Below are 72,089 nucleotides of genomic sequence, written 5' to 3' on the forward strand. Positions count from 1 at the left end.
CTCTTGAAGCCAGCATCCTTTGCCAAACAAAAAACAATCAGATACAGCAGCTACTGTGTGCAACCATAAGAAAGCATTTGCCGCAAATGAGATCCAAGGCAATAATCTGGCCTCCTGATAACAGAAGATAGATACTTGTTAATAAACACATTTTAGGCTGCGAACTAGCAGAAAAACTCATAGAAGACATGCCTGGAACCATAAGCATATTTTGGTGAATCCCAAAACGCACCGTTTCCAAGTTCGTTAGAACTAATTGCGTACATCCGGCGCTGGCGCCACTTAAAAAAGTTACCGTTAGAACGCGCTCTCTCTCTCTCTCTCTCTCTCTCTCTCTCTCTCTGTATTCGTTTTCCTATCGTGGAAGGTGAGATCGGATTGATTGGTTTGCAAGAAACAGGTCATCTACGAGTTGGAAAAGGAAATATTCAGTATAAATCACATTATAACTCACTTCACTTCAGTTCATTATTGAAGGATGCTCTTCTCCTTGCTGATCATAAGGAGACTCTCCCTGTTGTTGCTCATCATCCAAAAACAAAAAAACTCAATTCACGTCCTTGTTCAACGAGAAACAACGATGACCAATCGACTTACTCCCAAAGATCTGGACAGATTGGATAATGGTTCGTTCCAGAGAAAGAAAGCAGAAATTGAGGGTTTCGTGGGAAAGGAATGAAAAGAGTTAGTGATCGACTTGCTCACTAAACGAGTTGTCCATGAATTCATCATGATAGGAAACAAGAAACCCGTTGCAGTGACAGTAGAAGACCCATCTCCAGCTGTAAAGACGGAATTTTCTTTCTTTGAAAATATACCAAGGAAAAAGCGAAGCAGCAGAGTACGCAAATCGGTTGCCGTTGCCGTTTCGTTCCCAGTCCTCGATACAGAGTCTGAAAAAAACATTAAGATGATCGAAGAATCGGGTCGACAACTAGAGAAGGAAAAAAATGAGGATGAGCTGAAAGTTTCCTCTCGGAAAAGGCGTTTTGAGTCAGATGAAGGAGGTGGAAAAAGGGCTAAGATCCGCAAGAACCCTAAACCAGACTCATCGGAGATACCAACGGAATTGCCTGAACCATTTAAGAGTCGTGTACTGGAGATGGGCGGTAGAGATATCAAATTTGTTATGCGGAAGACTATCTTCAAATCGGATTTGCTAAGGTCGCAGAATCGGATTTTGATACCAGCGGGTGAAGTGAAGAGCCCGTTCCTTTTTCCAGAGGAGGAGATGAAGTTGGCTTCCAAAGAAAGCATAGAAGTTACTTTAATAGAGCCTTGTGTTGACGCCAGTTTTACATTGCCTTTGAAGAGGTGGCATATGGGTAACATGCCCTATGCACTGATAGGCAACTGGTTTAGCGTTGCCCAGAGGAACGGTGAATCACCGGGAGTTGGTAGTGACGTACAACTCTGGGCACTCAGACACCAGCATTCAAGTCTTGGTATGGTTTTGGTCCCTGTCCCACAACAAGGACAAGTTACAAATCAATCTTCCGATGGGGCCTCATCTTCTCGTGCTCATTCTACTGCCAACCAATCACAAGAGCATTAGGATTCTTTTTCTTCTTTCTTTTTGAGTCACTACCATTTAGGCTTATTACCCACCAATCATTGACCATTTATGTAACATATCTTTTGGTCAATAAGTATCTTGATTTAGACTTCCACTTACATGGATGATTAGCAATTTCCCTTTTTGTAAAACGATCTCAAATAATGGGAAAATTCAGTTAGTATATTTTCAATGCTATATTCTAGCAACTTTGCATAAATCAAATAACTCAAATTTTGGCATTTGGATAATTATTCTAGATATAGTTAAATTGTTCATGCTCTCATATGTTTGCATTTAAGGGCACAACGTCAAGGATTCTTGAAAACTGTTTATCAAAATTTTTAATGCGGTTGGCTCTTGGCCGAGAATCAATAATGTTTTGAACTTGTTAATAAACAAGATGTGTGGTAGACCAACTAGATAATGCACAATGAAATGCAGTATTCATTCATTCTCTTTATTACAAAACTTATCAAACTACACAAAAAAAAAAAAATCAAATAATCAACTAGTGAAATTTTTAACTCCCATGTTCATTTTAAAAATTTTCATTAATTAAAATTCATGGCTTGAACCAGTATTTACAAAGCAAAGTCCAGACCCTATAGATTAAAATGAAAGATGCAGAAATAGCAGCAAAAGTAGATTGAGAAAACTGCTCACCTTTTATTATGAAATCGACCACCATAAAAAGATTTTCTAGTGAAACCTCAAATCCAACGCCAAGAACTATTTCGAAAAGCACAGAATACATCAATACTCAACTATTTGGTAGGAAGTTTAATATTCTTACTTTGTGTTTGTAACCTCACCAAATTTACCTTTAGTCCTCAATTTCTCACATCATCATCTCTAGATCCTGCACTAAATTTACATTTTTTTTTCTTGCGTCACATAGATTGCAAATACCTTTTATTGAGGTTATTTTATTTAAATGGTCATTTTTTGTTTTCTGTTTCCTATGTGGCTATATTTCTATTTTTTAACAGATCTTTTATATACTTTATTTCATGTCAATTCCATGGTCAATATGGAATAACGAAAATTTAAATTCTGATTGAATTTGTATGAGTTTCTATTTTAATTTTGAATATTATCTGTTTACTCTACCTTTTATATATCCTGACACTTTGGGATTGACCAGTGTTTAAAGGTGTAACATGGGGGCTAATTTGTCAAGATAGTCTTTTGATCATGCATATTCTTTCCACCTCTTATTTTCCTTTAAATTCTGATTTTGATAGAGTGCACATTTTCTTATCTATAAATGTTTGTTAGTTAGTTATTTTTTAAAATTAAGTTCAAAGCTAGTTTTAGTCTTAGATTTATCACTACTACGATTGCAACTTTATGTAAGCTTCTCCTATATCACAGGTTGTAACTGTAGGGTGTCAAATATGGTTATATAAATACTATTTCGTGGAAGCATTGTAATTTTCTTTGTCATTTCAAATCCTTCATGTTTGAAGATTTAACAGTCTGTCATTATAGATTAAATGGTGTTGACCTCTCTAACTACATTGTTTCCTTGATTGTTCATTTTATATGAGGTGTTAGTATTTGCAACTAAATACAAATATTAGTCTTGATTACTTTGTATTATGTTGTTTGATGAATCAATTTTAGAGTTAAATGTAACACCCAATAAAATTTTTTAATTTTATTTTTGTTTTTTTAATATATTTATTTAATTAATTTTAATTTAATGAAAAAAGGGATAAAATTTGTTAAGAATTAATTTGAAAATAATTTTGGAGAAAAGGGGTAAAAATTTGGGTTCTGAGGGTATTTTTGAAAGAAAAATAAAAAAACAGGGGTCAAAACGTAATTTATAAAAGTTACGCCACGTCAGATGCCCGGTCAGCAGCCCCGACCAAACTAGGATGCACCAGGTGGCAGAGGTGCTGACGCGGGAGGCCACGTGGGGGGAGCCACGTGGGCGATCCGCGTGTGCGCGATCAAACGACTGAGATCCATTCCCGCGCGCACGGATGACCCAAATTGCATCGTGCACGGATGACCCAGATTGAATCGCGATGAACAACTTAGATTCACTCCCTATTTAATCGCGATCGGACAGTCCAGATCAAAAGCAATGGACAGCTCAGATTAAAAGCGGATAGGTGTAAATAACCTCATATGCACCCAAATCCTAACCCTAGCCGCCAGAGCCCCTCGTCGGAGAAGACAGCCCAGCCGTTGGAGAGCCGACCGCCGCCATCCGCCGCCGCCGAAGCTTGGCAGCGCCGCCGCAGGGTGTTTCAAAAACGCCTCCGATGAGGCCATTGCCGATTCTCGTTTGATGTGATTTTTCCACCGTTGTGATCACCGTTTTCTTCTCTATAGGTTGAGCGGAACAAAACACCTAACCGCAACGTGAGCCGGAGGAGCCGCCGCACCTGAGAGCCCCACCGCTGGTGAGTTTCTGTTTTCTACATTTTTTCAGCCCATCGAGGGCGCTAAGTGTGTTTTATCGTAGGAACCGATGCAAATTTGGCTGAATTTAGTCGAAATCGGGGGAAAACAGCCAACCCGAGGCGGATCACCGCCGGCACTGTCGCCGAAGCACGGTGGCCAGATTTCCAAAATTGGCCTAGTACGCCCTGGGTCTGATTTTTGAGTTATTTAGAACATTTGTAAGTACTGTGAGCGCGTTTCAGTTCCTGAAGAAAAATTCAAGGAAGCAGGGACCGCCCGTAGGTGCAGTAAACTATTTAACTTTTTAGCGTCAAATCAAGTAAGGATTTCTCATCCTATTTCCTATAATGGAATTGAAGTTTGAATAAATGATAATATCTATATTTTGTACAAATTAAATAGATGTGCATAATTAATTACGGATTGCTAATGGAGTCCGAATCAGATATTGTTCTTTGTTGATTTCTGTTGATTGATCTTGCAGTCTAAAAGCATAATGATTTCTAGTTTATCTATTTTATGGTTTAAATGCATGTATTATTGTCTTACTTGACCATTATTTGATTTCGGGATGTAAGATATGATTGCATTGCCGAATACATATTTATTTGTTTATGTGATAATATTTGATTTAGTAACGGAGACTAAAGAAAAACAAGAAAGGAGTGTGATCTAATAAATAGATAAGACGACAGCCTCACTAGATATCCTAGGAGATGGTAGACAAACTGGGCTCATAGGAAACCCTACTGTGAACGTTGTTCCATACTGGACGGGGTATGGAGACTTGGTCATTTGGCGCTCATACCGGACGGGGTATGAGGACAGCCCACTTCACCTTAATACCGGACGAAGTATTGAGGTTATAATGTCTTGACGCTCATACCGGCCGGGGTATAGGGACAACTATATAATTAAAACTGTTAAAGGAAATGGTTCACGTGTAGTAGGGACACCCATATGGATCTCCATGAATACTAATAGGCTGGTGAAACGAGTAACGGTTACGAGTTCGTCTATTGTTAATGGATATAGATTTATAATATATACCGTGATGGTTGATTATGCATGAAATTATAATCTATATGATGTTATTATCTTTATAGGTTGTTTTCATGAATTTCCCAATGGTAAGAAAAAGGATAAATAGTATATTTTAGATAAATGTATTGGTTTAAATCTACTGCTCCATTGGTTGTTTTGATTTTCTACCAACTTTTACTTCTATGACAGTGATATAGTGTGATGTCTTTACTAGGCTAGTGTAGCTCATTCATTATTTAACTATTTCAGATAAAGAGGACATGATTACCGAGCCCGATCCGCAAGAAAACTGCGAATAGATGCTAAATACCTTATATTTTCCTTATTTTTCTAATTTTTCATTTTTTTTTCCAGATAATTCATTCCGTGATGTTTGTTTAGTGCTTTTAAGTTATTGTGTAAGGGATGTAAATTTTAACTTTTTATTTCGCTTCCACACTTAAATTAGGCTTGATTACTTTGTATTATGTTGTTTGATGAATCAATGTCAGAGTTAAATGTATGGATTCAGGAATGCGACATGTGTTAGAGATAAAAATGTTATGTTTATAATCTAATTATTCGTGTAATATATAAAATATATTATTATTTGATATTTATTTTAATATATGATAATAATATTTTTATTATCATATTTATTATTTTATTGTTTAATATATGTGATAAAGTATTCGATTAAATTTATAGATTTTGTAACACCCAACATTTCATTATTTTTATTTTTATTAATTATTATTATTTTTTTATATAAATATAATTATTGTTTATATGATTTTAATTTAATTTATTTAATTTTAATTTGATTTAATGAAAATAATAATAATAATAATAATAATAATAAAAAGGGTAAAAATTTGGTTAGGGATTTAATCGAAAATAATTTTGGAAAAAATAGGTGAAAACTTGGGTTCTGAGATATTTTTGAAAGAAAAATCGAAAACAGGGGGTTAAAACTCAATTTAGAAAAGTTACGCCACGTCAGCTGTCCGGTCAGCAGTCTCGACTAATTAGAACGCACTAGGTGGCAGAGGCGCTGACACAGGAGGCTACGCGGGGGGAGCTGGATGGGCGATCTGTGTGCGCGCGATCGAACGGCTGAGATCCGTTCCCGTGCGCACGGACGGCCCAGATTGCATCGCGCACGGACGGTCCTGATTGAATCGCGCACAGAAGGTCCTGATTGAATCGCGATGAACGGCCCATATCAAAAGCGGATAGGTATAAATAACCCCATCCGCACCCAAACCCTAACCCTAGCCGCTAGAGCCCATCGCCGAAGAAGACAACCCAGTTGTTGGGGAGCCGACCGCCGCCACCCGCCGCCATATCGGAGCAATTTTCGACCGCCAAACGAGGTAAATTTTTTTTCTCTTGTACAAAATTCAATTTTAAACCTACCCATGGCAAAATCATAGTAAAAGAACTGGCCGAAAAATGCCGCGGGGTATTTCAAAAAACACCTCCGATGAGGTCCCTCTCGATTCCCGTTTGATGTGATTTTTTCACCGTTGCGACCACCGTTTCATTCTCTACAAGTTGACCAAAGCAAAACACCCAGCCACAACATGAGCCGGAGGAGTCGCCGCACCGGAGAGCCCCACCGCCGGTGAGTTTCGTTTTTCTACATTTTTTGGCCCACTGAGGGCCCTAAGTGTATTTTCTCATAGGAACTGATTCAAGTTTTCCTGAATTCGGCTGAAAAAGGCTGAAAGTAGCCAACCTAAGGCGGCTCACCGCCGCGGGCGGCGGCGCCGTCGCTGGAGCATAGTGAAGCCGCCGTGCCAGAATTCTGAAATTAGCTGATTAGGTCCTAGGTCTGATTTTTGGATTATTTGGGAGACTTGTAGGTACCATAAGCGCGTTTCAGTTCCCGAAGGAAAATTCAGGGAACCTAGGGACCCGTATGCGCAGTAACCATTTAGCTTTCAGCGTCGAATCAAATAAGGAACCCTCACCTTATTTTATATCATGGAATTGAAGTTTAAATAAATGATAATACTGTATTTTGTACAAATTAAATAGAGATGCTAATTAATTACGATTGCTAATGGAGCCCGAACCAGACATTATTCTCTATCCATTCCTGTTTGATTTATTTTACAGTTTAGATGCATCATGATATCTAGTTTATTTATTCTATAGTTTTAAATGCAAGTATCACTGCTTACTTCACTACTGTTTGATTTTAGGAATCTAAGAAATGATTGCATTGTTGGATGTACGTTACTTGTTTATGTATTTATGTTTGATTTGGTGACGAAGACTAATGACAAATAGAAATGGGATGTGATCTGATAAATGGATAAGATGACAGCCTCACTAGATATCCTGAGAGATGGTGGACGGACCAAGTTCATAGAGAACCCTATCGTGAACGTTGTCTCATACCGGACGAGGTATGGAGACTTGGTCATTTGGTGCTCATACCGGATGGGGTATAGGACGACCCTGGAATTAAGATTGTTAATGGAAAGGGTTCACGTGTAGCGGGGACACCCCTATGGATCCCCTGAATACTAGTAGGCAAGTGAAATGAGAAACGGTGATAATTAGTTATTGTTAATGAATATGAATTTATGATATATTTTATGTTACTGATTATGCATGAAGTTATGATTTGTATGATGTTATTGTCTTTTTAGATTGTTTTCGCAGGTTCTCTAAGGATAAGAAAAAGGGAAAATGGTTTTAATTTTAATGAATGTATTGGTTTAAAATTTGTGCTCCATTGGTTGTTTTCGGTTTTCTACCAACCTTTACTTCTGTGACGGTGATATATTGTGATGTCCTTACTGGGATAGTGTAGCTCATCCCTTATTTAACTATTTCAGATCAGGAGGACCCGGTTCCCGAGCCCGATCCGCAAGAAGGCTACGAGTAGATGTTAGATATTGTATAGTTTCCTTTATTTTTTCTATTTTTCGTATTTCTTTCGGAGAATTTATTCCGTGATGTTTGTTAATACTTTTGAGTTATCGTGTAAGAGATGTTAACCTTAACCTTTATTTCGCTTCCGCATTCATATTATTATATGCATTTCTTTTTAAATTTTCGGGGTCGTTACAGTTGGTATCAGAGCCGTGTTCCTCGGACCCGTCCTTTACACAATAAAACTTAGAGAAACACCAAACAGTGAATTATCACTCAACCATTTCTTGTGAAATGCATGTACAGAGAGATAAGAAGAGGAAGGCCGCCACTAAACCGAGCAGCCTGGGAGGGTTCGCTCAGAGAAGACGTGGACAAGATATTTGAGATGTTAGAAAGACTCATTGTGGTCCAGCAGGACCGAGAGGAGAGGAGGGAGCTACATGACCCTCCCCCGCTGCCACAGGTTGAGCCACCATTGCAGCGAGAGGATCCTGAGCCACCCTAGTACGACCCTGCTCCTCCACAGTACCACCCGGTACCACCGCCACACTATAATCTGGTGCCCCCGCCGTATCAACAAGTACCACCACAGGGCCCCCCAGTTTACCATCATCCTGGCTTAGTCCCTTTTCCACAGGACCCAGTTCCTCCAACGATTGACTGGAGTTACATAGAGAGGTACAAGAGACTAAATCCATCCACTTTTGCAGGAGGATCCTCTTTTGAAGATGCTGAGTACTGGTTGACAGAGACAGAGAAGGCCTTCAAGACCTTAAGGGTGACTTTTGAGCAGAAGGTCACCCTTGCTACCTACATGCTAGTGGGAAAAGTAGACCGCTGGTGGGAACTCAAGCAGACCACCTTGCCCGTTCCAGTTACTTGGGAATAGTTCCTAGCAGCCTTTGATGCAGAGTACCTCTCAGAGCATCTTCGACATCTGATGGAGATGGAGTTCGTCCACTTGATTCAGGGGAATATGACTGTGTCATAATATGCTCGTAAGTTCCTGGAGTTGGGCCGATATTCCCCTAAGACGCTGTTGGATGAGAGCAGAAAGGCTAGAAGATTTCAATGGGGCCTCCGCCCAGAGATCAGGCAACATTTGTTCGTGTTGGAGCTCAAGACCTAGTCGGCCGTTCTGGCCAAGGCACAGCTGGTGGAGAGGAGCTTCCACACCCTCCCTTAGGAAGCAGGGAACCTCAGACCCTCAGCTCCACCCTACAAACAAGCACCTACTGTGTCTGTCCAAAAGAACAAGAGACCCAGGTCAGTGATCCAGGCTCCTCCTCAGGCTCCAATGGTAGGACGTGGTACGATGTGTCATCATTGCGGTAAGGATCACAGGGACGGACCCTGCTACCGCCTCAACAACACCTATCGCATATGTGGTAGTGCCCAATATTATGCGAGAGAGTGCCCAAGGAACTAGAATCAGGGCAGACTCTTATTCAAGGCAGAGCTTACAACCTCACCCAGCAGGATGTCGAAGCCTACCCGGACGTGGTACAGGGTATGTACACTATCTGTAACCATCTTGTTTATGTTTTGATTGACACTGGTGCATCACATTCATTTGTTTTACCTATTTTTGCATCAAAATTTAATGTATTACCTGATAAACTTGATTCAATTTTATTTGTGTCTACTGTTAAGAGTGTAACACTATTAGGAGAAGTTCTCTACAGGGCTTGTGCCGTAGAGATAGCAAATAGAAAACTGAGTGTAGACCTAATAAAATTAGACACGGGGGATTTTGATGTAATTTTAGGGATAAATTGGCTAGCGGCGTATCACGCCACCGTAGATTGTTTTAGCAAGAAGGTTGTATTTAATCATTCTAATGAGGAGCCATTAATAAATTAATAAAATCATTTAGTACTTATTCCTTGATGGCAAGTTTTTTTATTCGTCGAGTACCTTAACCTTAATGTTTTCTCTAACTACGCAAACCCAAGAAAGAGAATTGTATTCAAGAGATTTCGGTAATCCAAGACTATACAGATGTGTTTTCGGATAAACTAATGGGGCTACCAGTGGACAGGGAAGTCGAGTTCACCGTAGATCTACAACTAGGCACCCAGCCTATTTCGGTTGCTCCTTACCGCATGAGCCGCGTTGAGATAGAGGAGCTGAGGAAACAAATCATTGAATTGCAAGACACTGGTTTTATCAGACATAGTGTGTCCCCTTGGGGTGCCGGAGTCACTTTTGCCAGAAAGGGAGATGGAACGTTGAGACTATGTATTGATTACAAAGGGTTGAACATGGTCACAATCAAGAACAAGTATCCCCTTCCCAGGATTGATGACCTATTTGATCAGTTGCAGGGTGCGCAGGTCTTCTCCAAAATAGACATGCGATCAGGTTACCATCAGGTGAAAATAAGAACAGAAGATTTTTCGAACCAGGTACGGACACTATGAGTTCCTCTTCATGCCATTTGGGCTAACCAACGCCCCTACCATCTTCATGGATCTGATGAACAGGGTCTTCAGACAATTCTTAGATCAATTTGTTATCGTGTTCATCATGACATCCTGGTCTATTTAAAAAGCAGAGAGGAACATGCTCACCATCTAGCTCAGGTTTTGTAAGTTCTTAGAAGAAAGAAGCTGTATGTGAAGTTGAGTAAGTGTGGATTTTGGCTTGAGTATACCACCTGCCTAGGACACATCATATCAAAGGATGGAGTATTAGTGAATCCTGAAAAGGTTGAAGCGGTGTTCAGCTGAGAAAAATTGACAACAGTTGAAGAAATCCGTAGCTTTCTAGGAATGACAGGCTATTACCGCAGGTTCGTTGAAGGATTTTTTAGTCTAGCTGCTCCCATAACCCGACTCACAAAGAAGAATGCCAAATTTGAGTGGAATGAGAACTGTGGAAGAAGTTTTTCAGAGCTAAAAAAGCGGCTGACTACTGCATGTGTGCTGGCCTTACCGAGTGGATCGGAGGGATATTAAGTTTACAGTGATGCCTCTTATCTAGGCATGAGTTGTGTTGTAATGCAGCATGGGAAAGTCATAGCCTTTGGGTCCAGACAATTAAAGAGTCATGAGAAAAATTATCCCACCCATGACTTAGAGCTTGCCGCAATCATACACACCTTGAAGACTTGGAGCTATTATTTATATGGAGAGACCTTTCATATCTATACCGATTACAAGATTTTGAAACACATATTCACTTAAAAGGATTTCAATATGCGTTAGAGAAGGTGGATAGAGCTTCTTAAGGACTATGATTGTGACATATTGTACTATCCAGATAAGGGCAACGTGGTAGCCGATGCACTCAGCAGAAAAAATGCAGGTATCTTAGCCCATTTGAGGGTTTCAAAATGCTGGCAAATTAGGGCCACACAACAAGTTCGACTTCAAGACTTGAGTAGAGTCGCAGGTTTGGGTCATCTGACCGTCCAACCTGAGTTAATCCAGAGAATAAGGAAAACTCAATCAGTTGATTCCGCCCTAGTAGCCCTCAAGAACGATACAGAACAGGGAGTTAGCTCAGAATTCTGAGTCTCTGCCGATAGGTTACTCCGATTTCAGGACAGGGTGTGTGTTCCAGGTGATAATGAGTTAAAGATAAATATCATGATAGAAGCCCATAGCTCAAAGTTTCCATGCATCCCGGAAGCACTAAATGTACCAAAGCATGCGACTCCGGTTTTGGTAGAATGGGATGAAAGGAGACATAGCTGACTTTGTGTTTAAATGCTTGGTATGTCAGCAGGTCAATACAGAGCATTAGCGCTCAGGCGGGCTACTTCAACCATTACCGATCCCAGAGTGAAAGTGGGAATATATCACAATGGACTTCATGACAGGGTTACCTAAGGCACGCTCAGGACATGATGCCATCTGGGTAATTGTTGACCGGCTTACCAAGTCTTCCCGCTTATTGGCCATCAGAATGACCAATCCCTTGAACAAGTTGACAAGAATGTATATCTAAGAAATAGTCAGATTGCATGGAGTACCAGTGACAGTGGTGCCCGACAGGGACCCCAGGTTCACTTCTCGTTTTTGGAGTAGCTTTCAGCAAGCCATGGGAACGAAGTTGTCCCTCAGTATTGCCTTCCACCCTCAGACTGATGGACAGTTAGAAAGGACAATCCGTACACTTGAAGATATGCTCCGAGCTTGTGTTCTTGACTCCGGGGGCCATTGGGACGACCATCTACCCCTGATAGAGTTTGCCTACAACAACAGCTACCAAACGAGTATTGGCATGGCTCCGTATGAGGCATTATATGGGCGCCCATGCAGATCGCCGATTTGTTGGGAAGAAGTGGACGATAGAAAATTGTTCGGCCCAGAGCTGGTAAAAGAGACTACATCTAAAATAGTTAAGATCAAGAAAAATATTTAGACGGCTTAGAGTAGGCAGAAGAGTTATGCGGACACCCAGAGGAGAGATTTAGCATTTGAGGAAGGCGACCGGGCATTACTTAAGGTTACTCATTTTAAGGGAATCAGTAGCTTCGGCAAGAGGGGAAAACTGAACTCCCAATTTATTGGACCATTTGAAGTCTTAGACAGGATTGACACTGACGCCTACAGACTAGTACTGCCTCCAGAACTTTCTAAGGTCCACAATGTGTTTCATGTGTCTTAGCCCACGAATCTCTTCCACTCCAGAAGGATTTATCCTATGAGGAAGTACCGGTCGGCATTGCGGATCGAAAGAGCAGATTACTCCACAACCGGGAGGTATCATTTATGAAGGTCATATAGCAGAACCACACACCAAGGGAGGCCACATGGTATCTAGAATAAAAATTTAGAGTCCAGTACCCCCAGCTGTTCGATTGAGAGTAAGAGGCAAATTTAAGGGACTAAATTTCTTTTATGGGGGGAAGAGTTGTAACACTCAACATTTCATTATTTTTACTTTTATTAATTATTATTATTTTTTTATATAAACATAATTATTGTTTATATGATTTTAATTTAATTTATTAAATTTTAATTTGATTTAATGAAAATAATAATAATAATAATATTAAAAAGGGTAAAAATTGGGTTATGGATTTAATTAAAAATAATTTTGGGAATAAATGGTGAAAATTTGGGTTCTGGAGTATTTTTCAAAGAAAAATCGAAAACTAGAAGTCAAAACGCAATTTAAAAAAGTTACGCCACGTCAGCTGCCCGGTCAGCAGCCCTGACTAACTAGGACGCGCCAGGCGGCAGAGGTGCTGACGCGGCAGGCCATGCGGGGGGAGCCACGTGGGCCATCTGCATGCGCGCGATCGAACGGCTGTGATCCGTTCATGTGCGCATGGACGGCCTAGATTGCAGCGCGCATGGACGGCCAAGATTGCATCGTACACGTACGGCCCAGATTGAATCGCGATGAACGATCCAGATTCATTTTCTATTTAATCGCGATGAACGGTCTAGCTTCACTCATTATTTAATCGCGATGAACGGCCTAGATTCACTCCCTATTTAATCACGATCGGACGGTCCAGATTAAAAGCGATGGATGGTCTAGATCAAAAGTGGATGAGTATAAATAACCCCATCCGTACCCAAGCCCAAACCCTAGCCGTTAGAGCCCCTCGCCGAAGAAGACAGCCCAGCCATCAAGGAGCTGATTGCTGCCACCTGCCGCCGTACCGGAGCAATTTTCGATCACCAAACGAGGTAAAAAATTTCTCTCTTGCATGTAATTCAATTTTAAACCCACTCATCTCCAAATCTGAGTGAAAGAATAGGCTGATTGGTCGGAAAACGCCGCCGAAGCTCGACGGTGCCGCCGCGAGGTGTTTTAAAAAACGCCTCCGATGAGGCCCTTCCCGATTCCCGTTCGACGTGATTTTTCCACCGTTGTGACTACTGTTTCCTTCTCTACAAGTTGACCAAAGCAAAATACCCAACCGCAATGTGAGCCGGAGGAGCCACCATATTGGAGTGCCCCACCGCCGGTGAGTTTTGATTTTCTGTATTTTTTGGCCCACCGAGGGCCCTAAGTGTGTCTTCTCGCAGGAACCAGTGTAAGTTCGCCTGAATTCGGCCAAAAATGATCGAAAACAGCCAACCCGAGGCGACTCACTGCTGCGGGCGGCAGCATCGTCGCCTTAGCACGGTGGAGCTGCCGTGCCAGAATTCTAAAATTGGCTGAGTAGGTCCTCGGTCTGATTTTTGGGTTATTTGGGACACTTGTAGGTATCGTAAACGTGTTTATGTTCTCGAAAGAAAATTCATTAAACCCAAGGACCGCCCGTAGGCGCAGTAACCATCTAGTTTTCGGCATCGAATCAAGTAAGGATCCCTTACTCTATTTCCTATAATGGAATTGGAGTTTTAATAAATGATAAAACTGTATTTTATACAAATTAAATAGATATGCGAATTAATTACGATTACTAATGGAGCTCGAACCGGACATTATTCTCTGTCAATTTCTGTTTGATTTATTTTACAGTTTAGATGCATCATGGTACTTGATTTATCTATTCTATGGTTTTAAACGTATGTATCACTCTTTACTTCACTACTGTTTGATTTTGAAAATTTAAGATATGATTGTATTATTGAATGCAAGTTACTTGTTTATGTATTTATGTTTGATTTGGTGACGGAGACTAAGGACAAATAGGAATGGGATGTGATCTGATAAATGGATAAGATGACAACCTCACTCGATATCTTGGGAGATGGTGGATGGACCGGGTTCATAAGGAACCCTATCGTGAACGTTGTCTCATACCGGACGGGGTATGGAAACTTGGTCATTTGTCACTCATACCGAACGAGGTATGGGACGACCCTGGAATTAAGATTGTTAATGGAAAGGCTTCACGTGTAGCAGAGACACCTCTATGGATCCCCATGGATACTAGTAGACTAGTGAAATGAGAAACGGTGATAATTAGTTATTATTAATGAATATGAATTTATGATATATTCTATGTTACTGATTGTGCATGAATTTATGATGTGTATGATGTTATTGTCTTTATAGGTTATTTTCGCAGGTTCTCCAAGGGTAAGAAAAAAGGAAAATAGTTTTAATTTTAATGAATGTATTGGTTTAAAATTTGTGCTCCATTGGTTATTTTCGGTTTTCTACCAACCTTTACTTCTGTCGGCGATATATTGTGATATTCTTACTGGGTTAATGTAGCTCACCCCTTATTTAACCATTTCAGATCAGGAGAACCCGGTTCTCGAGCCCGATCCGTAAGAAGGCTACGAGTAGATGTTAGATACTTTATAGTTTCATTTATTTTTTCTATTTTTTATATTTCTTTCGGAGAATTTGTTCCATAATTTTTGTTAATACTTTTGAGTTATCGTGTAAGGGATGTTAACCTTAACGTTTATTTCGCTTCCGCACTCAAATTATTATATACATTTCTTTTTAAATTTTCGAGGTCGTTACAGATTTTACATCAAGATCTAAATTTTGATAACGAGAGTAAAATCTTTTATGATTTAGTTTAAAATATGAGAGGTACTCCACATGAAAGGCTGCTAAGAACTGCTTCCAAGTGACTAGTGTAGGCAGGGTGGTCTACTTGAGCTCCCACCAATGATTTGCTTCCCCCACCAGCATGTAGGATGCAAGAGTAACCCTCTGGTCAGGAACCACTCCTAAGGTCTTAAAAGCCTTCTCTGTCTTCGCCAACCAGTACTAGGCATCTTCGAAAGAGGACTCCCCTGCAAAAGTGGAAGGGTTTAGTCTCCTGTACCTCTCTACGTATCCCGTGTCTATTAGGGAAGGAGCTGGGTCCCGTGGAAGAGGGACTGGGCCGAGCTGAGGATAGACTGGGGGGCTCTGTGGTGGAACCTGCTGATATAGTGGGGGCACCAGATTATACTGTGGCGGTGCTGGGTAATACTGTGGCTGAGGCACCGGATTATACTGCGGTGGTGGTGTCGGGTGGTACTGTGGAGGAGCAGACTCTTGTCGGGGTAGCTCAGGATCCGCTCGCTGCTACGGTGGCTCAAACTGTGGTAGCGGGGGAGGGTTGGGTAATTCCTTTCTCTCCTCTCGACCTTGCTGAGCAGCAATGATCCTTTCGAGCATCTCAAATATTCTGTCAACATCTTCCCGAAGCGAATCATCCCAGGCTGCTCGGTTTAGTGGGGGTCTCCCTCTCCTCATCTCTCTGCACCTTCATTTCACAAGGAAGGGTTGAATAATAATTCTCAGATTGGTATTCTTCTAAGTATTATTGTGTAAGGGACGGGTTCGAGGAATGCGGCTCTAATACCAATTGTAACGGCCCCAGAATTTTAAAGAAAAATATATATAAGAAAAATTGTGAGTGCGGAAGCAGAATAAAATTTTTGATTAATATCCCTTACACAATAATCCAAACGTACTAAACGTATGAAAGAATAAACTAAATAAAGTAAATACTGGAGATGAATGTTATAAATAAAACTATGAAATCTTTAGAGTTTTACTCGCCGTCTTCCTGCAGAACGGGTTCGGGAACCAAGTCCTCCTTATCTGAAATGGTTAAGTAAGGAATGAGCTACACTAACCCAGTAAAGACATCACACTATCTCACTGTCATAGAAGTAAAGGTTGGTAGAAAACAAAAACGACCAATGGAGCATAATTTATAACAAACTTATTTATTAATAATAAAAACCTTTACTGTCCACTTACCTCAGTGAGATTCATGAAAACAACTTATGAGAAACAATAACATCATAAACATCATAAGATCATGCACACTCTGTAACATAACACATATCATGCTTTTGTATTTCAATCATCAGGCAACAAATTTCCTCTTTTATTAGCGTACTAGTATCCATGGGGATCCATAGGGAGTCTCCGCTACAGGTGAACCATTCATATTAATAACTTAATTCTAGGGCCGTCCCCATACCCCGTCCGGTATGGGCGCCAAAACACATAAAGTCTCCGTACCCCGTCCGATATAAGAGACCACGTTCCCAGTAGGGTTCTCTATAGACCCGGTCCGTCCACCATCTCCCAGAATATCTAGTTAAGCTATTGATATTATCCATTTATCAATTCATATACCTTTTTCTATTTTTTTTCTTAATCTCAATTATCCAATCAAACATAAACACGTAAACCAGTAATGGACACCAAACAAGGCAACACAACATCGGGTTCATAATAATTCAAAGCATAATAAATGAAACCGTGATTCATGTATACGAAATCATAGAATAAACACATCAGGCACCATACTGCATTTAAAACTGTAAAATAAATCAAACAACACCTGACTGAAAAATACATCAGATTCGGGCTCCATTAGCAACCTTAATTAATTATACATATCTATTAATTCATAACATACCATTTTATCATTTATTAAGCTTTAATGCCGCAATAGCAAATAGGTGAGGAATCTTTACTCGTTTCAGAATCTGAAATCGGGTTCTCACTGTGCTTACGGGCAATCCCTAGATTCCCTGAATTTTTTTTTGGAAACTGAAACACACTTCCGGTACCTGTACATGTCCCCAAAAAATCCCAAATCATACCCAGGCCCCTTTCGGCCAATTTAGGAATTCCTGCGACAGTGCCGCCGCCCATGGCGACGATCTGCCTTGGGTTGGCCTTTTCCGGCCGTTTTTGGCCGAATTTGGCCAAACTTGCATTGGTTCCTGTGATAAAATACCCCTAGGGCCCTCGGTGGGCCAAAAAATTTCAGAAAATCGAGACTTACTGGCAGCGAAGCTCTCGGGTATGGCAGTTCCTCCGACACGAGTTGCAATTTGGTATTTTGCTCCGGTCAACCTGTAGAGAAAAGGATGGTGGTCACAGTGGTATAAAAATTACATCGAACGGGAACCGGGAAGGGCCTCATCGGAGGAAAAAACTGAGGAAACCCGCGTGGCAGGGACGCTGACGTGGGAAGCCACGCGAGAAAGGGACACGTGGGCGATCTGCGTGCGTGCGATCGGACGACCCAGATTCGTTTCCACGCGCACGGACGACCCAGATCAAAAGTGCGCATGGACGACCCAGATCTCATGCGTGTGGACGGTCCAGATTTGATCACGCACGATCGGCTTAGATTTATTTCCAATTTAATCGTGATCAGACGGTCCAGATTAAATCATGATGGACGGCTCAGATTAAAAGGGAAGGGTTATAAATAATCGCATCCACACCCAACCCCAAACCCTAGCCGCCAGAACCCTCATCGGAGAAGACGACCCAGCCACCGGAGGAACTAGCCGCCGCCACCCGCCGCTGCACCAGAGGATTTTTTGGCCGCCAAACGAGGTAAAATTTCTCTTTTTTGCTCGTTTTTCGATGCTGAACCACAGGCCGATTGGTCGAAAAATACCGCCGAAGTCCAGCAGCGCCGCTGCAGATTTCCTCAATTTTGGCCTCTGATGAGGCCCTTTTCGGTTCCCATTCGATGTAATTTTTATACCACTGTGACCACCGTCCTTTTCTCTACAGGTTGACCGGAGCAAAACACCAAATTGTAACTTGTGCTGGAGGAACCGCCGTACCTGAGAGTTTCGCCGCTGGTAAGTCTCGATTTTCTTGAATTTTTTGGCTAACCAAGGGCCCTAGAGGTATTTTATCACAGGAACCAATGCAAGTTTGGCCGAATTCGGCCAAAGACAACCGAAAACGGCCAACCCGAGGCAGATCGCCGCCGTGGGCGGCGATGCCGTCGCCAGAGCACGGCGGAGCTGCCGTGCCGGAATTCTGAAATTGGCTAAAAGGGCCCCGTGTCTGATTTGGAGTTTTTTGAGGACATGTGCAGGTACCAGAAGTGTGTTTCAATTTCTGAAAAAAAAAATTCAAGAAATCTAGGGACTACCCGTAAGCGCAATAAAAATCCGATTTCAGACTCCAAAACAAGTAAGGATATTTCACCCTATTTTCTATCACGGCATTAAAGCTTAATAAATGATTAAACAGTATTTTAAGAATTTATAGATATGTATAATTAATTAAGATTGTTAAAGTGGCCCGAACCTAATGTATTTGTCGGTCTGTTTCTGTTTGATGTATTTTACAGTCTAAATGCAGTATAGTATCTGATTGTTTATTCTGTGGTTCTGTGTGCATGAATAACTGTTTAATCTATTATGGTTTGAATTATTGTGAACTCGATATTGTGTTGCCTTGTTTGGTGTGCGTTGCTGGTTTATGTATTTATGTTGATTGGGTAATTGAGACTAAGAAAAATAAGGATGGTATGTGAAATTATAAGTGGATAAGTCGACAGCCTCACTAGATATCCTGAGAGATAGTGGACGGACCAGGTCCATAGAGAACCCTACCGGAAACGTGGTCTCTCATATCGGACAGGGTATGGAGACTTTATGTGTTTTGGCGCCCATAACGGATGAGGTATGGGGACGACCCGTTTCACCCTCATACCGGACGGGGTATTGAGGTTTATGGTTTTGGCGCCCATACCGGATGGGGTATGGGGACGGTCCTGGAATTAAGTTATTAATGTGAATGGTTCACGTGTAGCGGAGACCCCATATGGATCCCCATGGATACTACTAGACTGATAAAAAAGAAAATTTGTTGCCTGATGATTGAAATACAAAAGCATAATATGTGTTATGTTACAGAGTGTGTGTGATCTTATGATATTTATGATGTAATTATTTTCATGAATCTCACTCAGTTAAGTAGACAGTAAAAGTTTTTATTATTGATAAATGAGTTTGTTATAAATTATGCTTCATTGGTCGTTTTTGTTTTCACCAACCTTTACTTCTGTGACAGTGAGATAGTGTGATGTTTTTACTGGGCTAGTGTAGCTCATTTCTTACTTAACCATTTTAGATCAGGAGGACTTGGTTCTTGAGTCCGTTCTATAGGAAGACGACGAGTAAAAGCATAAGAATTTATTAGTTTTTCCTATAGTATTCATTCATAGTATTTTCTTTAGTTAGCTTATTTTTTCATACGTTTAATTCGTTTTGATTATTGTGTAAGGGATATTAATCATAATCTATTTTATTTCGTTTATGCACTTAAAATAAATTTATACATTTTCATTTTATTTCCAGGGCCGTTACAAACAATTTTTTATGCATCCTATGATATAAAAATAAAGAACATATCTTATTAGTCTTGCATATTTGTGAATTAGACATCATCAACTAAGATACCATTGTAACATCAACATTAAGTGGCATTAGAATCGAAACTTTCATGGCTACTGTATAGGTAGCCATTTGTCTTCCCAAATATATACCTTATTCCTATTATCTATTCGCTAATGCAAATGTTCCTGCAACTATTCTCTATCAACAGGGATGTTACGCCAAGTATAGCTTGACCAGAGTCTTAGTGGAAGCATGCATAAATTCATCATCCTTGAAGCATGCATATATGTCTAGTTTATATGTTATGAAAATGCTTTTCACATTCAATTACATGTATTGCATACAAGACATTATTATAACCCTGTAAAATTACATGTAGTGCATATAAGATTATTATAGTCATGTAAATATTATTTTCAAGGTAATTAATACACTTATATGTTGCTTCTCTATGAATGTTGAAAATTCAACATTTATTATAACAATAAATATCCAACAAATTATGGAACAAGAATATGATCACAATAATTATGATAATAAGATATATCATCTGTAAATATAATTTTATGAAATTACTAGTTTTATGGTCATTTATATCACTCAAATTGAGTAAATCAGAATACATTATATTATAATAATATTATATAGGCTTATTACATAAACAAACTCAATATAATAATTTGAGAATTAAATTCTTATGTGAAATATTTATTACATTCAAATTAGAATTTATACAATAATAATTATATAAAATTATTTTTTAGACTTAGTTTTACAATATATATCTTATATAAGGTTAGTAAGATATAGAGAATTTTTTTATGTGCTCTAGTCAAATTTTTAGTTAAGTATAATTTAAATTTTTAAAATTTATATGATTGATGATTAAAATCACAAGATATATAATTAATATTTTATAATTGTATTTTTAGATTGTCATAAAAATTCGTGATCATCTTATGATAAAAAAAAAGTTCCTCAATGACATTTATTTTAAAGATGTACCTTATATGATTTTACAGTTATGTTTAATTTAAACTCATTCTCGAAAATAATAAATTGAGTGAGCGTATTTAGAAATTAAACTAATGTATATATACTCAAGATTAACTTAAATGTTTCTTGGAGTTATAACACATTGCTAGATGTCAAAATAAAATTAGATCATGCTCTTAATAACAAATTTTAAAGTATGTAAGAACAAACTAACTCTTAAATTTTTTTGTATATAAAATTAGATTTTAAATAAATTTCAAATAGAACATAAATAATATATTCTAAATTTATTAAAAATTTGAAAGAGATATTCTAAATGTAAAATTACTTACAATATTTTAAAATGAAAAGAGTTTTACAAAGTTCAAATTTTCTTTTAAAATGATTTTTATTGAAATTTAATAAAATTAAGTAAGCCATTCAAACCATTATAAGATTTATATATACAAAGTGAGTAGTTATTAAATTGATTGATGAAATCTAATGATAAGTTATATGACTTTTTTTTTTTAAGAAAAAAAATTTATCAAAAACTTAAATATTTAAAAAATTTATATTACAGACAAGAAAACTGTTAAATATTATATTCTTATAATAAATAAAACCAAATTATTTAAGTAGTTAATCAAACTAAATTTTAATTAAATTCAAGTTTTGCACAAAATTAAATTAATAATACGATTTACTATAATTTTTTTTAAAAAATTTCTCACAGTTTATGATGATTAATTGATTCATAAAAATACTTTTTATTCAAGTATCTAGTTAGATTTAGTTTTAATTAAATTTAAGTGTTTCACTAAAATTAAATTAATAATATGATTTACCATAGATTTTTTAAAATTTCTCACAATTTATGATAATTAATTCATTCATAAACATACAATTTGTTACTAAATTGAATTAATCTTAAAATTTGTACGTTGATTTGTAAAATTTTAATAACAATTATACAATCTAATCACAATGGTAATTATATAAATTATTAGCTAATTAGGCATGAAGTGATGTCGGAAGCCCGGACCAAAAATATTGAAGTGAGGCAAGTTGGTGAAAAATCAAAAAAGACCAAGCTGTCATTGCGGCTCCAAATCCAGCACGTGTGACTTACTTGCCGCGTCACGTGACGGTGAAAAGTCAATCGCGACACGTGGTAGATAACTTTCTTCTTTCCACGTTATCTTCTTCAACACTCGCTCCTTTGAAACGGCCACGTGTCCTCAAACTCGAGGGACGTGCAAATACCAGCGAGTATATTTAAATTATCTACTCTAGAGAGTACCCTTAACAATTCAATATTGCAATTATTGCATTTCTGTAATATGTTCTAGATGAATGTAATTAAATCTTGAGGATCTATGCGGGAGAGACGTAGACTTATTTCAGCCGCTAGATCTAATCAGATGGTGGATGTATGAATCCGTTAGATGTCATCACGTACACAAAATGAACGGTTCAGATTGGTTTAATAGCGGCGGGCAACGAGGGCATTGGGTCTATAAGTACGGACGCAAAACGATATACCCCAGCGACCTGAAGCTTTAATACCGCTCCCTTTTTTTCTTTCTTTCTCTTCTCTTTTTCTTGTTTCAAGATTTGCGAGGAAGGATTTCTTTCTCCCGCTTACCGTCTTCTTCGAATGAACGGTACCCTTTGCGAGATCTAGGTTTTGTATTGGATTCTCGTGAAGCAGATTCTAGGGTTTTATAAACAACCAATTTTCTGTTTGCGCCCGTCTCGTTGCAATTCCTAAGGGTCGACTCGATCTAGGGCTTTCTTTTAATGGGGTTTATGCTCGAAGGATCTAGGATTCGTCTTTTCTGCTCGCGTAAGTATTAATTCTTTTTGGTTCAATTATTTCATCGATTTTTTTCAAAAGGATTATTTTGGGTATTCTTTGTGCTTCGAGAATGAAGAAGTTGAGTGAATTGAGCGTTTGAGCGGCATTATAAGGAAATCTAGTTTGGAACTTTCGGTGTCGTATTTCTTGGATATTGATCAGTGAAGGTTTTACTCTGGGTTTATAAATATTCGTCATTCTTCGTGGTATGAAAAGGATAAGGTACTATCATAAACAAGTATGTAAAGATTTGTATTGTGCATAATACAGAAGACTGTGAAATGTTAACATGATGACATTTTAGAACTTTTGGACTCACCATATAACTTCAAGGATGTTGCAGACACGGGAGTTGAGGATTCTAAAGTATTGTTTTTGACCTCATTTCGATTTTTTAAAAAAATTAAGTTTTGAATGGGAATAACCTTTTCCAATCACTTGTAACGTGTCTCAGAGCTAGATATTGTGACTAAAACTGGGGATCTGGTTTTTAATGAAGTTGATGAAAGAGTACAAAACTTATAGTCAAAGTTGATATGTGCAGCTCTTGGAAGTTGATCTTATGGCACCAACTGTTCCCATAGACTTCCTTGGACAGAGGGAATCAAAAACTTGTTCATTTGTACAAATGATAGGGAAATCTAGGAAGTACTCTAAAGGGCATGCTTCTGGTTTTATACCTGATTATCGGCATGCTGTGGAGACCATGGCTGAGTCGGAGGGTTTGGGAAGTTCAGGGCGAGTTGATATGGAGATGACAGCTTCAGAGGATTCCTATGCTCCAAAAAGGAAATGCATTTGTTTGAACACGGAAAGCTATGATAGTTTTGGTGTCCCAATGCAAGTCCTGTCATTGTCAAGGATGTCAAAGAGTGAGAGGAAAGATTTGGAGTCAAGGTTGAAATTGGAACTTGAACAGGTCCGGATACTTCAGAAAAGAGTTGCCTCTTTAAGTTCTAATGTGGTTGCATTTTCACCTTCTAGTGATATTTGGAGCTGCCCTGATGGGCAGAAGAGGTTGCCACTGGATAATTTCCGGAATAAATCAGGGTTTTTGAGTTCACAGGGCAAGAAACGAGCTCCAGGACGCTATGGGGCCCGCACAAAAAGGACTGCCTCTGGGCACTTTAAAGTAGCGAAGAAAGCTGTATCTGCAAGTAACTCAGAAGGCATATTTATGCAACAGTGTGAGACTTTACTTAATCGCTTGATGAATCAACCGCAAGGTTATATGTTTAACACTCCAGTTGATGTGGTCAAGTTCAACATTCCTGATTATTTTACTGTGATTAAGCATCCAATGGATTTGGGGACAGTGAAGAGCAAGATTGCTTCAGGTGAATATTCTAGTCCATTGGAATTTGCTGCAGATATACGACTTACTTTCTCTAATGCTATGACTTACAACCCCCCTGGACATCATGTCCATTCTATGGCTGAGAAACTTGGTAAATATTTTGAAACGAGATGGAAAGCCATAGAGAAGAAGCTTTCTGCTACAGAACCACCGTCAGTGCCTTCAAAAGAAAGTGCTGGGGCAGAAACTCAGACGATTTCTGGAGCATTAGCATCAAAGACTAAGAAAATGACCTCAAATGACACTAAGGTCAAGTTAGAGCAGCTTTCTAGGCAAAACATGACTTATGAGGAGAAGAGCAAATTGAGTGCAGAGTTGGAGGCTTTGCTGGGAGAACTGCCCGATAACATTCTTAACTTCCTTAAAGAGCAAAGTTCTGGTGCTATGCAGACTGGCGAGGACGAGATTGAGATTGATATCTTTGCCTTTAATCAGGAAACATTGTACAAATTACAACAGCTTTTAGATGTCTATTTGCTGGAGAGACAGAAAACCCATGCAAAACTTGAACTTTGTGAAATGGAGGTGAATCTCTTTCTCATCCTTTCTAGATATCTTGTTTATCATCTTTCTCCAGTAGATCAGCATTTTATACATATCTTCTTTCATGGCTTTCTTGTTTTAGATCGCTAATGAATCAGGATTTAGCAATTCATCAGTGCCACTAGGAAAAGGTAACTTTTACATGGCACATGTCTATCTATTTATGAATTGTTAATATTGAACTTTAAATGCCTGGAGCATTTAGTATTTTCCATGCTGATTTGGTTTTTAGGCAATGATCCAGCTGATGAAGATGTAGATATAGTAGGTCTTAATGATCCTCCTGTCTCATACTGCCCTTCGCTAGAGGTAGAGAAGGGTGCAGCTCATAGGAACAGCAAAAGGAGTAGTTCAAGTAGCTCCAGCAGTGAATCAGGCTCTTCATCTAGTGGTACGAGTTTATTTGAACATTCTATTATTTCATGGCTTCTGTTCCTCTCTCTCCCTCTCTCTCTCTCCCTCTCTTCCTCTCTCTCCCTCTCTCTCTCCCTCTCTCTCTCCCTCTCTCTCACCCTCTCTCTCACTCTATTTATCTATCTATCTATATGTCTCTTTTAGAGGTTAGAATCGTTTATATTTATGTGATGATTGGCATTATCTGTTTTAGTAGCAAATTTACAAGTTTAAAGCATACAGTAGACTTTATTACTTTTGTATTGGGAAAGTGCCCTTTATGCCCCGCGAGTAATTTTGTGTTGAGGATCATGGTCTTTGTCTAGTGGTATTTGTTTATTTGAACCTTCTATTTCTTCATATTTTAATTTTTTCTCCTTCGGAAGGAGAAATGCATATATGTATTGACAGTGCCAGTAGTTTGAAAAATCATCTTGCATCTTGCAACATCAAAGCATACATTAGAGACAGACCTTTCTGTATTTGAGAAATGTCCTCTATGCCCAATGAGTAGCTTTGAGTTTTGAAGTGCATCCTAGGGTAATGCAACATTTATTTATATTTCTTTACTTCTGAAATATAAACCTCATTTTCTGTCTTCTTTCAGAAAAAAAAAAAAACCTCATTTTCTGTCGTGGGAAATGAATTACATGAATAACTACTAAAATGATGACAAGATTTCTGAAAGGAATGAGATTCTGTTCCTCCATACTGTTTTAGATGATTGTAGTCTTTTTTTGAGCTGTTACCCCTTGGGGTGAACAGTTATTTAAAGGTTTCTACATCACCCTGTTTATCTTAAAAAAAAAAAGGTTTCTACATTATCCTGTGTTAGAAGGCCATGGTAATGGTGGCTTCTAGTGAATTCATTTCATGTCAATACTACAACATTTTTATTTCACAATAAAAAAAGTGAATTCATCTCATATTTTGAGCTTTTAAGGTTTCGAATATGGTGGGAACACCATATTTCACCCTGTAGTTTAGATAAATGTTCAAATTGCATCATGGTTTTTTTTTTGGGTGCAAATCAATTTTGTATTATGAAGAATGTTCAAATTGCACCATTGGCCGTTATTACTTGTTAACACTGTAAGTAATGGCCACGTATGGTCGCTGACATATTTAAGTCGATACCACGTGAATGCCACGCCATCAACATGTGGTGTCCACATGGACCAACTCAAAAGCACATTGTGAAAGGCTCATGCCCAACCTTTTGCTTTGACCCCAAACCCCATAGCTTTCATCGCCACAACACAGGAATTTGCTGTAAGTAATGTTCAAATTGCACCATTGGCCGTTATTACTTGTTAACACTGTAAGTAATGGCCACGTATGGTCGCTGACATATTTAAGTCGATACCACGTGAATGCCACGCCATCAACATGTGGTGTCCACATGGACCAACTCAAAAGCACATTGTGAAAGGCTCATGCCCAACCTTTTGCTTTGACCCCAAACCCCATAGCTTTCATCGCCACAACACAGGAATTTGCTTCATGCCTTACCTCTTCCATGCCCTACTTCCTTCCATTGCCACACCATAGGAATTTCCATTGCCATCCAGCACCCAGCACCCGGTTCCTTTGTGCCTTACCTTCTGCGTTGAACCCAACCCCAAAGCACCTAGCACCCATCTCCTTTGTACCCTACCTTTTGCATTGAACCCAAACTCCAGAGCACATAGCACCCATCTCCTTTGTACCCTACCTTTTGCATTGAACCCAAACTCCAGAGCACATAGCACCCATTAACGACCTAGCTTTTGACATTGCTGGAGTTTCCTTTGCTGGTTGTGGAGCTGTTCATTCCCTCTTTGATTCCCATCTGCGTCGACCTAGGTTTTGCTTTTTTGTTGCTCGAATCAGATTTCTCGAGGAAGCATGAGCCTTGCTTCATTCTGCTTCACTGGTGATTCTTTTTCTCATGGTTGCCAACTGCTCCGTCGCGGTAAATATAATCCGGGTTCCCTTTTAAATGGGATAGGAACATTGACGAAGCAAACTCCTGCAATGGCAGAAGTAGGCCGTTATGGGGTCATGGAGGAGATCGTTGCTGGGTGCCCTGGGGTCTGGGTTCAACACAGAAGTTAGGGCACGAAGACAAGCACTAGGGGAGTGCAATTATACAAATTATTTTCAAGTCCAAATATCTATAAAGTTCCCAAAATCTTTATGTGCATAAAGAGGATGGTCCTTAATAAAAAAGTTTAGGTTTTGGAAGCATAAATGTTCAAATTATCGAAAGTAAACTGGATGCCTCAAAAGCTCGTATATTTCTTTTATTCTAATTGACCTAAGAGGTAACCAAGGCGATAAGGTTCAGGTCCTTGTTGCAGTGTTTATCCCCTGCATTCCTCTCAAGGCATGAAGCTCATCCCTCACTTATTTGGCCATCAGGCAATTCATCCGAAGATTTTGATCGCAAAAGGTTATGGTTGCAAGAATCTGCTGCTTTGTTACACAAATAGTACCAATTTACCATAATTTTCCCCCTTTTGATAGGTTGTCAGTTAAATTCATTCCTCTACCTCTTTCTGTGCCAAAAAAGGTGAGCCTTTGATCTTCCAAATCTGCTACAAGGGGAATTTTTTGCTAGCTCCCTTTTAAACAAGTGTAGATAATAGGATTTTATAGAGAAAGCCCCTTTAGGGTTTAGCTTCCAGAATGAATTGTCCAGAGCCTCGTTTGGTCTTGCGCTTTTTGAAAGAACCTGAAATAAGGTTAACATAATTGTTGACTTCCCAATCACTCAGGTTGATGACAGAATCCCCTTTCCTCATCAGAATTTCCCTCAGAACCTATCATTAAATTGGACTTCCAATTTTTTTCGCATACTAGCTTGAGAATTGTTAACATTGACAAATCCTAAGTTATAATATTAGCGGGAGTGCTCTTGATAAGTGTCATTTTTCTTCCTCCACCATAGCAAATTTCTTTCCACCAACCAAATTAGACTTGAATCTATTTTCAACTGAGTCTCGTACCGAGGTGAAATTAGCCCCAAAAGGCAAACACAAGTACTTCAGAGGTGGATTTCTAATTTGACGCCTAGAACTCTTGCCAGGTTAGTCCCTCGTATCACCAACAAAACCAACATAGTCTTTGCCAACCATCTGATATTAAGTAAGGCTTGGTGATTTGGTTTACAGAATAATGTGCCAAGCAAAAGATCAGTGACGCACCTGTGCAGCATCTTTATAAAGGATCCTTGATCCCTAGGGGCCAAAAAATCTGGACAGGCCGCCATTACGACAGTTGCAAAGGAAGGAGTCAGCTGTCATAAACAAACGCCATTTTGCTCCAAATCCCCATCTATTCAACACATAGAACAGAAAATTCCAGGCCTCATGATCATAGGCCTTTTTCATGTCAAGCTTCCGTAATACTTATCCATTCTCGTTTTTTAATAAGTCCATCACTTTTGCAATTACTGTAGCATCCAAAAATTGTTTGCCTCCAATGGTAGTTGTGGCTGCTTGTTGGCCATTGATGTTGTAACTGGAAGAAATTTTTTTTCAAAAACTTTCATATGGGCTAGTAAGTAGTATTTAATGAGCTAGGACCATCTAATGCCAGCCAGTGAACATAGTGTTTTTTTGTCAAAATAGAAGCCGCAACATTTGTTGTGCCATACAACTGATGTTGTGCGATGTAAAGGCATGAGAAGATGATTTTTTTTTTTTTTTTTTTTTTTTTGCAATTTGGTATAAGAATACTAAGATGTCTAGAACATGGACTTGTGTTGGAGAGTGCCCAACACAAGTCAGGCTTGAGAGATGGGTCTTACCCATGCTGTTTGCATTGGCTCAATCAAACACTTTGGATTTGGCTGTGCATTGTAAATTCTTTATCTAGCAGAGGTGTTCCGAAGCTTGAATAATATGTAGTTTTTTTAATAGAAAAAATATAATTAGATAGACGATACGGAATGCAACAAGCATGGATCTTGAATAGTGTTGCTCAGTGAAATTATGGCTGCTTGTCTCCTTTACACCATGAATGATTTAATGCTTCACATCAGTTGGAGGATTTAAGTTGGTCATGAATGGTAAGAAGCTGAAGTATAGGACCAACTAAAGTTACTAAGTATAAGAAATTAATATTTGAAACAGTTAACAAGAATCTAGTTGTTAGAAGTTCCCAAATTAATGCTTGAATTTATATGCAGATTATGAGCAATTGATGTTGAAGAATTGGCAAATGAGTTTTTAAGGGCAAAAGTCTGCCCGAACAATAAAATGATCTTGGTACATAATGGCAATTTTGGGTGAAAAATTGCTGGGATGGTATTGTCTGGTAGGCTTTGCTGATTAAGTACGACAAGCATGGATCTTGGGTAGTGTTGCTCGGTGAAATTATAATTGCTTATCTTTTTTACATCATGAATGGTTCAACATTGACCATCAGTTGGAGGATTTAAGTTGGTCATGAATAGTAAGAATATGAGATACAAGACTGATTAAAGTGGTTAAGTACAAGAAATCAATATGCAAAATAGTTAACAAGAATCTAGTGATTAGAAGTTCCCAAATTAATACTTTCAATTTATATGCAAATTATAAGCAATTGATGTTGAAAGAATTGGCAAATGAGTTTTTAAGGGCGGAAATCTTCCTGAACAATAAGTCATCTTCCCTATGCTTTGGCAATTTTGAGTGAGAAATTGCTCTCAAGGTGTCGTCTGGTAGGTCTTTACTGATTCTAAATACTTAAGATCTTTGTCTCTCCATGGGCAAGATTGCGCAATTTCTTTTGCTGGAGAGGAGTTAATGGTTTTATTTGCTTTAAGGTTGGTCTGAAAATTCTTGTATCGTGATTACAATTAGGATAAATTGTAGTTTCAACTATTGTTCTTTGATACATCTAAATAAAACTATGGTTTTGTTTTTTTGGTGACAGTTCTCTACCCTGAGATTTCACTAGTAGGAAAAATGAGTATTTAGTTCAACGACTAACAGGAAACTCACGTGTCTTTTAACATTAATCTATGTTGAAAATAATGTTGCAATCATAAATAAGTAAATAAAATTTGACTATAATTGAATGAGTTCTAATATATCATAGAAACTATATATGTTAAAATGTAATTATTTTTTAGAATAAAGAAGAAAACAAAAATATTTTACTAATTTCTTTGCAAAATAAGGGGGAGCCCATTTATTCAGTATTGAATTATCTGCCTCAGGTTAGCTGGTTAATACTTCCCTCCTCTAAGAGCGAGTTGGTCAAGGACCTGGGATTTGTCCGGTCAATTTAATTTTCCTTCACAATTTAAGTGTGACTTAGATATTAAGTTCATGAAGCATAGGATTCGCTAATTTCTGATGGCTTCTGGTTATGTCTTTTTTCACCTTCATTTTCCTGTTGGTATGGGCTAAGTCAAGATGGTGGCAAAAAGGTTGTCAAGTAAATTGGTTTCTCTTATGTAGTCTGGAAAATATATTATCATCCTAAAAACCTTGTTTAAAGGCTGTGGATGAGAAGTTTACAAGTGGTACTTTATCTCATTGTGTATGTGCTTGTACATGCTCTTTACATAAGACTAAGACATTAAAGTCCTTATTTGTTTGCTTATCTAATTTTATAGTCATAGTAATTTTTTTTTTTTTTTATGTTACTTCCCCTTCAGGTTCAGATTCTGGAAGTTCATCTGGCGGTGAATCTGATACTGCAAAACCTCTCATTCCTGCTAGTGCTACGAAGGTATATTTCTTGTGGTGAAGCTTGATTCTATTATCCTGAGCCCTAGGTTAAGTGTAGTACTGATGATACTTGATTTATGTTGACTCATTTTTAGTTCATTCCATTATTTTTCCCCTTTCTTCTTCTATTAGGGCATGATGAGTGCTGGAACAAGTCCTGACCAAATGATTCAGAGTGCTGGAGTTCGTAAGTTTCTTAGTCTTGTGTATACATACTCTGGATATGGTTTTTAATCCAATTGGCTTCCTAAGCTTTTCATTCTCTTCAGCAGGACCTTTAAATGGGTTGAGTCAAATTGAGCTTGATTCTCAGGGTAGGCTCAATGCTGTCGAGGAAGATGGCCATCAAGAGGGTAAGCATAATCATTAAGAAGACTCTCTGCTGTTTCTTTTGGGGCATCATCTCACCCATCATGATGTAACGTTATAGGGGAGAGTGCTCCATCTGAGAGGCAAGCCTCCCCCAAAAAGCTCTATCGGGCTGCTCTATTGAGGAGCCGCTTTGCAGACACCATACTTAAAGCTCGAGAAAAGGCACTTGAGAAGGTTGGTTGAAGTGGTCTTATGTGTATGGTTTAGTTAGTTTGGTTTTTTTGTTTTACTCTAAATCATTTTTCTTTAGGTTCTCTCTCAAACACTGTAAAATTTTTGTTGAGATCAGGGTGAAAAGCGGGATCCTGAGAAACTGAGATTGGAGAGAGAGGAGCTAGAAAGGCGGCAAAAAGAAGGTTTTCCACCATTAGAGATGCAGTTTTTATATGTCCTTGGTTTGAGACGTATTATTTAAAAGCCATTTGGAGATTTGACTCAATATGTTTTCAATTGGTTGGTTATCAGAAAAGACAAGGTTGCAAGCAGAGGCCAAAGCTGCTGAAGAGGCTAGAAGAAAAGCTGAGGCTGAGGCTGCAGCTGAAGCTAAAAGGCAGAGAGAACTGGAGAGAGAAGCTGCGCGTCAGGCATTGCAAAAGGTAACTGTGGATATCAATGAATTCATATGGTGGAAAGAAGCCATAACGTTGTTGCAAATGCAGCACAAATTAATACATTTACTTTCCTGGTGTACCTACAGATGGAAAAGACTGTGGATATCAATGGAAACAGTCAGTTTATGGAAGATCTAGAAATGCTTAGGACTGCTAACGATGACCTTTTACCAAGTTTTGTGGAAGAGAGAAGCCCCGATGATTCTGAGAATGGGTTAGGTAGTTTTAAACTCCAGGGAAGTAGTAACCCTCTGGAACAGCTAGGACTATACATCAAAGCAGATGAGGAAGAGGAAGAGGAGGAAGTAGGTGAACCACCCAAGAGTCCACCAGAGCCTATGAATGATATAGAAGAAGGTGAAATTGATTGACGGCAATTCTTTTTCCCATACAGTAATGGTTGTGGCACTCGAGGACTGTGTAAATTGCGAGGAAGAAAGCATTTAGATGTGCCATGTCTTCTTGATGCGCTGTGTTTTGGTTGTGTGGGCTATTTGTGATGAACTGCAACTAGAGCTTGAGAAGAGAAAAATGAGATGGGATTTTCAGAAGCGTGATAATGCTGTTGGGATGCTGGGATCAAATGGTGCTTGGATCCTACGTAACGTGTTAAATTGAGTGTGGTGCCATTTTACATCAAGTTTCCAGCTGCAGTCTGGGAATGGAAGAGTAGTGAAAACATTCTCCTTGCTTCTGTTAACTCTGGAGGCTGTGCCATGCAAAAGAGTTTTGATGAGAGTAATTTCTTTTTCATCATTTTTTCTTCGTTTCTATTCTGGGTTGGGTGGTTGTACATGTCATCATAATTTTAGGGTCAGTCACCAAATGTAAAGTAACCAGGATTAGATTGTAATGCCATTTTGAAGCTCCATCAACCCCATCATGTTGGGTTTTCTTTACACGCTATCCATCATAAATCATATGCTTGGTTTAGTTTATCTCGTGGTGCCCTTTAACTTGCGATGCTAACGTCATGATATACTGTTAAGTGAAAACTCTCTCCAATCGCCTCAATAACTCATCTCTATCTGGCATATGACGAAAAAAGAAAAGGAAATCTTTTTTTACCTGATATTTTTATGAAGTTCGAAATCTTTTTAAACGTATAAGAAATAAGGGTAAAGTAAAAAGGTGTTATATACTCAGCTTTCAGAAATTGGTTCTATGTTTTTGAAGCATGTAAAATGGTAATTAATTTTTTTATCCTTCATAGGAGGAGATGTTTATTCTGTGTCTTCCAACCTTTACACAAAGAAAGAGCTTTGGAGTAATTCCACTACTTGGAGCTACTGTATTTGCTGTTCCTATGAGCTGCATCCTTCTCTATCTCAACATGAGGCCAGTTTAAATTTTACAGAAGGATCATTGCTTACACCATGTAAGGCCAGCTTAAATTTACAGAAGGATCATTCCTTACGCCATGTGACGATCTACATCCTTATCAACCTCATCCTGCTACCATTGCAGGAAGCGCTTCTTTACGGGTTTCCGTCCTGGTTTTTCTAGTCATTATTTCCAGCGGGTTTGTTCGTAAGTGATAGGGTTAGAGAAGGTACCTTATTTTGCGGCCCGAATAACGTACGGAATCTCACGCACTCTTAATTTGAATTTTAGTCGGAAACAAACTCCTCCCTCCCTCCGGAGATCGGAATGGATCTGTTATTTATTAACATATCCTCGCGGATTCTCATTACCTTATCGTACCATCATAATACGCGCATATTTCGATTAACAACTCAGAGATGGCGGAAGCAGCCGAAACACAGAAGAACATGGAAGCAGCCGATGAAAGCTCCAAAGAACTCAACGACTGGCTTCCGATCACTAAGTCCAGAAACGCCAAGTGGTGGTACTCTGCTTTTCACAATGTCACTGCCATGGTTGGAGCCGGCGTCTTGGGTCTTCCTTATGCCATGTCTCAACTTGGATGGTACGCACGCAATTACTAATACTCCTTCCCCTGTTTATATATATATATATATATACGTACTCTACTCTACTCTGTGTGTATATGTGTGAATATGTATTGATGGATGAGTCGATTTCAGGAGTTATGGTGTTGTTATAATGGTGCTTTCATGGGTGATAACCCTGTATACACTATGGCAAATGGTGGAGATGCACGAGATGGTTCCCGGGAAGAGACTTGACAGATACCATGAATTGGGTCAAGCAGCTTTTGGCGAAAAACTTGGACTCTGGATTGTGGTGCCTCAACAGCTCATGGTTGAAATCGGAGTCAACATTGTTTACATGGTCACCGGTGGAAAATCTCTCAAGAAATTCCACGACACAGTTTGTCCATCCTGCAAAGACATCAAAACCACATACTTCATTATGATCTTTGCTTCTGTTCACTTCGTACTCTCTCATCTTCCCAGCTTCAATTCCATCACCGGCATCTCTCTCGCCGCCGCCGTCATGTCTTTCTGTTACTCCACCATAGCTTGGACAGCTTCTGCCCACAGGGGAGTGAATCCGGATGTGAGCTATGGACCGAGAGCATCGACCACCGCCGGCAACGTGTTTAATTTCCTGAGTGCTTTGGGCGATGTGGCTTTTGCGTTTGCCGGGCACAATGTGGTGTTGGAAATCCAGGCGACAATTCCTTCGACACCCGAGAAACCATCGAAGAAACCCATGTGGAAAGGCGTGATTGTGGCGTATATTGTGGTGGCTCTGTGTTATTTCCCGGTTGCCATGGTTGGTTATGGAGTTTTTGGGAATAGTGTGGAAGACAACATTCTTATGTCGCTGGAGAAACCCGGTTGGCTCGTTGCAATTGCTAATATGTTTGTTGTGATTCACGTTATCGGGAGTTATCAGGTTTATTATTTAATTTTTAGCTGATTTAATTTGGCATATTATGTTGATACAAATAATAAGTATGTGTATATATGTGGGTTTTTAGGTGTTTGCGATTCCAGTTTTTGACATGGCGGAATCATTCATGGTGCTGAAGATGAAGTTCAAGCCATCTAAGCTGCTGCGTTTCACCATACGCACTGCTTATGTTGGTGAGCATTTTTCGTTTCTTCTATATTTTTGGTTTAATCTTTTCTGCCCTACTTTATATATATATATACATACATATATATGCAAAGGAGAATGTGGGAGCAATAAGTAACAGACGACTTCATCTAATTGTGTTTTTGGGATGTGCAGCATTGACTATGTTTATTGGAATTACATTCCCTTTCTTCGGCGGACTACTCAGTTTCTTTGGAGGATTTGCTTTTGCTCCTACCACATACTTTGTAAGTACTTGATATAAATATGTAAACACACACACACACACACGTATATATATTACGTATATAAAGTAAATGCATGAGGAGATTAGGTTCTGCTTATAATTAATATTTTTAAAAAAATTTATATACGTTTGTGGATTTTGTAGCTCCCGTGCATCATCTGGCTTGCTGTCCGCAAACCTCGAAGGTTTAGTTTATCTTGGTTTACAAACTGGGTACGTTAATACTGTTTCTTCTTTTTTTTTTTTTTTTTTCAAAATTTTCTATTAAGAATGCATTTATAATTATAACTTCAGAAAAACACAAAATAATTACTCTGGCAACTGTTCAAATACTAAGCCATAATTATAAATAATGGTTATATATATATATACATACACACACATATACATACACATACACATAAATAAGAGTTATAATTTACTGTTGTTGTTGATGTTGCAGATATGTATCGTAATTGGCGTGTTGTTAATGGTTCTGGCTCCTATTGGCGCATTGAGGAATATCATACTTCAAGCCAAAGATTACAAGTTCTACTCTTAGTTTTCTTTCTTAACTAAAATCCAGCTTCTGTATTTATTTATTTTGCCCATCAACATTAAAATTCCATTTTGTAATGTTTTTAATTACTTAAGACTTCAGACTTGACTGACTTTGTAGTTGGATGCAATGTGACGTTATTATCATCATTTATGGTTATGCAAATTTACCAATTGAAATTATTATATGATCCAAATTCTCACACTTTGCGCCAAAATCACCCACGATGAAGATAATGCAAATTAACCCTCTTTTCACCTTTCCTAAACCTCTAAACCCTCCTTGCTACAAGCTTCATCCACACTTCCTCTGAGTGCTTCAGCTCCAAGTAGTTGACAGAAGATTGAGACTTTTGTCAACAACTTTTAAGGAACGGAGCCAATTTCAACAGCAAATTTAAGTGAAAAACGACATTCCCCTCCAGTTCCCCATCACCATTGAGCCTTCAAGACGCTAAAGCACTGTTATTTAAGCATCACACTGTTGGAGAAGTCACAAGAACAACGAATTGTTTATGCATCAACTCCGCCAGTTCAGCAGTTGCGATACTTGGAATGAGTTGAGAAGGGTTGATTACTACTAATCTAATTTTGTAAAAGCCTTTATGCATTTCTTCTCATTTTTCATTTCATTTATCAAATATACAGTACAAACTACAGGCACTGCATTCGTGCATTAGTTCTCGAACATACCCTCATCTGATATTCTGGATGATTCAGTTCCATTAACAACAGGCTGATCTGAAAAATCTACCCCTAGAATGCTATAATCAAAATCGTCCTCATCCTCATCACTTGCATCTGACTCTGACTTTTCATCTTCTTTGATCATCACTGCTTTTCCCAAAGCTTCTCTTTGCATCCTTTGTTCAATTGCATCCTCATAAGACATTTCATACCAAACGTTGCCCTTGCCAACTATAGATTTGTTATGTGCATCTGTCATCCTCTCTTGCTTACTCTTTTCCGAATTCTTTGGTTCTCCCCAATAGTCATACCGATACAAGGGATTTGAAGGATCATATTGATCTTTCCCAAAGTAGTTTGCATCTTTATACCTCCCCGGCTCTTCCAAAGGCAGGCCAAGAGCTTGCCGGCTGCAAAACAACCATAGAGCTTTAGTGGGAACCAAGTGAAACCAACTCACCGGAATCAATCTTTCTTTAAATCATTGCAAGAGTATTGGTCTAATCATGAAGAACAAAAGAATTTAAATGTCTGAACCACTCAAATCACGCAAGGACAGAAAATCCAATCACATATTAGGGAAACAAAAGTTTTCAAATAACATATGGAGGACAAGAGAGGAGTTAAAATAATGAAAGATTTCCCATTAAATTGAAATGAAAGAAAAACAGAACCAATATTTGAACAAAAAAATCTGTAGCTATAGGAATACCAGCTAATATCTCTGATTAAAGCTTCTCTTTCCTCAAAGGATCGCTGCCAATGCAGGAAATCATACTCGTCCATTTCAATGTTTCGTCGAAGCTTGTTGATTTTATATTCTTCTCCTCTTTCTTTTGCTTCCTTTCTTAGCATGTTATGGTGCTGAACCAAACAAACAACAAAGTTAAGAAAAACAACTTTAATTATTTAACTAAGATTTTATGTTTCTCCCCTTCTTCTCCGGCCGGCCCCGGTTTGTTCACTAAGATCTTAAGCTTATAAACTGCAGTTTGATTAAAATCGTACTTAAACATGCATGGTTATATAAAAATATTAATAGTTATTTACAAAGGGCCTACTGGATTGTCTTGCATAAAATTATTTCAGATGACATGAAATAAATAATCATATTCAGCAAACATGTATGGGAATAGGCAGGAAAAGTTTTTTTAAAAAACAAAAGGAAAGATGAAGAATGAATAAAATCCACAATTTATTACAGTAAAGGACTTCCACGTGAATATAAACAATGGTTAACATCAATCTACTTGAACAAGAACATAACACAAAAAATGGGAAAAAAATTCCAGTTCGTCATCATAGTTTGATCACCAGACCTCTCTTGTGCCCAATTTGCATTCAGAATGACAGGGTGAGAGATGTACATTACTTGACTAATCCAAAGAATTGGTCAAACCAACAAGAATTTTAGGGAGCTCACTCAATAGAGAATTTCAAATTAGAAAAACTCACCATCTCCGAGAAAACTACCAACAAGCCAGAGAGAGTTAACAAAACAAGCTTCTATAATATAGAGTTAAATAAACAAACATTTATGAGAAACCTGGAGGATGATTTGCAAGTATCTAGAGTATGGATGGGAAATAAGAAAGGGAAATAACCTCACACTCAGCTAAGGCAGCATCCAGATCAAGCTCTTTAACACTTGTTTTCTGCCCAAAGATACAAGCAAGATTAGGTGGATAGGACAAAATATCATCCAATGGCATATCTAAGGAGAAAATCTTAGGAAAAAGAAAAACCTCACCAGAATTACTTTCGGTATTCGTGTTTTTTTATAATAGGCTTCAGTATATACAACACTCTTTTCTTCATCGTAACCATCCTCATCAGTTAATTCTGAGAGTTTTTTCCCTTTGTATTTCTCAGGATGAGCTTCGAAATCATCCAAAATCATCTGTTCAGCAACGTGAATCTGCCATAACTGCATAACAGAATTTCTTCAAAATATGACAACTGGAAGCCCAGTCTGCACATGAATAAACAGTCATTTTAAAGATACCAGAAGAATGTCTTTACATAAGCAGTTGACAAGACTTATGTCAAGAATACCTTGTCAACATAAGGATGATTCGACAATAGTGGTTCCTCTTCTGGTTTACTTCCTGGATCTTTTCTGGGAATAGGAGGTCTTCCACAATCACGCTGCAAATGGAACAACATTACTAATTGAAAGGCATTAAGCATGCCAAATAATTAAATTAACGATACAAAAACATTTACTAGGTGGAAAGAAGCAAAAAATAGTAATCTTTGTCCACATATGTAGTGGACCAAGTGATTTGTTTGAGCAAAGAAAAGAAGAGTATAATAGGCCATTTATTGATTAAACAAACAAGGGGCAGAACTCAAGCATAAAATCAGTGGTGGTGCAATAATAAATAGTTTAAAGCATAAATAAATAATTATTTTAGATCATTATTGTTCTTTTCATGTTTTCCAATATTTTTCCTAAAACTTACATTTTTGCTAGGAAGTTTATATGCATTAATTATTTTAGATAATTAATGTTCTTTTCATGTTTAGTTATTATGACCTCTCATTTTCAACAATGGAGTCAGATACATTGATTTTTTTTATAAAAAAAGTAGCATTAGTTAATATATTAAAGCACTGCTCCTGAAACAACCAAACCTTAAAATTTTATTAAAAAAATACAAACCATCTCAATATAAGATCAATTCAGGACATATGGAAGCATCAGTGAAGGATACAAATGCTCAACTGTGTGTGTGAGTAAAGGTACAAGTAGAGCATGGTGCTTTGAGAAGAAATGGGACATACCCGTAATTCATCTGGATTAGTATCCTCATCATGGTGAAATATTGGCGGGAAGTCAAATCTATTAAAGCTGGAAGCATAGGTAAAATGTTTAAATCAAAGAGTTAAATCATTAAAATCATTACCTTTAGACTTGTTCAACATAAATCTTGAAACTAATTTCTAATATAACTTAATGGTTATCAGTACCAAGTCATAGTTACTCTTTCCTCTGAAGTCACAATTATTTTGTAGGTAAACAAGTTATCTTAAAATCTACCAATACATATTGAAATCAATTTAATACAACTGCTGATTTTAAGGGGAAAGGATCAGACAGGTGCATGAAAATACGTACATCAGGTGATCGATATTAGGATGGACAAAACGCATCTCTATAGGAAATCGAAAACGGTAAGGGTCTCGTTTTGCCTGCAAAAGTGTTGGATTAATCAAACAGCTAAAAACTGGTCTAATGCTTTCTGCTTAGAGCTCATTACCCAAAACAAAGGAATACATCACTGTACTCACCAAAATTTCAACAATGACATGCACACCAACTTTTATGTGATGACGAATCCAATACCAATCATTACCTTTTATAGGGACCCACCTGAAAAACAAGGCGACAGATATCTCATAAATAACTTTTAACCCAATATTCTTTATGAAGTCCTAAACCCACTCTAAGCAGATTGATGATAAATTAGCTAATACTCATAAGACAAGCAAATAGAAAGGTTCTGGTTGAACTATTTTAGTGGTACAAGAATAAGGAACTGAATGGCCACGTTACAGAGTAACTGTGGCGAGCAAATGGGCCATTTAAGTGAAATGAACTCTGTTTCCACTAAATTAAGTTAAGCCATGTTGCTTTTTTCAACTTACATCATATTAGTTGCTTTCATAAATAAAGAAAGTTAAGCAGTGAAAGTGGAAACAAAGGAGAATGCTTGCACCGTATGGCATTGTCTTAATTCTCTGATTCGTTTTCCTTCTAACTGTTAGACCAGAATCTATAAACATAGGCATCCATACTGGAATATCATAAGCATCCATACTGGAATATTCGTGTTTTGAAGAATAAAAATTAGTGTTTATTAGGTTTTTAGAAGTGACTTTGAAAAGGTTAAGAAACACCCTACTCCTAACTTTTAAGTTCTTATTTTTTTCTAGCTAATTTATTTAATTACTCTCTTGATACCTTCTTAAAGTTACCAATATATACATAAAAACAAGATAAGTAAATATATATCTCTATTAATTATTTATTGCTTAGTTTTTGACAATCAGCACTCCCAATGCATAAATGCTTACTTTTAGATCAGAATTTATCTGCCTTAAGTAAACTTAAAAGCACCCTACTACTTTAAACACTTTTCTTTCAGCACTTAAACAGCTTCTTAGATGTGACAGACAGTTCTGCAATTACCAGGAAGTTTGAGAGTTACTATTGCTCAGGAAATATTCTATGATCTTTTCTTGTCTCTAAGTCTGTATAAATTTGCATCACCTGTGAATAAAAAAGAAAGCAGAAATCTTCTTAAAAATGTGTTTCTTTTCTAAACTTATTAAGAATTCTCTTCTAAAGGGTGCTTAATCTCTCTTGACGAGCCCTTATCATTAGGACATCAAGAGGTTCTCTCTTAATCAGCCCTCACCCTCTTCTACAAAAAACCCATACCTAAATATAATTTAAGGTCATAACATATTGGTATAGAGCCAAAAGTTATGGGTGACTTCCAAAATAATCATTCATCATGTTTGAATGTTACTTCTAAGCCTCATGTCTTATCCCACAAAAATCAATATCCTTCCTGAACTTATATCAAGATTAATGTGCTTGTGACAAGTAGAACTAGAGTAGGGTAGGTTTGGGAGAGGATATGACAGGATTGCTCTAGAGTCTAATGGCTCAAGTTAATCTCTCCCGTGCTTGAGGACAAACCTGCTATTAAGGGAGGGAGTATTTTATGGACCAGACAAGACTAATGGAGTCTGGTTTGATTTATAGAAGATCTATACATGGAGATAAGAAAGAAAAAAGTAAATTAAATTTTGTATAGTTCCTATACAATTTCAATGTTAAAATGTAGGCTTTTTTTTCCTTAGATATAAGAAACGGTTGTTTTTACAGACAGTTTGGGAGTTACTAGGCAGTTTAGAAGTTATCTATTCCTTAGAATGTAAGCTTTTTTTTCCTTAGTTGTAAGAAAAGATTGTTTTTCCAGACAGTTTGGGAGTTACTAGGCAGTTTAGAAGTTATCTATTCCAGACAGTTCGGGAGTTACTTTGTAGTGTCTATGAATAAAAAAGCAAATCAGCCCTCAATAAAGAGACGGCATGGTTCTCGTTTAACAAGCTCTTATCATTTCGAGATCTCATTAAGAGATCAAACGGGTTTCTATTGATGAGCCCTTATTCTCATCCACAACAAAACCATAACTACATCCAGTTTTGGCCATAGGAAACAACACAACTAGACAAGGCAGTTTATCAAGAACTAGTCACTCTTTCTTCACTAACTAAAACAAAGAATAAGAAAGGGAATACAAAATCATAACAATATAATTAGAATCAAGTTAGGAGGAGAAACATTCGAATTAAGTGAATCAAATAGTTGTTATGAGCCCTTCAAGTGACGAAAACTAATGTCATCAAGACTAAACAAGAGGAGCATCAATAAATACCCATCATAAACACCTCCAATGTCCACAAATGCTCCCTGGTATAGGTGTAAAGTGCTTACTTTTCCCTCACAAATCTGCAAAGACACTATGCGTCATGAAGATTTCATGTCTTTGAAAGATATGTAGCAAATTTTAGAAACATATATCTTTATCTTGTATTATGTTTGATATGCAAAAAACTATTCAGCAGAATCAGCAAGAAAAATGAATGACATTGGTAAAAGCAAACTCATGGCGTTGGTGCAGGCAAAATAGTTTAAGACATACACCAATCAGTGCACATAACAGTTTGAGTTTGCTGTCAAATAATTGAAAAAAAAAATATGAGTTTGCGCATGTATTCATATGCACATGTTTTAACTTTTTGGGGATAAGACTCACAGGTAAACAAAAATTAGGGGAAACCATGTCAATGAACAGTCTAGAGAACTCACCTGTCCAGGATAATAGAAGGGAAGTTCATACTGCATACATTGTAAAAGAATACAATCACGTTTATGCAATTCAAATTAAATTGAAAATATTCGAAGGAACAAAAGAGACACATAGCATTCTACCATTCCGTCTTTGTAGTCCTTTCCTCGTTTTCTCCTACCAGGATGGTAGTCTTGGTCATACTGTATTTAAGAAAAGAAGAATAAGAACAAGAAATTGCACATTACACTCCTGAATGAGCCAGTCGACCAAACATACAACGTATACGGACTATATGATCCTAAAAGCAGTATGCATATCCCTGAAGAGCCACCTTCTTCCATGTAACTGAAATAATTATGACATTGAACTTTCTACCAAATCTTTTTCCTCATAACTGAATCAGAAGGTTGTCAATGTTTTTTTTTGAGATAAAAAGGTAAAAGAGATATTATTCACAAAGTGTCAAAGAGGGCTGAAGATTTTAATGGAAGCAGAGTTTAGGAGATAAAATGAGATGTTCTTCTCTCCTTTATTGCTTACTAAAACAGAGAGGATGAAGTGCCATTTATAGGTAAAAATTGCCCTGATGTCACACCAAAAGTGTGAGTGTGAGAGAAAAACAGAAAAAGAAAAATAGCAACAAACGTAACCAATTTTTGGTGGTGATGGTGGACATTCCATTTGTCCAAAAAGAGTAAATACTAAATTACCCTTATTGTAACATTTTCTATACTCCCCATCAATTTAGGTTACATATATATTGAATAATTCTAGATTGGATACAATATTATTAGATTTTCCTGTTAATAGTGCCTTTGTATGGATATCAGTAGTCTGAAGATCAGTAGAAACATAGTGTAGGGTAATCATCTTATTTTCTATCTTCTCTTTAATGAAATGACGATCAATCTACACATGCTTGGTTCTATCATGATGCACTGGATCTTTGGCCATACTGATGGTTGATTGATTATCACACCAGAGTTTCATAAGATTAGGAATACCAAAGTTTAGTTCAGATAGAATCTTCTTCAACCATACACCTTCACATATTCCATGAGCAAAAGACCTTAATTCAGCTTCAACAGTACTTCTAGATACAACTGACTATTTCTTAATTCGTCAAATGACTAGGTTGCCTCACACATATGTACAGCAGTCACTTGTTGATTTTCTATCAGTCACTGATCCTGCCCAATCAGCATCAGTGAAGACCTCAATGTTTTTGTTTATTATTTTTTGGAAGAACAACCCCTGATCAGGGGTCATCTTTAAGTACCTCAGAATCTGGTAAATGACACTCATATGTTCTTCAGTTGGTTCAGCCATAAACTAACTTACAGTGCTCACAGCAAAACTGATATCAGGTCTGGTATGAGCAAGATAGATAAGTTTGTCAACAAGTCTCTGGTATATGTCTTTATCAACAGGTTTGCTATCATTTTTGAGACCGATTTTGACATTGGACTCCATCGGTGTTCCTACAGGTTTACAACCAACATATCTGTTTCCTTTAAAAAATCTAAAACATATTTGCGTTGTGAAACAGAGATACATTTCTTAGATCGAGCTACTTCCATCCCAAAAAAGTATTGAAGTAACCCAAGGTCTTTGATCTCAAATTCTTTGGCTAGAAACCTTTTGAGTTCCAGAATTTCTTCATTATTATCACCTGTTAAGATAATGTCATCAACATATACAATTAGAATAGATTTCTTCCCCGTGGCACTGCTTTTGGCAAAAAGTATGTGATCAGACTGGCACTGAACATATCCCATCTGTTTTACTGCCCTTGAAAATCTCTCAAATTATGCCCTTGGAGACTGCTTAAGGCCGTAGAGAGCTTTTTTTTAGTCTGGATACCTTCTTAGACCTGATGCTAAGTCCAGGAGGGACTTCCATGTAAACTTATTCTTCAAGATCTCCATTGAAGAAAACATTCTTTACATCAAGTTGATGAAGAGGCTAATGAAGGTTTGATGGCAAGGAGAATAAAACCCATATTGTGTTATGTATAACAACTAGGGCAAAAGTTTCCTGATAGTCAATCCCATATGACTGAGTGAAGCTTTTGGCAACGAGGCGAGCTTTATGACGGCTCACAGTTCCATTAGAATTATACTTTATGGTAAAGATCCATTTACACCCTACAGTCTTTTTCCCTGAAGGTAGATCAGATAGTTCTCATGTCTCATTCTTCTCAAGTGCTGTGATCTCTTCTTGGATTGCGGCTTTCCATTCTGCAAGCTCAAGTGCCTCATGAACAGTTCTTGGGACAATATTGTTATCGAGCTTACTAACAAGTATATTGTATGTTGAAGACAACTTGTAATATGACACATAATCCTATATGGGATGCATGGTGCAAAACCGGACACCTTTTCTCAAGGCAATAGGAAGTTCAGCATTAGTGTCAATATTAACCAGTGAGTCAGAAATTTCATATCCTGTAGTATTATATCCTGTAGTATTATAAGTGCTTGGTCCAGGAGTTGACTCATGACTTTGCGTGATTGATTTAGGAATTCTACTATCTTGAGTTTTATTTCTCCTTGTATAGATCCGTAGCTTACTTTTTGCAGGTAATATGCCATCAGTATTTATGTTATTAGTATCTGTTGTGGATTCGGTTTTTCTGTGCTTTCCTGGATATGAACATTCTGAAAAAATATCAACAGGATTTAAGGTGCAAGAGGGCTAACTGATATTCTTGAGTGAAATTCTCCCCCTGAATATTAGTTGTGGGATAAAATGGTTGATTATCAAAGAAGTTACATCCATAATATTGTAAAAACGATGAGTACCTGAGAAAAAAACATTTGCATCCTTTTTTATTTGAGGAATAACCAACAAACACACATTTAACAGCCATTGGATCAAATTTCTCCTTGAGGTGAGTGTGAATGTGAACATTAACGGTGCAACCAAATATTTTCAATGGGATAGTGTTTAAAACATGAGATTTTGGAAATGTTGGAAAGAGAACTTTATAAAGAGTTTTGAAATTTAGTATCCGAGTGGGCATTCGATTGATCAAGTAGGTAGAGGTAAGAACGGCTTCACCCCACAAAAATTTACGAACATGGGTTGTAAACATCAATGATCTAGTAACTTCAAGTATGCGTCTATTTTTTCTTTCGGCTATGCCATTTTGTTGTGGGGTATATACACAAGAGTTTTGATGGAGGATACCTTCATTATTAAAATATTCTCCTAGGATGATTCTAAGTATTCACATGCATTATCGGTTTTCAATATTTGTATTGTGGTGTGAAACTGGTTTTGAATCATAGTATTAAATTTCTGAAATATTTGGCTCACTTCATACTTTTCTCTCATAAGAAAGACTCAGATAATTCTACTATGGTCATCAATAAAAGATACAAAACATTTTTTTCCAATAATAGTTTTGACTCGTGAAAGTTCTCAAACATCACTATGGATTAAAATAAATGGTTGTGTGGATTTATATGGTATACTAGGAAAAGAATTGCGAATGTGTTTCGAAAATTGACACACTTCACATTGAAATGAAAGTAGATTTTTATTCTTGAATAAAGTAGGACATAATTGCTTTAAGTATAAAAAGTTTGGGTGGCCTAATCGATGATGCCATAACATAATTGTGTCATCATCGTTTAAACAATCTATAGAAACCGAATTATCACATACAACATTAGAAACTTGTTTACTTGAGGTAGGTGGGTCAATTGCAAGATAGTAGAGATCTGAATCCATCCTAGCATTGTCAATCGTCTTCCCTAAAACTAAGTCTTGAAATACACAAGAATGATTGTCACATTTCACCATACAATTCATGTCTTTACACAATCTACTTATAAACAGTAGATTGCAATCCAAATAACGCATATAAAAAACCAAGTTGAGTGTCAAGTAGGATGATATTTTTGTAGAGCCAATTCCTGCCACTCTAGAACTTGAACCATCATCAATCTTAATTAATAGATCTTCCTTATATTCAAGATGATCACCGAGCAAGAACTGATATGGTCAGATGCCCCATATCCTATCATATGGTCAGATGCCCCAGAATCCACAATCCAAATCTGTTTTTTATAGAACCATGTTGATAAACCAAATGAGTATTTAACTTTTTGGGCAACAGAGGCAGAGGAATTACTCAGACTTCCCATTTTTAACGAAAAAAGTTTCACTAGTGCCTCCATTTGTTCTGAACTGAAGGGAGCACTTTCGGGCTGAACAGAAAGCTCTTCCGGAGTCGCCAAGTTTCCGTGAGGTGTCTCGATGATCCTCTTCTCTCCTGGTCTCCCATGAAGCTTTCAGCACTTCTCACGAACGTGCCTTGTCTTTTTGCAGAACTCACAGAATGGACGCCCTTTCTTTCCACGGGAATCAGAGATGCGAGAAGTAAGAGCAGAAACATTCTCACTCAGCTGAGTCGACTGAGGTTCTCCCAACATCAATTTCTTCCTGCTTTCTTCTCGTCGAACTTCAGAGAAGACCTCATGAATACCCATCAGTGGTTTCGTGCTTAGAACTCGACTCCGCACTTCATTCAGGCTTTTGTTGAGCGCCATGAGGAACTAGAAGATTCTTTTCTACTCCACAATTTCTTTATATTTTTTAGCATCTTTTGGGCAGCTCCATTGATGATCTTCGAAGACGTTGAGCTGCTGCCAGTTGCGAGTGAGAGCGTTATAATATTGAGTAATGTTCAGCTCACCTTACCGCAGTTCGTGGATGGTGGATTCGACTTCGAAAATTACTGAGATGTTTTCGCGGCTGAAGTAAAACTCACGAGTAGCTTCCCAGACTTTGTGAGCAGTCTCATATAAAAGAAAATTTTCACTAATTTCGGAAGTCATAGAGCTTAGCAACCAGGACATTACCATGCTGTTGTCGATTTTTCAAGTTCGAGCACATGGGTCATTCGATGAAGGTTCTGGAGCTTCTCCTGTGAGAGATTCATCGCATCTTTTCCCTCGGATGAATAGCCGCATAGACGTCGACCATTGGAGGTAATTATCGCCATTGAGTCGATGGCTGGTGATGAACGATGAATGTTGCTCCACCATTCCAGTATTGATTGAGTTGAGGAGATACGTACCCGAAATAACTTCGAGTGATGAAGAGTTTTGGTCATCCATGACCATTGAAGAATCTGTCGCACGCGGAAGGAGATTTCTGAATCAGAGGCGCTTTGATACTATGAAGATTTTAATAGAAGCAGAGTTTGAGAGATAAAATGAGAGATTCTTCTCTCATTTCTTACTTACTAAAACAGAGAGGGTGAGGTGCCATTTATAGGCACTCATTGCCCTAATGTCACACAAAAAGTGAGGGTGTGAGAGAAAAACAGAAAAAGAAAAACAAGCAACAAACGTAACCAATTTTTGGTGGTGATGATGGACATTCCACCTGTCCAGAAAGAGTAAATACTAAACTATCCTTATTCTAACATTTTCTACAAGGGCACCATATATATACAAAACATTTACAATTGTGTTAAGGTGTCAATGACATGCCCAAAATCTTCCATCCTAACAATATCATAATCTAACAAGATAGATTCAAAATAGTGTAACAATCTATTTTTAAGCATACCATTCTCTACTCTTTGCTATCAAACACCCTATTATTTCTTTCCTTTCATAAGACCCAAAATATTTAAGAGAATTTGGGTACTTATAATCAACAATTTAGGTTATGTTAATGAAATTTAGATTATCAACTGAAACAATATTACTTCAATTTTACTCAAACTTCAATCGGCTCTGTTTAGAAGAAACCAAGAATTTCTGTGAAATTCATTAGAAAGTTTATACTTAATTTAACTTAAAATGATGCAAATTCTATTAAAATATGATAAATTCTAAGCCCATAGCTAGTTCCAAGTATAATTGAAATAATGGTTTAAAATTCTACCACTTTTGATAAAATTTAAAATGTGTGGCTCCACCTCTACTAGAAAGTTTATATAAAATTAATTTTTTTCATTTTAGATAGAATATTCATTTTTTAAAGTCAAATTAGTTATTAATTTCCAAATGAATCTCACAAGAATTATTGATTTGTTATGAAGATAGCTTAGGAGAACAAATTTCATTGTCTTTTAAAAATTTTTTTATAGTAGTTCCAATCAACATAGATTTTCAGATGAATTCAACAAAATTAATTCATTTAGTCAACATGGCCTCAAGATTGTCAAATAAAAACTTTTGCTGGAGTTCCATCAGAAAAATACTACTCATTCTTTTTCTTCCCGTTAAAGCTTTGCCACCTAATCTTAGATAATTTAGCTTACACTTTCTTTGGATAAAAATTAGTAAAGCAATGAGGGGAAAAAAAGGAATAATTTTAAAAAAAAATTAAAATTAAAGCATTTATCTTGTTATTCAGAAGTTCAAATTTTAAAAAGAAGATTACTGTTTTTTTTCTAGTTTAACTTAAAAATGATTTATGAGAAAATAATCAACTATACCCTTTATCAACAAAATAATCAGTTAGTTAAAAAGAATAAAATAGAAACCTCCCTATCTAAAATTTTTAATTCCTTTCACATCTACTACCTTGAATTAATGGAAAATCCCCCCTTACTTCTACTAAAGGTAAGAAAATCCCATCATTTTCTTTCATTTCATTCCACTTCCCTTCCTCCATATATAGTGTTATATTAAGAAAAATATCAACTTCCATTGTCATAATTTATAAAAGTATGCCATAATTCCAGAATTAACCAATATAACCTGGAGTTCACGTACCTTGTAAGACTCCTCCTCCAATCTATCCTTATTGGCGGCTACCCACTCATTGTATTGCTTGAGGAACATTTTGTATCTGTCCCAACACATTTCCTCCAGGGTATCCGTTCCTTCCCTCACCTCCCTTTCCAACTCCTCCAACCCCACCCTCACGGCCTGCAACTTGTGCGCCTCCCTCATGAACTCCAGCTCCTTCCTGTCCACCTCCCACCCTCTAGGAGGCCAATCCCTAGGGGGCACGTGGCGCACGACTAGGGGCCCCGCCCAAAAGGTCTCCAATGGTGGCGGGACCTCCCCTTTAATCTCGAACTGCTTGGCGTACCACTCGTCTTGGGTCATCCCCATTTCTTTCATCTTCTTGAGACGGTAAGATGGCCTCAGCATCTTGAAAGCCTCAATGGATTCGGGGGACTGGAGGGGAACCTCCTCTCCCTCGTTGAGGGATTTGCGTGCAAAATAGGCCTCGGGCGAGAGGATTTCCTCCCATGGAGCCCAACCGCGCTCCATCCAGTTGCGACGGCGGGCTTCGTCCTCGGTCTCCTTGTCCTTGGGCCCAAAGTTCTCGAGGAAAGTCTCATCCACCGGGAACTCATCGGAGCTGAAGCACTTGGATGATGGAAAGTTAAGGGTGGTAGTCGAGGCACGACGCAATGGAAGAATGTTGAGGGTGGGAAGGTGGAGGGATTTGCCGGGGGGGTTTAGAGACTTGGGGAAGGTGAAGAGAGGAGGGTTTTGGAGGACTTGCATTATCCTCTTCGCGCGGGGTTTTAGTGCAGAGAGGGTGGGAATTGGGGTTTTGACCGGATAAAGTGTGTTTGAAATCGTAAATGGATATTTGACTTGTACGACACAGGTCCCAGGTGGCACCGGAACATTACATACAAGTTTAAATTATTTATAATTTATTTTTATTATTATTATCATTAATTTATATTGTAATTATCATAATTTATCAATGGCTCGATTATTATTATTATTATAATTATTTTTTTTCTGATGGAATATCATTACCTTGATTCTTTACAGCTTTTCTTGTATAGATGTTATGAAAGCTATGTTTTAGATAGCTTTATAAATTTAATAAAACTTATTTATTAATTCATATTTAATTCAAGTCAAAGAGGTTGTAAATGGTATAATACAACAAAAATTTATTTTAATAAAAATAATAATTAATAATAATAAGAAAAGGTAAAAATTGTTTAGAGATTTAATTGAAAATAATTTTGGAAAAAAAAGGTGAAAATTTGGGTTCTAGAGATATTTTTGAAAGAAAAATAAAAAATCATGGGTCAAAATGTAATTTAGAAAAATATTGCTATGCCAACTGTTCGGTCAACAGCCCTGACCAACCAGGACGCGCCAGGTGGCAGAGACCTTGTTGCGGGAGGCCACGCGGGAGGGAGCCACGTGGGCGATCCACGTGCGCGTGATCGAACGGCTGAGATCTGTTCCCGCTTGCATGGACGACCCAGATCAAAAACGCGCATGGATGGCCCAGATTACATCGCGCACGGACGATGTAGATTGAATCGTGCACGGACGGTCCAGATTGAATCACGATAAATAACCCAAATTCACTCCTTATTTAATCGCGATCGGACAGTCTAAATTAAAAGCGATGGACGGATAAGATCAAAAGTGGATGGGTATAAATAATCCCACCCGTACCCAAACCCTAACCCTAGCCGCTAGAGCCCATCGCCGGAAAAGACAGCCCAGCCACCAAGGAGCCGACCGCAGCCACCCGTCGCCGCACAGGAGCAATTTTCAGTCGCCAAACAAAGTAAAAGTTCTACCATTTGCTCAGAATTTGATTCCAAACCCACCTATGGCCAAATTGGAGCGAAAGCACCAACCAATTGGCCGAAAAACGCTACCGAAGCTCAACGACACTACCGTAGGGTGTTTCGGTTTTTTCCTCCGATGAGGCCCTTCCTGATTCCCGTTCGATGTAATTTTTCCACCATTGTGATCACCATTTCCTCCTCTACAGGTTGACCAGAGCAAAACACCCAATCGCAACGTGAGTCAGAGGAGCCGCCGCACCGGAGAGCCTCACTGCCGGTGAGTTTCAGTTTTCTACATTTTTCCGGCCCATCGAGGGCTCTAAGTGTATTTTCTCATAGCAACTGATGCAAGTTTGGCTGAATTCGGCCAAAAACGACCAAAAATGACTGAAAATAGCCAACCCGAGTTGGATCACCGCCGCTGTCGTCGGAGCACGGTGAAGCCGCCGTGCCGGAATTCTGAAATTGGCCGAGTAGAGCCTGGGTATGATTTTTGGGTTATTTGGGACATATGTATGTACCGTAAGCGTGTTTCAGTTCCCGAAAAAAAATTCAGAGAACCTAAGGACCGCCCGTAGGTGCAGTAACAATCTAGTTTTCGGCGTCAAATCAAGTAAGGACCCCTCACCATATTTTCTATCATAGAATTAAAGTTCGAATAAATGATAATACTGTATTTTGTACAAATTAAATAGATATGCATAATTAATTAAGGTTGCTAATGGAGCCCGAACCAGACATTATTCTCTGTCGATTCCTACTTGATTTATTTTACAGTTTAAATACATTATGGTATCCGGTCTATCTATTCTATAGTTTTAAATGCATGTGTTACTGTCTCACTTGACCACTGTGTGATTTTAAAATTTAAGATATGATTGTATTACCGGGTGCATGTTTATTGTTTATGTGATTATGTTCAACTTGATAACAGAGACTAAGGGGAAACAGATAAGGTGACAGCCTTGCTAGATATCCTGCGAGATGGTGGACAGACCGGGTTCATAGGAAACCCTATCGTGAACGTCGTCTCATACCGGACGGGGTATGGAGACTTAGTTATTTGGCACTCATACCGGAAGGGGTATGAGGACGGCTCGCTTGACCCTCATACTGGACGGGGTATTGAAGTTTAATATCTTAGCGCTCATACTGGACGGGGTATGGGGACGACCTTGGAATTAAGACTGTTAAGAAAAATGGTTCACGTATAGCGGGGACACCCCTATGGATCTCCATGGATATTAGTGGGCTGGTGAAAACAAAAAACAGTGATAATCAGTTATTGTTAACGACTACAGCTTTATTATATGTTTTATGTTACTGATTATGCATGAAATTGAGATTTGTATGATGTTATTGTATTTATAGGTTGTTTTCACAGGTTCTCTAAGGGTAAGAAAAAGGGTAAGTAGTTTTATTTTAAATAAATGTATTGGTTTAAAATTTGTGCTCCATTGGTTATTTTTGATTTTCTACCAACCTTTGCTTCTATGATGGTGATATAGTGTGATGTCCTTTCTGGGCTAGTGTACCTCATTCCGTATTTAATAATTTCAGATCAGGAGCACCTAATTCCCGAGCCCGATCCACAAGAAGACGACGAGTAGATGCTAGATGCTTTATAGTTTTCTTTATTTTTCTCATTTATCGTATTTCTTTTAGAGAACTTATTCTGTAATATTGTTTACTACTTTTAAATTATTGTGTAAGGGATGTTAACTTTAATCTTTTATTTCACTTCCGCACTCAGATTATTATATGTATTTTTTTTTGAATTTTCGGGGCCGTTACAACTGGTATCAGAGCCGCGTTCCTCGGACCTGTCCCTTATACAATAATACTTAGAGAAACACCAAATAATGAATTATCACTCAACTCTTCCTTGTGAAATACAGGTATAAAGAGATGAAAAGAGAAAGACCCCCACTAAACCGGGCAGCCCGGGAGGGTTCGCTCAGGGAAGTCGTGGACAAGATATTTGAGATATTAGAAAGACTCATTGCGGCCCAGCAGGGCCGAGAGGAGAGGAGGGAGCTACCTGACCCTTCCTCGCTGCCACAGGTTGAGCCACCATTGCAGCGAGAGGATCCTGAACCACCTCGGTACGAGCCTGCTCCTCCACAGTACCACCCGGTACCACCGTCGCAGTATAATCCGGTGTCCCAGCCACAGTACTGCCCGGCATCGCCACAGTATAATCCAATGCCCCCACCATATCAACAAGTATCGCCACAGGGCTCCCCAGTCTATCCTCAGCCTGGCCCAGTCCCTCTTCCGCGGGACTCAGCTCATTCCATAATTGACCCAGGTTATATAGAGAGGTACAGGAGACTGAACCCATCTACTTTTGTAGGGGAATCCTCTTTTGAAGATGCCTAGTACTGGTTGGCGGAGATGGAGAAGACCTTCAAAACCCTAGGGGTGACTCCTGAGCAGAGGGTCACTCTTACTACCTACATGCTGGTGGGAGAAGCAGACCACTGGTGGGAACTCAAGCAGATCACCCTGCCTGTTCCAGTTACTTGGGAATAGTTCCTAGCAGCCTTTCATGCAGAGTACCTCCCAGAGCACATCCAACGTCTGAAGGAGATGGAGTTTGTCCAATTGGTCCAGGGGAACATGACGGTGTCAGAATATACTCGTAAGTTCCTAGAGTTGGGTCGATACTCTCTTGAGACGTTGATGGATGAGGGCAAGAAGGCTAAGAGGTTCTAGTGGGGCCTCTGCCCAGAGATCAAGCGGCATTTGTTTATACTGGAGCTCGAAACTTACTCGGCCGTTCTGGTCAAGGCACAGTTAGTGGAGAGGAGCCTCCACACCCTCCCTTAGTCAGCAGGGAACCACAAACTAGCACCTACTGTGCCTGTCCAATAGAACAAGAGGCCCAGACCAGTGATCCAGGCTCCAGTGGCAGGACGCGGTAAGATTTGTCAACATTACGGCAGGGATCACGGGGACCGACCATGCTACTGCCTCAACAACATCTATCGCATATGTGGTAGTGCCCAACACTATGCGAGAGAGTGCCTAAAGAACCAGAATCAGGGAAGACCTCCTATCTAGGGCAGGGCTTACAACATCACCTAGCAGGATGCCGAAGCCGACCCGGACGTGGTATAGGGTATGTATACTATCTGTAACCATCTTGCTCATGTTTTGATTGATACTAATGCATCGAATTCATTTGTTTCACTTGTTTTTGCATCCAATTTTAATGTATTACTTGATAAACTTGATTCAATGTTATTTGTATCTACTGCTGGGAGTGTAACACTATTGGGAGAAGTTATCTATAGGGCTTGTGCCGTGGAGATAGCAAATAGAAAATTGAGTGTAGACCTAATAGAATTAGACATGGGGGATTTTGATGTAATCTTGAGGATGAATTAGCTAGCGGCATATCACGCCACCGTAAATTGTTTTAGCAAGAAGATTGTAGTCAATCCTCCTAATGAGGAGCTATTTACAAATTAATAAAATCATTTAATACTTATTCCTTGATGGAAAGTTTTCTTATTTGTCGAGGACCTTAACCTTGCTATTTTCTCTAATTAGGCAAATCCAAGAAAGAGAATTGTATTCAAGAGATTCCGGTAGTCCGAGACTTTCCAGATGTATTTCCGGATGAACTACTCGGACTGCTAGTGGACAGAAAAGTCGAGTTCACCATAGATCTACAGCCAGGCACCCAACCTATCTTGGTTGCTCCTTACCACATGACCCGCGTTGAGATGGAGGAGCTGAAGAAACAGATCACTGAATTACAAGACAATGATTTTATCATACATAGTGTGTCCTTTTGGGGTGCCGGAGTCACTTTTGTCAGAAAGAGAGATGGAACGTTGAGAGTATGTATTAATTATAGAGGGTTGAACAGGGTCACAATTAAGAACAAGTATCCCCTACCCAAGATTGATAACCTCTTCGATCAGTTGCAGGATACACAGGTCTTCTCCAAAATAGACCTGCGATTAGGTTACCATCATGTGAAAATGAGGACATAAGACATCCCTAAGATGACTTTTCGAATCAGGTACGGACACTATGAGTTCCTGGTCATGCTATTTGGGCTAACCAATGCCCCAGCCATCTTTATAGATATGATGAATAGGGTCTTCAGACAATTCTTAGATCAATTTGTTATCGTGTTCATCGATGACATCCTGGTCTATTCAAAAAGCAGAGAGGAACATGTTCACTATCTAGCTTAGGTTTTGTAGGTTCTCAGAAAAAAGAAACTGTATGCAAAGTTGAGTAAGTATGGATTCTGGTTTGAGCAGACCACCTTCCTCAGACATATTATATCAAAGGATACAGTATTGGTGAATCCTGAAAAGGTTGAAGCAGTGCTCGGCTGGGAGAAATTGGCATCAGTTAAAGAAATTCATAGCTTTTTGGGAATGACGAGCTATTACCGTAGGTTCATTGAATGATTTTCTAGTCTAGCTGCTCTCCTAACCCGACTCACAAAAAAGAATGCCAAGTTTGAGTGGAATGAGGACTGTGAAAGAAGTTTTTTAGAACTAAAGAAGCAGCTGACTACTGCACCTGTGCTGACCTTATCGAGTGGATCAAGGGGATATACAGTTTACAATGATGCTTCCTATCTAGGCCTGGGCTGTGTTTTAATGCAGCATGGGAAGGTCATAGCTTATGGGTCCAGATAGTTAAATAGTCATGAGAAAAATTATCCCACCCATGACTTAAAGTTTGCCGCAATCATACACGCCTTGAAGACTTGGTGCCATTATTTATATGGAGAGACCTTTCAGATATATACCGATCACAAGAGTTTGAAACACATATTCACTCAGTCACCTGACCGTCCAACCTGAGTTAATCCAGAGAATAAGGGAAACTCAGTCACCTGATCCTGCCCTAGTAGCCCTCAAGAACAATGTAGAACAGGGAGTTAGCTCAGAATTCCGAGTCTCCGTCGATGGGTTACTCCGATTCTAGGACAAGGTGTGTGTTCTAGGTGAAAGTGAGTTAAAGAGAGACATAATGACAGAGACCCATAGCTCAAAATTTGCAATGCATCCCGGAAGCACTAAAATGTTCCAAAGCATGCGACCCCGGTTTTGGTGGAATGGGATGAAAAAAGACATAGTTGACTTTGTGTCTAAATGCTTGGTATGTCAGCAGGTCAAGACAGAGCATCAGCGCCCAGGTGGGTTACTTCAGCCTTTACCGATCCCAGAGTGGAAGTGAGAACATATCACCATGGACTTCGTGACAGGGTTACCTAAGGCATACTCAGGTCATGACGCCATCTGGGTAGTTGTTGATCGGCTTACCAAGTCTTTTCACTTCTTAGCCATCAAGATGATCGATCCATTGGATAAGTTGGCAAGAATGTATATCCGAAAAATAGTCAAATTGCATGGAGTCCCAATGACAGTGGTGTCCGACAGGGACTCCAGGTTCACTTCTCGGTTTTGGAATAGCTTTCAGCAAGTCATGGGAGCGATGCTATCCCTCAGTACTGTCTTCCACCCTCAGACTAATGGACAGTCAGAAAGGACAATCCGTATACTTGAGGATATACTCCGAGCTTGTGTCCTTGACTCTGGGGGCCATTGGGACGACCATCTACCCCTGATAGAGTTTGCCTACAACAACAGCTACCAAGTGAGCATTGGCATGGCTCCGTATGAGGCGTTATATGGGCGCCCATGCAGATCGCCGATTTGTTGGGAAGAAGTGGGCGATAGAAAATTATTCAGCCCAGAGCTGGTAGAGGAGACTACATCCAAAATAGTTAAGATCAGGAAGAGCATTCAGACGGCTCAGAGCAGGCAGAAGAGTTATGCGGACACCCGGAGGAGAGATTTAGCGTTTGAGAAAGGCGACCGGGTGTTCCTTAAGGTTACTTCTTTTAAGGGAATTAGTAGGTTCGGCAGGAGGAAAAAACTGAACCCCGGATTTATTGGACCATTTGAAGTCTTAGACAGGATTGATACCGCCGCCTACAGATTAGTACTGCCTCCAGAGCTTTCTAAGGTCCACAATGTGTTTCATGTGTCCATGCTACGCAAGTACAACCTGAACCCCTCTCATGTCTTAGCCCATGAACCTCTCCCACTCCAGGAGGACTTATCCTACAAGGAAGTACCAGTCGGCATTACAGATCGAAAGAGCAGATTACTCCGCAATTGGAAAATATCATTTGTAAAGGTCGTATGGCAGAATCACATACCAAGGGAGGCTATATGGGAGCTAGAATCAGACTTTAGAGCCCAGTACCCCCAGTTGTTCGATCGAGAGTGAGAGGCAAATTTGAGGGACCAAATTTCTTTCAAGGGGGGAGAGTTGTAACATCCAACTATTTTTATTATTTTTATTTTATTTCATTTTTATTAATTCGAAATAAATATAAATATGTATTAATTGAATTGAATTTATTTTAATGAAAATAATAATCAATAATAATAAAAAGGGGTAAAAATTGTTTAGGGATTTAATTGAAAACAATTTTGGAGAAAATGGGTGAAAATTTGGGTTCTGGAGGTATTTTTGAAAGAAAAATAAGAAACCGTGGATCAAAACATAATTTAGAAAAATTGTACCATGTCAACTGCCCAGTCAGCAGCCCCCACCAATCAGGACGCGCCAGGTGGCAGAGACCCTGTTGTGGGAGGCCACGCGGGAGGGAGCCACGTGGGCGATCCACGTGCGCGCAATCAAATGGCTGAGATCCGTTCTCACTCGCACGGACGACCCAGATAAAAAACGTGCATGGACAGCCTAGATTGCATTGGGTACGGACGATCCAGATTGAATCGCGCACGGACGGCCAAGATTGAATCACGATGAACAACCCAGGAAAGGCACACACAATTTAGGCACACACAATTTAAGATCATTTACATAAATGGAGCAAATATTAGCAAATTTACTTGTAAGTAACAAGGAAAGGCACACACAATTTCATAGTTAAGCTAGAGCTATTAACCTTAATTTGAGTGAAAATCCTGTTATGATGCTTTGATTAATAAGCAGCAATCTTAACAAAAAGTAAAAATTGTAATAAAATTTGATGTGAAAGTCATTTTTTTATTGAATTCAACACATTTTAAGAAAAAAATTAGAAAGTTAGAGCTATATACTATTTGAAGATAATGCAGCCATAATGTGATTGAAAGATCTCTTCATAAAATTTTTAATTCTCTGACTCACTTATTCTCTCTATCTAACTATTATGCACAAAATTTTTATAACTTTAGTTGATGAAAAACTCAAATGAAAGAGGAACATGTGCTCCTTTTATAGATAAGAGAAGAGGTCAAAACATATTCATGATAATTGAATGTGTTGATTGTAACGACGCCAGAAATATCCAAAAGAAATAAAAGATAATTAAAGTGCGAAAGCGTAATAAATGTTCAGGGTTTACGTTCCTTACACAAATAACTTAAGGTACTAAACAACGTTACGGAATTCACTATTTTAAAAGAAACACAAGAATAAGGAAATAAATGAAAAATGAAAAAATTTAGCATCTACTCATATGGAAAGTTAAGGGTGGCCTTCTTGATATAAAATGGTTAAATAAGGGATGAGCTACACTATTCTAGTAAGGATATCACATTATATCACCGACACAGAAGTAAATGTTGGTATAAAATTAAAACACTAATGAAACACTTAATTTAAACCAATACATTTATTAAAATAAAACCATTTACCGTTCACTTACCGTAGTGGGATTCATAAAAATAACTTATGCAGACAGTAATATCACACAGATCATAATTTCATGTAAAATTAGCAATATAGCACATATCATAAGATTATATACATCGTCAATAAACCAAACAATAACTATCACTTTTTTCACTAGCCTACTAGTATTCATGGGGGTTTAGAGGGATGTCCCCACTACTCGCGAATTCTTTTCTCTAACAATCTCAATTACGGACAATCCCAATACCCTATCTGGTATGAGCACCAAATTATTAAACCTTAATACACCGTCCGGTATAAGGGTAAAGTGGGCCGTCCCCATATCCTGTCCGGTATGAGCACTAAATTATCATGTCTCCATATCCCGTCCGGTATGAGATAACGTTCACGGTAGGGTTCCCTATGTACCCGGGTCGTCCACCATCTCTTAAGATATTCAGTAAGGCTGCTGTCTTCATCTATTCATTTTCCCACACAACTTTTTCGTTTTCCGTTAGTCTCCATTTTCCAAATCAACCATAATCACATAAGCAAACAAACATGCATAAGAGAATACAATCATATCTCAATTTTTCAACTAAACAGTGGTCACATAAGACAGTAATACATGCATTCAAATCATAAAATTGATAAATCAGATACTATCATGCTTTTAAACTATAAAATAAATCAACAGAGAACAATTTTCGATTTTGGCTCCATTAGAAATCCGTAATTAATTATATACATTTATTAAATTTGCACAAAATACTATATTATTATTTATTTAAACTTCAATTCTATGATAGGAAATAGGGTGAAGGATCCTTACTTGATTTGATGCCCGAAAAGGTAGGTTGTTTACTGCTCCTACGGGCGGATCTTGGGTTCCCTGAATTTTTCTTCAGGAATTAAAACACGCTAATAGTACTTAAAAATATCCCAAAAAACCCCAAAAAATTAGTCCCGGGGCCAACTTGGCCAATTTCAGAATTCCGGCATGGCGGCTCCACCGTGCTCCAGCGATGGCATCGCTGTCCGCGGTGGTGGTCCGCCTTGGTTGGCTATTTTCTACAGTTTTTGGCCGAATTCGGCTGATTATGCATCGATCCCTTCGAGAAAATACGTTAAAGGGTCTTGGTTGGCCCAAAAAACAGAAAAAATTAAAACACACCGGCAGCGAGGCTCTTCGGTGCGGTGGCTCCTCTGGCTCACGTTGTGGTTGGGTGTTTTGGTCTAGTCAACCTATAGAGAAGGACACGACGATCACAACAGTGAAAAAATTACACAAAACGGGAATCGGAAAGGGCCTCATCGGAGGTATTTTGTAAAATTCCCCGCAGCGGCGCCACCGGGTTTCGCCGGTATTTTTTGGCCAATTGGCCGATCTTTTTGCTTTGATTTTGCCATGGGTGTGCTTAAAATTGAATTTCGAGCAAATTTTTTTTTTTTTTATCTTTTTTGACTGTCGAAAAAAGCTCCGGTGCGGTAGTGGTGGCGGCGGTGTCCTTCTGGCAGCCGGGTCTTCTTCTTCGGCGAGGGGCCCTGGCAGCTAGAGTTAGAGTTTGGTGTGGATGAAGGTTATTTATATCCCTTCGCTTTTGATCTAGGCCGTCCATTGCCTTTGATCTAGACTGTCGGATCATGATTAAATAGGGAGTGAATCTGAGTCGTTCATCGCGATCCAATCTGAGCCGTCTATCACAATCCACTCTGGGCTATTAGATCGCGTTCAAATCTGACCGTCCTATTGCATTTGGGGAGGGAACGAATCTGGGTCGTTCGTGCGCGCGGGAATGGACCTGAGCCATTCGATCGTGGGCACGCAGATCGCCCGCGTGGCACCGCGTCAGCGTCCGCTGCCACGCGGTGCGTCCTGATTCGCCGGGTCTCCTGACCAAGCGTCTGACGTGGTGAAACTTCTGTAAATTGTATTTTGACCCATGTTTTTTGATTTTTCTTTCAAAAATACTCCAAGAACCCAAATTTTCACCCATTTTTCCCAAAATTATTTTCAATTTAATCCTCCATCAATTTTACTTCATTTTTACTCTAACATAAAATTAAAAAATTAAAAAATTAAGAATTTACATTTATAATTAAACTCTAAATTACAAAAAAATTAATTTAGGGTGTTACAACTCTCCCCCCTTAAAAGAATTTAGTCTATCAAATTTGTCTTTCTCACTCTAAATCAAACATCTGGGGATATTTGGCTCTGAAGTCTGATTCTAGCTCCCATGTAGCTTCTCCCGGTGTGTGGTTTGGCCATATGATCTTTACAAAAGGAATTTCTCGGTTGCGGAGTAATATGCTCTTTTGATCCACAATACCGACCTGTACTTCCTCGTAGGACAGATCCTCCTGGTCCGGGTTGTACTTGCGTAGCTTGGACACATGAAACACATTATGGACATTGAAAAATTATGGAGGCAGTGCTAGTCTGTAGGTGGTGGTACCAATTCTGTCTAAGATTTCAAATGATCCAATAAATCGGGGGTTCAGTTTTCCTCTCTTGCCGAACTTACTGATTCCCTTGAAAAGAGTGACCTTAATGAATACCTGATCACCTTTCTTAAATTTCAAATCTCTCATTTGGGTGTGTGCATAATTCTTCTGCTTACTCTGAGCTGTTTGGATATTTTTCCTGATCTTAATTATTTTGGATGTAGTCTCCTCTACCATATCTAGGCCGAACAATTTTCTATCACCCACTTTTTTCCAATAAATCGACGATCTGCATGGGTGCCCATATAACGCCTCATACGGAGTCATGTCAATACTCGCTTGGTAGTTGTTGTTGTAGGCAAACTCTATCAGGGGTAGATGGTCATCTTAATAACTCCTGAAGTCAAGAACACAAGTTTAGAGCATATCCTCAAGTATACGGATTGTCTTTTCTGACTGTCCATCGGTATGAGAGTAGAATGCAGTACTAAAGGACAGTTTCGTTCCCATGGCTTGTTGAAAACTATACTAAAACCAAGAAATGAACCTGGAGTCCCTATCGGACACTACTGTCACTGGCACTCCATGTAGTCTGACCATTTTTCGGATATATATTCTTGCTAATTTGTCCAAGGGATCGGTCATCCTGATGGCTAAGAAGTGAAAATACTTAGTAAGCCAGTCAATAATTACCCAGATGGCATCATGTCCTGAATGTGCCTTAGGTAATCCTGTCACGAAGTCCATGGTGATATGTTTCCACTTTTATTTCGAGATCGGTAATGGTTGAAGTAGCCCGCCTAGGAGTTGATGCTCTGCCTTGACCTGCTGACATCCCAAACACTTTAAAACAAAGTTAGGTATATCTCTTTTCATTCCATTCCATCAAAATCGGGGTTGCATACTTTGGTACATCTTAGTGCTTCTGGGATGCATGACAAATTTTGAGCTATAGGCCTCTGTCATAATGTCATTCTTTAACTCACTGTCACTCAAAACACATACCCTATCTTGGAATCTGAGCAACCCATCGGTGGAGATTCGAAATTTTGAGTTAACTCTATATTCTGCATCTTTCTTGAGGACTGCTAAGGTGGAGTTGGCAGACTGAGTTTCTTTTATTCTCTGGATTAACTTAGGCTGAACGGTTAGGTGGCCCAAACATGTGACTCTCCTCAGGTATCGAAGCCGTACCTGTTGTGCGACCCCTATTTGCCTGCTTTCTGAAACCATCAAATAGGCTAATGTACCTGCACTTTTCCTACTGAGTGTGTCGGCTACCACGCTGTCTTTACCCGGGTGATACAAGATGTCGCAATCATAGTACTTGAGAAGTTTTATCTACCTTCTCTAACGCATGTTGAGATCCATTTGAATAAATATGTGTTTTAAACTTTTGTGATCGGTATAGATCTAAAAGGTCTCCCTATACAAATAATGGCGCCAAGTCTTCAAGGCGTGTATGATTGCGGTAAGCTCTAGATCATGGGTAGGATAGTTTTTCTCATGATTCTTTAACTGTCTGGACCCATAGGCTATGACCTTCCCATGTTGCATCAAAACACAACCCAGACTTAGGTAGGAGGTATCACTATAAACTGTATATCCACTCGATCCACTTGACAAGGCCAACACAAGTGTTGTAGTTAGCTGCTTCTTTAGTTCTGAAAAACTTCTTTTATAGTACTCGTTCTACTCAAACTTGACATTCTTCTTTGTGAGCCGAGTTAGAAGAGAAGCTAGACTAAAGAATCATTCCACAAACCTGCGGTAATAACCTGCCATTCCCAAGAAACTACGGATCTCCTTAACTAATGTCAATTTTTTTCAACCGAGCAATATTTCAACCTTTTCGGGGTTCATTGACACTCCATTCTTTGATATGATATGTCCTAGGAAGGTAGTTTGTTCAAGCTAGAACTCACACTTACTCAACTTTGCACACAACTTCTTTTATCTGAGAACCTGCAAAACTTGAGTCAGATGGTAGGCATGTTTCTCTCTGCTTTTTGAATAAACCAAGATGTCATCAATGAATACAATAATAAACTGATTCAGGAATTGTCTAAAAACCCTGTTTATCAAGTTTATGAAGATGGCTGGAGCGTTGGTTAGTTCAAATTGCATGACCAGGAACTTATAGTGTCCGTACCTGGTTCGAAAGGTTATCTTGGGGATGTCTTCTATCCTAATTTTTACCTGATAGTAACCTGAACGCAGGTCTATTTTGGAGAAAACCTAGGCACCCTACAACTGATCGAAGAGGTCATCAATCATGGGGAGGGGATACTTGTTCTTGATTGTGACTCTGTTCAGACATCTGTAATCAATACATAACCTCAACGTCCCATCTCCCTTTCTGGTAAAGGTGACTCCGACACCCCAAGGGGACACACTATGTCAAATAAACCCATTTTCTTATAATTTAGTGATATGTTTTATCAGTTTCTCCATCTCAACATGGCTTATGCGGTAAGGAGCAATCGAAATGGGCTGGGTGTCTGGCTGAAGGTCTATGGTGAATTCGACTTCTCTGTCCACTGGCAGTCCTGGTAATTCATCCAAAAATACATCTAAAAAGTCTCGGACTACCGAAATCTCTTGAATACAAATCTTTTTCTTTGGTTTGCCTAGTTAGAGAAAACAGCAGAATTAAAGTACTCGATAATAAGAAAATTTACCGTGAGGGAATAAATGCTAAACGATTTTATTAATTTATAAATGGCTCATCATTAGGAGGATTGAATACAACTTTCTTGCTAAAACAATCTACAGTGGCGTTATACGCCGTTAGCCAGTTCATTCCTAGAATTACATCAAAGTCCCCCGTGTCTAATTCTATTAGGCCCGCACTTAATTTCTTATCTGCTATATTTATGACATAGGCTCTGTATACTTCTTCTTCCAATAGTGTCATACTCCCAACAGTAGACATAAACAAGACAGAATCAAGTTTATTAGATAATAGGTAAAATAAATGAATGCGATGCACCAGTATCAATCAAAACATGAGCAAGATGGTTACAGATAATGTACATACCCTGCACTACGTCTGGGTTAGCTTCTGCATCCTGCTGGGTGAGATTGTAAGCTCTGTCCTAGATAAGAAGTCTGACCTGATTCTGGTTCCTTGGGCACTCCCTCGCATAATGTTGGGCACTACCACATATGCAATAGGTGTTGTTGAGGCAATAGTAGGGTTGGTCCCCATGATCCCTGCCATAATGTTGACAGATCTTACCGCGTCCTGCCACTAGAGCCTGAGAGGGAGCTTGGATCATCGGCCTAGGCCTCTGTTCTGTTGAACAAGCGAAGTAGGTGCTGGTATGTGGGGTGGAGCTAAGGGTCTGAGGTTCCCTGCTGCCTGAGAGAAGGTGCAGAAACTCCTCTCCACTTGTTGTGCCTTGGCCAGAACAGCCGAATAAGTCATGAGCTTCAGCATAAACAATTGTGGTCTGATCTCTAGGCGAAGACCCCACTCGATCCTTTTAGCCTTCCTGCCTTCATCCAACAATGTCTCAGGGGAATATCAGTCTAACTCTAGAAACTTGTGAGCATATTCTGACACAGTCATGTTCTCTTGGACCAACTGTACAAACTCCATCTCCTTCAGATGTCAAAGATGCTCTGGAAGGTATTCTGCAAGAAAAGCTGTCAGGAACTGTTCCCAAGTAACTAGAACAAGCAGGATGGTCTGTTTAAGTTTCCACCAACGGTTTATTTCTCCTACTAGCATGTAGGTAGTAAGGGTGACTTTCTGTTCAGGAGTCACTCCCAAGGTCTTAAAGGCCTTCTCTGTCTTTGCTAACCAGTACTCGGCATCTTCAAAAGAGGATCCCCCTGCAAAAGTAGATGAGTTTAATCTCTTATACCTCTCTATGTAGCCTAGGTCTATCATGGGAGGAGCTGGGTCCCGTGGAAGAGGGACTGGGCCATGCTGAAGATGGACTGGGTGGCCCTGCAGTGGTACTTGCTGATACGGTGGGGGCACCAGATTGTATTGTGGTGGTGCCGGGTGGTACTGTGACTGCGGCACCAAATCATACTGTTGTGGTGTCGGGTGGTACTGTAAAGGAGCAGGGTCGTATCGGGGTGGCTCGGGATCTTCTTGTTGCAGGGGTGGCTCAACCTGTGGTAGCGGGGGAGGGTCACGTAGCTATCTTCTTTTCTCCTGGCCCTGTTGGGCAGCAATGAGTCTCTCAAGTATCTCAAATATCCGGTCAACATCTTCTTTAAGCGAGCCATCCCGGGCTGCTCGGTTTAGTGAGGGTCTTCTTCTCCTCATGTATCTGTACCTGTATTTTACAATGAACGGTTGAGTGATAATCCATTGTTTTGGTGTTCTTTAGGAATTTTATGTAAGGAATGGATTCGAGGAACGCGGCTCTGATACCAACTGTAACAACCCTGTAAATATCTAAAAGAAATAAAAGATAATTAAAGTGCGAAAGCGTAATAAATGTTCAGAGTTTACATTCTTTACACAAATAACTTAAAGTACCAAACAACGTTACATAATTCACTCTTTTGAAAGAAACATAAGAATAAGGAAATAAACGAGAAATAAAAAAATCTAACATCTACTCGCAATCCTCATGAGGATCGAGCTCTAGAAGCTGGTCCTCTTGATCTGAAATAGTTAAATAAGGGATGAGTTACACTATCCTAGTAAGGATATCAGACTATATCACTGAAAAAGAAGTAAAGGTTGGTATAAAATCAAAATACTAATGGAGCACTTAATCTAAACCAATACATTTATTAAAAATAAAACCATTTACAGTTCACTTACTGTAGTGGAATTTTATAAAAATAACATATACAGATAATAATATCATACAGATTATAATTTCATGTAAAATTAGCAACATAGTACATATTATAAGTCTATATACATCGTCAATAAACCAAACAATAACTATCACTTTTTTCACCAACCTACTAGTATCCATGGGGGTTCATAGGAATGTCCCTACTACACGCAAACCTTTTCCTTTAACAATCTCAATTATGGGCCGTCCCCATACCCCGTCCGGTATGAGTGCCAAATTATTAAACCTCAATACCTTGTCCGGTATGAAGGTAAAGCAGGCCGTCTCCATACCCCGTCCGATATGAGCACCAAATTATCACGTCTACATACCCCGTCTGGTATGAGCGCCAAATTATCATGTCTCCATGCCCCGTTCGGTATGAGATAATGTTCACAGTAGAGTTTCCTATGTGCCCAGTCCGTCCACCATCTCCTAAGATATTTAGTAAGACTGTTGTCTTCATCTATTCATTTTCCCACACAACTTTTCCATTTTTCGTTAGTCTCCATTTTCCAAATCAACCATAATCACATAAGCAAACAAACATGCATAAGAGAATACAATCATATCTCAATTTTTTAACTAAACGGTTGTCACATAAGGCAACAATACATGCATTCAAACCATAAAATTAATAAATAAGATACTATCATGCTTTTAAACTGTAAAATAAATCAACAAAAATCAACAAAGAACAATTTCTGGTTCTGTCTCCATTAGTAATTTGTAATTAATTATGCACATTTATTAAATTCGTACAAAATACTATATTATTATTTATTTAAACTTCAATTCTATGATAGGGAATATGGTAAGGAATTCTTACTCGATTTGATGCCCGAAAAGGTAGGCTGTTCACTGGTGGACCTTGGGTTCCTTGAATTTTTCTATGGGAATTAAAATGCGCTAATAGTACCTATAAATGTCCCAAAAAAACTGAAAACTAGTCCTGGGGCCCATTTGGCCAATTTCAAAATTCTGGCACGGCGGCGGTCCACCTCGGGTTGGTTATTTTTGGTAGATTTTGCATCGATCCCTGTGAAAAAATACGTTAAAGGGCCTCGGTTGGCCGAAAAAATACAAAAACCGAAACTCACCGGCGGTGGGGCTCTCTAGTGTGGCAGCTCCTCAGGCTCACGTTGCGGTTGGGTGTTTTACTCTGGTCAACCTGTAGAGAAGGACATGGTGATCATAACGGTGGAAAAATTACACAAAACGGGAATTGGAAAAGGTCTTATCGGAGACGTTTTGTGAAATTCTCCGCGGTGATGCTGTCGGGCTTCGCTGGCATTTTCTGGCCAATTGGCTGGTCTTTTTACTCCGATTTGGCCATGAGTGTGCTTAAAATTAAATTTGGAGCAAATTTTTTTTTTTTTTTACCTTTTTTGGTGGTCAGAAAAAGCTTCGGTGTTGCGGCGGTGTCCTTCTGGCGGCCGGGTTTTCTTCTCCGGCGAGGGGATTTGGCGGCTAAGGTTAGGGTTTAGTGTGGATGAAGGTTATTTATATCCATCTGCTTTTGATTTGGGTCGTCCATCGCGTTTGATTTGAACCATCCGATCGCGATTAAATATAGAGTGAATCTAGACCATTCATCGCGATCCAATATGAGCCATCCATCGCAATCTACTATGGATCATCTAATTGCGTTTAAATATGACCGTCCTATCGCGTTTGGGGAGGGAACGCATCTGGGCCGTTCGTGCGCACGGGAACGGACCTGGGCCATTCCCGCAGATCGCCCGCGTGGCCTCCCGCATGGTATCACGTCAGCGTCCGCTGCCACGCAGCTCATCCTGATTCGCTGGGCTTGCTGACCGGGCGTCTGACGTGGCGAAACTTCTCTAAATTGTATTTTGACCCCTGTTTTCTGATTTTTCTTTCAAAAATACAACAAGAACCCAAATTTTCACCCATTTTCCCCAAAATTGATTTCAATTTAATCCTCCATCAATTTTACTTCATTTTTACTCTAAATTAAAATTAAAAAATTGAAAAATTAAGAATTTTCATTTATAATTAAACCCTAAATTACAAAAAAATTAATTTAGGGTGTTACATTAACAATCGTTTATATTATTGTAGTTTAATACTGACAAAATACAATAATTCTATAATTTATTTTAAAGTTAACAACTCCATTAAGGTACTTTTTTTTTATAACTGTTATCTATTATTTTGAGTGTTTTTTTATTTGACTTTAATCGTTATGAGTAAATGAGAAAAAAAATTCAGGTTAGTGGGTATTTATTTAATTACTGAAATTAATAAAAATAGCATAAGGTGAACATGAGGCATAAAAAAGGAAAAAAAAACAAGAAAATTAATAAAACAAGAAGAAAAAAAAAGAAAAAGAAGAAAGAAACACTGAGAAAAAAAATGAATAATATACATACATATAGAGAATAAGTAAATATTGGGGCAAATCATCAAGAGAGGCTAGCAAAAGTTATTAAGACGAGCGAGTTTCTCTTACTCAGACATTATCTACTGAAAACTCTAAGCATTAAGAGGTCGATAAACGCATTATGAGAAACATGATATTTAGCAAAGTTTTTTTATTTCTAGTCTCAAAAAGCCCTATTTAAAAATCTTGTGAACTTTCAATAATTGGGTTTGCTAAAGACAAAATTTAAAGTAAATTTTTTCATTCATTAAATATGTTTGACTGAGTTTTTAGGATTTCTACAAAAAAAAGCACAAAATAAAAAAATGTAAAAAAAGATTTATTTTTTAATAATTTCAAAATTCTCTATGATTAATAATTTGTAACCCAAAAAAAGAAGAAGAAAAAATAGATGGATGAAAAAAAAAGTTCAAAACAATGAGAAGAAAAAGAAGGTAAAAAAAAAAGATCAGCAATCAAACATAATTCAAAGCTTTTTATCCGGCTCATCATAATTTAAATTCACGAAAAAAAACTATGAAGAAAATGCACAACACTTTTTAACTTTTCTTGGAATGATCTACGAATGAGATACGTGGCACTCTTAATCCATGGGGTAGGTTGTGGAGGAGATGCATAATACTCACCCTATTTCACTTGAAATGGTATATCTACAAAGTAGAAATGTAATGTCTTACACAAAATGGATTGTGAAGGATACACATAACATTCAAAAATAAATGGTAGGCTATAAATAAAATGCACACTAAAAACTTAACATAAAATGGCTATGAAGGATATGCACAACATTCATAATTCAAGAAGCATGTTGTGAGGGAAATGTATAATTGCATTAAGCGATTTGTGAAGGAGACACATGAATTATTTCATGAGAGTGATTTATAAAGGAGATGTGTAACACTGTGAGTTTATTATTGAATGATTTGTGAAATAAATGTGTAACACTCTTTGAGTCATGAAACAAAAGCATGGTATTTAAAAAATGGGTTGAAAGGATTTGCACAACATTCAAGATGCATGAGTAAGTTATGAATGAGATGCATAGTAAATTTGAAATCAATTTCGACTTCACATGAATACGTTGTAAATGAGATGTATAGTAAAAACTCAAAATACTTTACATTTTGTAAGAAAAGCATAACATTTTCTATTGTCTGGTAATATATACAACTTTCAAATAATATTAGAGTAATTTTAATTTTTTCTTGATATTTTTACAAAAGATTAAATAAAGAGGGACAATTGCATACCATAATTTTGTCTAACTAAAATAAAAAAATAATTAATAATAATAATAATAATAAATAACGATAAAATAAATGATAAAATTTGACAAGGATAATTACAAAAACTAAATTAATTCACAACTACAAGGAATGTAATTTCTTATTATTATTACTATTACTATTACTATCACTAATAATGCTATTATGATGATGATGATAATGTTGTTAATATTATTATTATTATTATTTTCATACTTTTTTCATAAAATGAAGTGAGGTGGGTGAAAATAACAAATGGGAAAAACTTTAAAAAAATAAAAGAAAAAAATGGAGGAAGAATGGATGAGAAATGAAAGAAGTAAACAAAAAGAACAAGAAGAAAAAAGAGAGAAAAGAAAAAAAGATCAAGCTTAGATCCAAAACATCCATTTATTATTATGCTCATCTAGCCCATTATAAAGGGCTGCTCCAGCCTAAAGATAAGATCAATCATCTGATCATTAAGTGACGTCTTTTTAGTAGGCCACCAAAATGATGTTGTTTTAGTGAGAAACTAAAACAACACCACTCTAACAAGCCAAAAAAAAAAGGAATATGAATGAAGAAGGTCAGTGCCCTTTCTCTTTGTGAAAGCCATGAAAAAATAAGTAAAAAATAGATTCTCAAATATGATAATAATCTCTTAATTATATGGTTGTGGGATTTGGCATATCTTTCTTGGGTTTTTTGGCTTAGGAATAAAAGATCGATCTTTTTCATATGGAAACTCAAAAAAAAAAGAAGAAAGAAGTGAAAACCTCTTTGAATCTCTGCGATTTTTTAATAATCTAAAAATGAGAATTCCAAAGAACATCTATTAAAGTGAAAAATGTATTTGACAAATCATATTTTTGAAACATTCTTAAATAATTCTTGAAATTTTTTTATCTTATTTGGTAAGCAACCAAACGACATAGTTTTAATAAGCCAATAAAATGAAGACATTTTAATAAGCTACTAGAACGATGTCGTTTTATAAACTGCCAGAATGACGTTTAAGTAAGCATATAAATGACCCTGTTTTTTTATGTTGTAACAAAAATGACGTCGTCTTTATAAGCCAGTAAAATGATACTATTTTTGTGAGCAACAAAAACGATGCTCTTTGAGTTATGTCACAAAAAAGATGCCATTAAAAGGTCATGAAAATAACGTCATTTTTGAAAGCCCCTAACATGATGTCATTCTACTAAGCAACCAAAATGACGTAGTCTTGGTTAGCTAAGAACACGACACCATTTTAATGAGCCGTTTTGTTAAGCAACTAAAATGACATCGGTTTAGAAGCCATAAAAGAATGCAACTTTCCTTAGCATAAAAACAACGTCGTTTCCTAAGGACATTAAAATGATCTCATTACAGTAAGTAAGAAAAAGATGTTATTTTTGTTCGCCACTAAAATGACACCATTTACAATAACTAGAAAAAAAGATAACATTTTTTCTACAACTAAACGATATCGTTTAGTACAGTTAACCAAGATGTCACTATCTTTATTAGCCCATTAAAACGATACCAACTTTTTGCAATAAAACTACACTATTTCCTTTACCTACTAAAATGACACCCTTTTTCATTGGGCCATGAAAATGATGATATTTTAATGGTTTCACAGAATGATAATGTTTTATTAAGGTAAAAAAATGATGTCATTTATGTGCTGTCACAGAAACAATGCCATTTTCAAAGTGGAATTAAAATGAAGCTATTTTTGAATGTTCAAGAAATGACATTATTTGTTTAAGGCAACAAAGACAATGTCCTTTTACCAAAGGCATAAAACGATGTCATTTTCTTTAACCACTAAAATGACTCTGTTTAGTACAACAAATGAAAACGACGTCATTTTTTAAGACAACAAAATGTTGACATTTTATTATGCATAAAAAATGACCCTATATTAGAAGAGGCCCCTAAAACAACACTGTTTTGGTGAACTGACTAAGTCCATAATGTTTATGTGAACCATTAAAATGACAATGTTTTGTTTTTGTAAAAAAAAAATGGCTGTATTTTGTTTAACTACAAAAACGTTGATGTTTTCCTAGTTCACAAAAATGTTGACGTTTTTCTAGTTCACAAAAACGATGATTTTTTCGTAGGGCTAAAAAACGATGTTGTTTTTGTGCAGCCACTTAAACGACATAGTTTTCATAGTGCCATTAAAATATAGCCATTTCTAAAGGGCCAAGAAAATGATGTTGTTTTTTAAGGCCACTAAAACTTGTTTTCATGTAAGCATGAAAATGATGTCGTTTTTGTTGTGGATTTGGTGCATCTTTCTTAGCTTTTTTAGCTTAGGAATGAAAGATTGATCTTTTTCGTAAGGAAACCCAGAAAAAAAGAAGAAGAAAGAAGTGAAAACCTCTTTGAATCTTTGCGACTTTTTAATAATATAAAAAGGGATAATGATAATTCCAAAGAACATTTATTAAAATGAAAAACCTATTCAACAAATTCTGTTTTGAGACCTTCTTAAATGTTTCTTAAAAAATTGTTATTTTATTTGATAAGCAATCAAATGACATAGTTTTAATAAGCCAATAAAACAATGTTGTTTTAATAAGCTACTAGAACGACACTATTTTATAAACTACCAAAACGGTGTCATTTGAGTAAGCATAAAAACTAACCCATTTTTGTCTTGTAACAAAAATGATACCTTCTTTGTAAGCCAGTAAAACGATACCATTTTAGTGAGCAACAAAAGGATGGCATTTCAGTTCTATCACAAAAATGACACCATTAAAAAGCCATGAAAACAACATCATTTCCAAAAGCCATTAGCATGACACCCTTCTAATAAGCAACCAAAACGATGCAGTTTTGGTCAGCCAAGAACAAGACACTGTTTT

At 38.2% G+C, this 72,089-nt stretch overlaps 3 protein-coding genes across 6 annotated transcripts; 2 read left to right on the forward strand and 1 right to left on the reverse strand.

Annotated features, from left to right (window-relative positions):
* The first annotated feature begins 22,447 nt into the window (after window positions 1–22,447).
* Window positions 22,448–32,651, forward strand: LOC110822926 (transcription factor GTE10-like). Of its 4 annotated transcripts, XM_088211326.1 has the most exons (11): window positions 22,448–22,756; window positions 23,313–24,650; window positions 24,751–24,799; window positions 24,901–25,059; window positions 30,697–30,770; window positions 30,902–30,956; window positions 31,039–31,122; window positions 31,200–31,315; window positions 31,431–31,497; window positions 31,607–31,737; window positions 31,839–32,651. In XM_088211326.1, exons 2-11 carry the CDS (start codon window positions 23,331–23,333, stop codon window positions 32,121–32,123), a joined length of 2,340 nt encoding a protein of 779 aa, XP_088067452.1. In that variant the 5' UTR covers window positions 22,448–22,756; window positions 23,313–23,330; the 3' UTR covers window positions 32,124–32,651. The 4 variants fall into 4 exon arrangements, with proteins under 4 accessions (XP_088067452.1, XP_088067454.1, XP_088067451.1 ...); XM_088211328.1 differs by having other exon boundaries at window positions 22,448–24,650; window positions 24,913–25,059; XM_088211325.1 differs by having other exon boundaries at window positions 22,449–24,650.
* A 150-nt stretch (window positions 32,652–32,801) lies between these two features.
* Window positions 32,802–35,736, forward strand: LOC110823009 (lysine histidine transporter 1-like). The gene is made up of 6 exons (XM_088211329.1): window positions 32,802–33,682; window positions 33,801–34,578; window positions 34,664–34,769; window positions 34,918–35,009; window positions 35,153–35,221; window positions 35,451–35,736. Exons 1-6 carry the CDS (start codon window positions 33,495–33,497, stop codon window positions 35,547–35,549), a joined length of 1,332 nt encoding a protein of 443 aa, XP_088067455.1. The 5' UTR covers window positions 32,802–33,494; the 3' UTR covers window positions 35,550–35,736.
* A 398-nt stretch (window positions 35,737–36,134) lies between these two features.
* On the reverse strand, window positions 36,135–49,663 carry PDE312 (Nucleic acid-binding, OB-fold-like protein). The gene is made up of 12 exons (XM_022053201.2): window positions 48,846–49,663; window positions 42,243–42,302; window positions 42,120–42,149; window positions 41,686–41,759; window positions 39,527–39,608; window positions 39,354–39,427; window positions 39,020–39,086; window positions 38,288–38,380; window positions 37,983–38,159; window positions 37,837–37,887; window positions 36,945–37,096; window positions 36,135–36,642 (listed from the first exon to the last, which is right to left on the reverse strand). The coding sequence occupies exons 1-12, from the start codon at window positions 49,590–49,592 to the stop codon at window positions 36,222–36,224; spliced, it is 2,028 nt and encodes a 675-aa protein (XP_021908893.2). The 5' UTR covers window positions 49,593–49,663; the 3' UTR covers window positions 36,135–36,221.
* Between the last annotated feature and the right edge of the window lie 22,426 nt (window positions 49,664–72,089).

This window comes from Carica papaya, chromosome 9 (assembly GCF_054855325.1).
Source record: "Carica papaya isolate Zhongbai chromosome 9, ASM5485532v1, whole genome shotgun sequence".
Classification (NCBI taxonomy): domain Eukaryota; kingdom Viridiplantae; phylum Streptophyta; class Magnoliopsida; order Brassicales; family Caricaceae; genus Carica; species Carica papaya.

What these genes read in the sequence shown, in the direction of transcription:
- LOC110822926 (XM_088211326.1), top strand. Translation starts at nt 23,331, where the DNA reads ATGGCACCAACTGTTCCCATAGACTTCCTTGGACAGAGGGAATCAAAA. An exon ending in ATCAGTGCCACTAGGAAAAG is followed by an intron (nt 24,800 to 24,900) that starts GTAACTTTTACA and finishes TTTGGTTTTTAG; the next exon opens with GCAATGATCCAGCTGATGAA. An exon ending in GGAAGATGGCCATCAAGAGG is followed by an intron (nt 31,123 to 31,199) that starts GTAAGCATAATC and finishes GTAACGTTATAG; the next exon opens with GGGAGAGTGCTCCATCTGAG.
- LOC110823009 (XM_088211329.1), top strand. Translation starts at nt 33,495, where the DNA reads ATGGCGGAAGCAGCCGAAACACAGAAGAACATGGAAGCAGCCGATGAA. An exon ending in TTGCTCCTACCACATACTTT is followed by an intron (nt 35,010 to 35,152) that starts GTAAGTACTTGA and finishes TGGATTTTGTAG; the next exon opens with CTCCCGTGCATCATCTGGCT. An exon ending in TATCTTGGTTTACAAACTGG is followed by an intron (nt 35,222 to 35,450) that starts GTACGTTAATAC and finishes TTGATGTTGCAG; the next exon opens with ATATGTATCGTAATTGGCGT.
- PDE312 (XM_022053201.2), bottom strand. Translation starts at nt 49,592, where the DNA reads ATGCAAGTCCTCCAAAACCCTCCTCTCTTCACCTTCCCCAAGTCTCTA. An exon ending in GAATACCGAAAGTAATTCTG is followed by an intron (nt 37,888 to 37,982) that starts GTGAGGTTTTTC and finishes ATCTTTGGGCAG; the next exon opens with AAAACAAGTGTTAAAGAGCT. An exon ending in TTAATCAGAGATATTAGCTG is followed by an intron (nt 36,643 to 36,944) that starts GTATTCCTATAG and finishes GTTGTTTTGCAG; the next exon opens with CCGGCAAGCTCTTGGCCTGC.